The 72,089-nt window shown below is 46.3% G+C and overlaps 1 long non-coding RNA gene across 2 annotated transcripts; it reads right to left on the reverse strand.

Annotated features, from left to right (window-relative positions):
* Positions 1–32,065: 32,065 nt before the first annotated feature.
* Positions 32,066–44,189, reverse strand: LOC132207779 (uncharacterized). Of its 2 annotated transcripts, XR_009443810.1 has the most exons (4): positions 44,109–44,189; positions 43,930–43,973; positions 43,014–43,155; positions 32,066–39,106 (listed from the first exon to the last, which is right to left on the reverse strand). It is a non-coding gene; the product is annotated as an uncharacterized LOC132207779 (long non-coding RNA). The 2 variants fall into 2 exon arrangements; XR_009443809.1 differs by having other exon boundaries at positions 43,930–44,157.
* Positions 44,190–72,089: the final 27,900 nt, after the last annotated feature.

Here is a 72,089-nt window from a genome sequence, read left to right on the forward strand (position 1 = left end):
AAAGGCAGGAGTTTGTAGGCCTTCTGGAGATGGGAGGGTCTTTCAAAACATGTCAGGGTTGTGTCGGGGGGTGGGAATATCTCTCACTGGGCTGTGGTGTGGCAGATTGTGTTTAATTTGCATAAATGCAAGACATTGCTTTTGGTAAAACAAACAAGGGCAGGACTTATACAATTTAAATTAGGGCCTTTGGTAGTGTTGCAGAACAGAGACTCGGCCATCAGGTATAACTCTTCGAAGTCTGTGTCACATATAGACAGGCTGGTTAAGAAGGCATTTAGTTCGTTACCTTCTTTGCTCAGACCTTTGAGTTTGGGAGTTGGGATGTCATTTTCACATTGTACAGGATGTAGGTGAGGCATCTTCTGATGTACTGTGTCCAGTTCTGGTCGCACTGTTATAGGAAGGATAATATTAATCTGGAGAGGGAACAGCAGAGATTTACCAGGATGTCGGTGGGAATGGATGGTTTGAGATATAAGGATTAGATTAGATTCCGTACGGTGTGGAAACAGGCCCTTTGGCACAACCAGTCCACACCACCCCTTGAAGCATCACACCCAGACCCATCCCCCTATAACCCACACACTCCTGAACACTACGGGCATTTTAGCATGGCCAATCCAACTAGCCTGCACATCTTTGGACTGTGGGAGGAAACCGAAGCACCCGGAGGAAACTCACGCAGACATGGGGAGAACGTGCAAACTCTGCACAGAAGTTGCCCGAGGCTGGAATTGAACCCAGGTCCCTGGTGCTGTGAGGCTGCAGTGCTAACCACTGAGCCACTGTGCTGCCTGTGCCAGGACAAGGGGTGCCATGGGTGTCACTGCCAGAGAGAGATGGTCTGGAATCGGTTTAAATATGAACAAATGGGATGGTTTGGATATATAGATAGAGAGGGGCAGATAGAGAGACAGTGTCATGGAAGGATGTGTTCGCAAGTTTCAGAATGCTGACATGTAGACATACTCCCTTACACCGAAAACACTGCATGGGCCCAACACTGTCGCCTGATTCAATCCGGATACATCACCACTTCAGAGTGTTTTCAGAGGCTGGATAGGCTGGGACTTTACTGACTTGTGCACAGGAGGATGAGGGGTGACCTGATTGAGGCTTTTAAATCATGAGGTGCACAAATAAGTTGAATGTTGGTTACCTTTTCTTGGGGATGGAGGATTTCAAGACTGTGGGGATGTTTCAAATTTTGAGGATCAAACATTTTAAAAGAGACATGGGGGCAATTATTTTACAGAGAGTCGTTCACGTACGGGATAAAATTCCACAGGAAATGGTGGAAGTGAGTGCAGTTACAGCGTTTAAAAGACATTTAGATAAGTACATGAGGAAGAAATCAGTTTGGATGGTGTCGTGCGCTGCTGCCCTCCCAGTCCCTCTCTGAACAAATCCCTGATGGTGCCCATCCCCTGCTGCTGCCTGTGCAGTGGCGTGTGAGGCCAGCAGAGGGAGGCATTGCATCACATCAAACAGCACAGAGACTGTCAGAGATAATAAAATGTGAGGCTGGATGAACACAGCAGGACAAGCAGCATCTCAGGAGCACAAAAGCTGACGTTTCGGGCCTAGACCCTTCATCAGAGAGGGGGATGGGGTGAGGGTTCTGGAATAAATAGGGAGAGAGGGGTAGGCGGACCGAAGATGGAGAGAAAAGAAGATAGGTGGAGAGGAGAGTTTTGGTGGGGAGGCATGGAGGGATTAGGTCAGTCCAGGGAAGATGGACAGGTCAAGGGGGTGGGATGAGGTTAGTAGGTAGGAAATGGAGGTGCGGCTTGGGGTGGGAGGAAGGGATGGGTGAGAGGAAGAACAGGTTAGGGAGGCAGAGACAGGTTGGACTGGTTTTGGGATGCAGTGGGTGGAGGGGAAGAGCTGGGCTGGTTGTGTGGTGCAGTGGCGGGAGGGGACGAACTGGGCTGGTTTTTGGATGCGGTGGGGAAAGGGGAGATTTTGAAGCTGGTGAAGTCCACATTGATACCATTGAGCTGCAGGGTTCCCAAGCAGAATATGAGTTGCTGTTCCTGCAACCTTCGGGTGGCATCATTGTGGCACTGCAGGAGACCCATGATGGACATGTCATCTAAAGATTGGGAGGGGGAGTGGAAACGGTTCATGACTGGGAGGTGCAGTTGTTTATTGTGAACTGAGCGGACGTGTTCTGCAAAGCGGTCCCCATGCCCCCGCTTCGTTTCCCCAATGTAGAGGAAGCCGCACCGGGTACAGTGGATGCAGTATACCCCATTGGCAGATGTGCAGGTGAAGCTCTGCTTAATATGGAAAGTCATCTTGGGGACTGGGATATGGGTGAGGGAGGAGTTGTGGGGGCAAGCGTAGCATTTCCTGCAGTTGCAGGGGAAGGTGCTGGGTGTGTTGGGGTTGGAGGGGAGTGCGGAGCGAACAAGGGAGTCACAGAGAGAGTGGTCTCTCCAGAAAGCAGACAAGGGTCGGGATGGAAAAATGTCTTGGGTGGTGGGGTCGGATTGCAGATGGCGGAAGTGTCGGAGGATGATGCGTTGTATCCGGAGGTTGGCGGGGTGGTGTGTGAGAACGAGGGGGATCCTTGTTGGGCAGTTGTGGCGGGGGCGGGGTGTGAGGGATGTGTCCCGGGAAATGCAGGAGATGCGGTCAAGGGCGTTCTCAACCACTGTGGAGGGAAAGTTGCAGTCCTTGAAGAACTTGGACATCTGGGATGTGCGGGAGTGGAAAGCCTAATCGTGGGAGCAGATGCGGCGGTGGCGAAGGAATTGGGAATGGGGGATGGAATTTTTGCAGGAGGGTGAGTCGGAAGAGATGTATTCTAGGTAGCTGTGGGAGTCGGTGGGCTTGAAATGGACATCAGTTACAAGCTGAGATGGAGACTGAGAGGCCCAGGAAGGTGAGGGATGTGATGGAGATGGCCCAGGTGAACTAAAGGTTGGGGTGGAAGGTGTAGGTGAAATGGATGAACTGTTCGAGCTCCTCTGGGGAGCAAGAGGTGGCGCCGATACAGTCATCAATGTAACGCCGGAGGAAGAGGTGGGGTTTGGGGCCTGTGTAGGTGCGGAAGAGGGGCTGTTCCACGTAACCTACAAAGAGGCAGGCATAGCTGGGGCCCATGCGGGTGCCCATGGCCACCCACTTTGTCTGTCGGAAGTGGGAGGAATGGAAAGAGAAGTTGTTGAGGGTGAGGACGAGTTCAGCGAGGCCGATGAGGGTGTCGGTGGAGGGGAACTGGTCGGGCCTGCAGGACAGGAAGAAGCGGAGGGCCTTGAGTCCATCTGCATGCAGAATACAGGTGTAGACGGAGTGGACATCCATGGTGAAAATGAAGTGTTTGGTGCCAGGGAATTGGAAGTTCTGAAGGAGGTAGAGGGCATGGGTAGTGTCACGGACGCAGGTAGGGAGTTCCTGGACCAAAGGGGAGAAAATGGATTCCAGATAGGTGGCGATGAGTTTGGTGGGGCAGGAACAGGCTGAGACAATGTGTCGACCAGGGCAGGCAAGTTTGTGGATTGTTTGGACATAGAGCAGTTTTTCCACCGCCTTCGCCTCCACGCTTACTTCTTCAACCGGGAACCTAACCCTCCCTCCACTGATCCCTTCACCCGCTTCCAACACAAGTCCTCCTCCTGAACACCACCCCTAGGCCTCCTACACTCCCTTGACCTCTTCGTCTCCAACTGCCATCGAGACATTAACCGCCTCAACCTCTCCACCCCTCTCACACACTCCAACCTCTCCCCTACAGAACGGGCAGCCCTCCGCTCCCTCTGCTCCAACCCCAACCTCGCCATCAAACCCGCAGACAAGGGTGGCGCAGTGGTAGTATGGCGCACTGACCTCTACGTCGCCAAGGCCGAACGCCAACTCTCCAACACCTCCTAAAACCGCCCCCTTCATCATGACCCCACCAACGAGCAACAAACCATCATCTCCAACACCATTCATGACCTCATCACCTCAGGGGACCTCCCACCCACAGCCTCCAACCTTATTATTCCCCAACCCCGCATGGGCCATTTCTATCTCCTTCCCAAAGTCCACAAACCTGCTTGTAACTGATGTCCATTTCAAGCCCATCGACTCCCACAGCTACCTAGAATACACCTCCTCCCACCCACCCTCCTGCAAAAATTCCATCCCCTTTTCCCAATTCCTCCACCTCCGCTGCATCTGCTCCCACGATGAGGCATTCCACTCCCACACATCCCAAATGTCCCAGTTCTTCAAGGACCACAACTTTCCCCCCACAGTGTTCGAGAACGCCCTTGACCGTGTCTCCTGCACTTCCCACAACACATCCCTCACAACCTGTCCCCGCCACAACCGCCCAACGAGGATCCCCCTCGTTCTCACACACCACCCCACCAACCGCCGGATACAACGCATCATCCTCCGACACTTCCGCCATCTACAATCCGACCCCACCAGCCAAGGCATTTTTCCATCCCCACCCTTGTCTGCTTTCCGGAGAGACCACTCTCTCCGTGACTCCCTTGTTCGCTCCACACTGCCCTCCAACCCCACCACACCCAGCACCTTCCCCTGCAACAGCAGGAAATGCTACACTTTGCCCCCAGACCTCCTCCCTCACCCCTATCCCAGGCCCCAAGATGACGTTCGATATAACCTCCCCACCGATAGTCTCCTCTCCACCTATCTTCTTTTCTCTACATCTTCGGTCCGCCTCCCCCTCTCTCCCTATTTATTCCAGAACCCTCTCCCCATCCCCGTCTCTGATGAAGGGTCTAGGCCCGAAACGTCAGCTTTTGTGCTCCTGAGATGCTGCTTGGCCTGCTGTGTTCATGCAGCTTCATACTTTATTATCTTGGATTCTCCAGCATCTGCAGTTCCCATTATCTCAGAGACTGTCAGACCTGCCCCACACAGAGACACACAGATACATACACAAATACACCGATACTTACACAAATAAGGGGAACCTATCAGAATTTCCCTGGTTCTGTGTTTTGCTAATAACTGCATTCATTCCATTTGGTGTGTGTTGGGATTACTGTTATTCCGTGGACAGCATTTCATTATTTGAGTCACTCCATGAGAGTACATCAGTTATTGCTCTCTCCAGTGAGTGTGACAGTGTTTCAGTTGTTCCATGGGGACTGTGACTCTGTGAGATTTTCAGTGCTTGATTATTGAAGATGTAAGGACAATTTGGGAGACTAGTAAATATTATAGGTTCGTTTCAGTATCTGAGCTGTCTGAAGGAGGAGGTGTAGGAGGGAGACTCCGTGCTCCCTTCCTGGGAGCTGGTGGAGACGATGTGCAGTGAGCTCACCCTCCTGCCCACCGAGACCATGGGAATTCCATTCGTACCGGCTCGATACAAAAGAGAGATGGCATCAGGGGCACGGTTTCTAAGCTGTGCCAGGTGGAAATGGAACTGACAGTGGGGTTAAAGTGAGAATTACCCTTCACTGAACATTGCTCCTTACTCGGTTGGTGGGACGTGTATATTTTGGAATCTCCACATGAGTCGTCCTGGTTCTCTCTGGCTCATTCCAGGGCCCTCCCCATGCGGCGGGGGAAGGTGGGTGAGGGAACTGATGTGGGGAACACCACTGCCCTGCTTGGCCTTTTCTGTCCTATTCCAGGCTGTTCCTCCTGGAATGAGGGAAAGGGAGGGAGGGAATGAAGGTGAATGTGCATGGCCCTGCTGTTAGTGATGGTGTAGGTGAGGGGGAAGTGGTGAGGTGTCCGGATTGAATCAGTCGACAATGTTGGATCGATGCAGTGTTTTCAGTGTTGGGGAGTATGTCTACATGTCAGCATTCTAAAGTTGTGAACACATCCTTCCATGACACAGTCTCTCAATCTCCCCGTCTCTGTCTGTTTATCCAACCCATCCCATTTGTTCGTATTTAAAGTGATTCCCCACCATCTCTCTCTGGCAGTGATTTTCACACCCATGGCACCCCTTGTCATGGCACATTGGAGATATGGAGCTGTAAATGGATGGGAGCCCCACATCCTGTCACTTCCAGCATGGGCTGCAAGTTTCCCCAGGCTGGGAGGTGATTTAACACAGCGTTACCAGGGACTGCACTGGGGTGGTCTGTACAGATCTACACACTGGGAGGGTAACTGCTCCAGGTTTGCAGATCAGTTCAGTGGTGTTCACCTCACTGTCCCCCGTGCTGGACAGATACCTGGTCCGGATTTATATATTAATGCACTGGTGTGGTCTGCACAGCTCCCCGTGCTGGACTGATATCTATTTGACTGGTGAGGCCTGCACAGTGTCCCACTCTGGACAGATTGCCGGGTTGTATTGAGCAGGACACTAGCCTGGTCTGCACAGTGCTCCATGCTGAACAGATATTCCATCTGGGTTTGTGGTGTCTGGGCTGGTTCTATGAGGTGGATTGAGAATGTGAGATAACTGACCACTTCAGCTGATCTGGCAATGCCTTTAATTTGTGTTTGCCAGTTGTGTTGAGTTTGGGGAGAGATTTCCACCGCGAGGGTGTGTGGGTCTCACCAAAACTGATGGACAGAAGGGCCTTTGTGATGTGGATCTTTTATGACTCCATCACATTCTGTATCCGACATTCCCTGGAACATTCTGTCACCGACATTCCCCGGAACATTTTGTATCCGACATTATTTGTGATCATTTGGATGCCAGTTAATTGAACAAAAGATAAGACCCCGAGGGAAAAGATCCCATTCCAGAGAGAAGGAGACACTGTTGCAAATTCCCCTCAGGTAGTTAATGGGGTGAATACATTTTCCCTGTGTTCATGTTTCTTCACAAACAAAAATTGACCACAATGTGGACGAAAAGACTGAAATTTCCATCCTCCGTTTGTCTGCAGGGAACTGGGAGAGAATCCTTCAGGACAGCAACGTCTTCACCCTCTATATCAGGAACTGTAAGGAAATGACCTGTGCCTGCTCTCGAGTGAATGAGTCAGTGGGAATGTTCTAGAAGCCGTCTGTCCTTATGGATGTGTGTTTGTGTATTTCAGGAGGGAGAGTTTCTTGTATTTTATGTTAGTTTTTTTTGTAAAATAAAACAAATTGAGACATTACTACGGGTTATTTCAGCTTCTTTTTTTTCAATAAATCAGCGATAAATTTGAAAATGTCACTGGGTCCTCAATCAAACTGGTAACTGTGCCTCCAGACCGATGTGTAATTTATTTGTTTTCTTTCCTCACAGTAAACGGAGTGACGATCTACGTCCTGCTTTATAAAGATTGTGGATTGTCTCCATGTGTCAGACGTTACCTGGGGGCCATGGCAGTGGCGGATCTACTGGTCATTATCCTCGACCTGATATTGAGACACATTCCCATTGTTTATTACGAACAGTTTGATTTCCTGCGGTACATCCTCGTGTGTAATATCCACGCCGTCCTGCTTAATGCAGCCACTGACTGTTCTGTCTGGTTCACCGTCACTTTCACCTTTGATCGATTTGTGGCCATTTGTTGCCAGAAGCTGAAAAGTAAATATTGCAGTGAGAAAACGGCGGCTGTGGTTCTGGGAACAGTGACTGTGCTGAGCTGTTTAAAGAACATTTTCTGGTATTTCATGCTCTCAGGTCACTATTCGCTGGGGAACACCCCCTGGTTTTGTCGGCAAAGAATCGATGTTCAATCATCTCGTGCCTGGACCACAATCGAGTTCCTCCACCACAGTCTAACCCCGACTCTCCCATTTCTCCTGATTCTGCTGCTCAATGTTTTCACCGTCAGACACACTTTAGTGGCCAGCAGAGCCCGCAGGAGACTCCGGACTCACACCAATGGGGACGGTCAGTGTGACACAGAAATGAGAAATCGAAAAAAATCCATCATTTTACTGTTTGTGATCTCGGCCAATTTCATCCTGTTATGGTCAATGTTAATGGTGTATTATATATGGTCCCGGATGTGGGAGTTTGGGTATCGGTCTGTGTACCTCGATTACTTTGTGATGGAACTGGGCTTCATGCTGCAGCTCCTCAGTTGCTGCACAAACACCGCGATTTATACCGTGACCCAGACTAAGTTCAGGCAGCAGCTGAAGAATGTGCTGAAATATCCCTTTACCCAAATTCATCAATCAATCAAATTCACTCATTAATCAATCCATCCAGGATTTTCTCATTTCAGTTCAATGTTTCAGCAATGAAGCAGCCTGTCGCTATAGTAGCAGAGTGAGGGTAGTGCTGGTTTATCCAACCTTATCCCACAGGGGGTTACAGGGAAACATGTCAATGTTTCTCTCAACTCACAGGCCAAAGAGAAAAGGCCCCATTCCACTGACTGCATCCATAACTTCAATATGCAATTAACGTTCATTAAAAAGTGCCAAGCAGCTCAGCAAACTATATTGTTGTTTGTCTCTGTGTTGAAGAAGCTCACCTGGAGAGAGACAGACTCGGCCCCAAGGGAATGGGACAATTCTGGGACTGAGCTCAGGAGTTGGTATAAGTCACTCTGTCCTTGCGTTCACCTCTGGGATATCTCTGCCTCTTTCTCTCCAGTCCCTCCCCGCTCACTCCCTCTCCGGCCCACATTTCTCCCTACCCCCTTGTTCCCCATCCCTCTCTCCATTCCCCTCCTTCTCTTTTTCCACCTACCCTCCCCAAAACACCCTGTCTCCTTGAGTCCTGTCTCTCTCTCTCCCTCCTCTTCAAATGCCCACACCCCCTTCTCTCACCATCTGCAATGTGTAAGCCCCATCTCCCACTCAGTATTTTTCCCTCTGGCCCCACCTCTCCTCATCCCCGATCACACTCTTTCCCTCTCTCCGTCCCCATCCCCCTCTGTACCCTTTATCTGTCTCCTCCTCCCTCGCTCTCACCTCTCACTCTCGATCTTTGACCCACTTTCTCTCTCTCTCTGCCCCCTTCCTGATCCTCCTCTTTCCCTTCAAGTCCCTCACTTATCTCTGTAACCCCCTGGCTCCACGCCCTGTATCTGGCTGTCTGGGCCCCGTCTCCCTGTACCCTAGCCCCTTCCCCTGTTGCTCTCTCCCTCCGTCCCTGTCACTCCCTCCCTTCTTGTCGCTCACTCCATCGTTCCCACCCCATTGCTCCTTCATCGTCCTTTGCTCCAACCCCGTCCCTTGCTCTCTCGCCATTCCTCACACCCTCGCTACCTCCCCATTGCTCCCTCGCCGTCCCTCACCCCCTCCCCGTCCCTCACTCCCACCATGTCCCTCGCTCCCTGTCCCTCCCAGTCCATATCCCTCGCTCCCTCATCCCTTTCACCATCCCTGTCCCACACGCTCTCTCCCAATCACATGCTCCCTCCTTATCCCTCACTCCATCCACCTTTCCCTCACTCAATCGCCATCCTTCTGTCCCACCCCACTCCCCTCCCTCACTTCTTCACTCCCCGTCCCTTGTTCCCTCTCTCCCAGTCCCTCCCTCCCTGTCCTTCTCTCCTTTGCTCCCTCCCTGCCGGTCCCTCCCCATCCCTCACTCCCTCCCTGTCCCTCGCTACCTTGCTTCCTACACATCCCTGGCTGCCTCGTTCCCTCCCAGTTCCTCCCTGTCATTTGTTCCTTTCCTGTCCCCACCCATCTCGTTCCCTTGCTCCCTCCCTGTCCCTTGCTCCCTCCCTGTGCCACCCTGTCCCTCACTTCCTCTCTGTGCCACCCTGTCCCTGTCCCTTGCTTCCTCCCTGTGCCACCCTGTCCCTCGCTCCCTCCATGTGCCACCCTGTCCCTGTCCCTCGCTCCCTCCCTGTGCCACCCTGTCCCTCGCTCCCTCCCTGTGCCACCCTGTCCCTGTCCCTCGCTCTCTCCCTGTGCCACCCTGTCCCTGTCCCTCGCTCCCTCCCTGTGCCACACTGTCCCTGTCCCTCGCTCCCTCCCTGTGCCCACCACCCTGTGCCTGTCCCTCGCTCCCTCCCTGTGCCACCCTGTCCCTGTCCCTCGCTCCCTCCCTGTGCCACCCTGTCCCTGTGCTTTGCTCCCTCCCTGTGCCACCCTGTCCCTGTCCCTTGCTCCCTCCCTGTGCCACCCTGTCCCTGTGCTTTGCTCCCTCCCTGTGCCACCCTGTCCCTCGCTCCCTCCCTGTGCCACCCTGTCCCTGTCCCTCGCTCCCTCCTTGTGCCACCCTGTCCCTGTGCTTTGCTCCCTCCCTGCCGCTCGCTCCCTCTCTGTCTGTCCAACGTTGGCTACCTCCCTGTACCTCGCTCTCTCCCTGACTTTTCCGGTCCCCCTCCATGTCACTCACTCCCTATCCCTCACACCCTCCCAGTCCATCCCTCCCTGTTCTTTGCTCCCTTCCTGTCCCACCCCTGCCTCGACCATCCCTGTCCCTGTCCTTCGCTCCCTCCCTGTATCCCTCCCTATCCCCGCTCAGCCTCTCTCCTTCCCTGTCCCCTTCCCCCTCCCTCGATGTCCCTCAATCCCTCCCTGTCCCTCACTCCCACCTCATTCATTGCTCCCTTCCCTAGATTCCTCTCCCATCCCTCCTCCTGCCCCTCTCTCCCTCCCTCCCTGCCCTTGCTATGGTCCTTCCCTCCCTCACCCCCCTCTCTCGCTCCCTCGATGTCCATCACTCCCTACCTCACTCATTCCCTGCACCTCATTCCCTCCCTCCCTCCCTGCCCCTTGCTCACTCCCCATCCCTTAGTCCCTCCCTCCCTGCCCCTTGCTCTCTCGGTCCATCCCTCACTCCCTCACTTCCTCCACCCTCCCCGTCCCTCGCTTCCTTGTTGCTTCCCCATCCCTCACTCCCTCCCTGCCACTCGATCCCTCTGCCTCTCTTTCTCTCTGTCTCGTTCCCTCCCTCCCTCCCTCTCCATCCCTCGTTCCACCCCCACCCACTAACCATCCCTCACTCCCTCCCTTCCTCATCATCCCTTGCTCCCTGGCTCTGGCCATCACTCAATCGCTCCCTCCCCATCTCTCATTCTGTCCCCATCTATCACTCCCTCACTGCTCCTTGCTCCCTCCCTGTCCCTTGATCCTTCCCTCCCCATCCTTAACAGCCCCTTGCTCACTCGCTTCCTCCAAGTCCCTCACTCCCTTGCTCAATCAGTCCCTCACTCTCTCACCATCCCTTGTTCCCTTGCACCCCATCGCTTGCTCTCCCACTGCCTGTCCTTCAAACTCTCTCTCCCTCACCGTCCCTCGCTCCCTTACTCTGTCCCTGACTCCATCCCTCTCTCTGTCCCTCATTGCCTCTCTCAGTCTCTCGCTCACTCAATCCATCCTATGCTCACACACTCCCTCACTCCCTCCCCGTCCCTCACTCCCTCCCCGTCCCTTCCTGTCGGAACCTCACTCACTCACTCCCTGTCCCTCGCTCCGACCCATTGCTCCCTCCCTTGTTCCCTGTCCCTCGCTCCCTCTCTGTCCCTCGCTCCCTTGCTGTCCCTAACTCCCTCACTCTCTCAACGTCCCTTGCTCCCCTCACAGTCCCTTGCTCCCTCCCTTGCTTGGTCTCTGTCCCGCATTCCCTTCCTCAGTCCCCGTCCCTCACTCCATTGCTCCCTCCCGGTCCTTCACTCCCCGTCCCTCGCTCCCTCCCTCCCATCCCTTGCTCCTTTGCCATCCCTCTTTCACTCACTCTCTCCCTCCCTCCGTATCCCTCCCTCTTCTCCCTGTATCCCTCCCTATCCCTAGCTCTGTCCCTCTCCTTCCCTGTTCCCCTCCCTCTCCCTCTATGTCCCTCACTCCCTCCCCATCCCTTGCTCCCTTCCCTGGCTTCCTCCCTTGTCCCTCGTTCCTGTCCCTCTCTCCCTTGCTCCCAACCCTCGCTATGGCCCTTCCCGCCCTCACTCACTCTCTCGCTCCCTCGACATCCATTGCTCCCTACCTCACTCCTTCCCTGTCCCTTGCTGCCTCCCTCCCCATCCCTTACTCCCTTGCTCCCTCCATCCATGTCCTTGCTCACTCCTCATCCCTCACTCTCTCCCTCTCTGTCCCTCGCTCTCTCACACCATCCATCCCTCACTCGCTCCCTCACTCCCTCCCTTTACCTCACTCCTTCACCGTCCCTCAGTCCCTCCCTCACGCTCTCTCTCTGTCCCTATCTCCCTCCCTTTCTGTCCCTTGCTCTCTCCCTTCCTGTCCGTCCCTCCCTCCCTCCTGCCCCATCCCTCACTCCCTCCTTGCTCCCTCCCTCCCTGTCTCCCTTGCTTTTGCTCCCTCTCTGTCCCTATCTCCCTCCCTCTCTCCATCTCTGTCCCTCGCTCCCTGCCTCCACTTTCCTCATTCCCTTCCTTGCTCCCTCCCCATCCCTCGCTCATTTTCTCCTCTGTCCCTCGCTTCCCATCCCCCACTCCCTGTCTCTCCCTCCCCATTCCTTGATCCCCTGAATCCATCCCTGACTGGCCCACTCCCTGCCCTTGCTCATTCACTCCCTGTCTGTTCCTCCCCATCCCTCGCTCCCTCACTCTGTCCCTCACTCACTCACTCCCTCCCCATCCCTCACTCCGTTGCTGTCCCTCAATCCATCCCCACCAATTGCTCCCACCCTGTAGCTCAGTCCATCCCAATCCCTTGCTCCCTTGCTCACTCCCTCCCCATCCCTTGCACCCCATCCCTCGCACCCCAATCCCTTGCCCCCTTGCTTCACGAAGAAGTAAAAAATAAACTTTTTTTGTAGTAAATGGTTGACATAAGTAAGATGCTGTTCTGTAATTTCGACTTCCTCAGAGCTTATCTGTGACACAGCACATGCTCTCAGCACATGCCTTTCCTTTTAGGAGTAACACTTATGTGACTATCTTAAATTATACAGATGATTTCTGAAGCCGAAGTGCCTGCTGACTGTTCCCTGTTATGGATATAATATAAAATACCTGAGCTACAATAGTAATGTCCTTATTATAGATATATTTCACTCAGCCCTACCCTGTGTGATTTGTCCATGTGTATTTACTCCTGTATGGTATATACTACAGTGTCTCTCTCCATTACACTTATATTCCCCTTTTACACACTGCTGACTCCTTACCCTTCATCACCCTGACTGCATAATGCAGAAGTGGGAATGCTGGCTGATGATTTCATATCCCATTGACTTTATTTTCATTTATCTTCACTGAATTTTCCACTCTAACATCCTGGGGACGAGTGTTGGAGAGAAACAGAACTGGACCTGCCATGTAAATTTTGTTGCTACAAGTGAATCGAAATTTTGTGATTAAATCAAATTTTGACTCCCGGAAGCCTGTGTATCGCCTGCAAGGCACAAGGCAGGAGTATAATGGGATACTGTCCATTTGCTTGGATGGGTTCAGCTCCAACAACACTCAAGAAACTTGACACAGTGCAGGAAAGGCAGCCCCCTTAACTGGCACCGCATTCAGTACTTTCAATATCAACTCCCTTCAACACCGAGGCACAGTGGCAATGGAATGCACCATCTACAAGATGCACTAGAGTAAGTCACGCAGCCCATGGACTGTACCGCCTGAATGGGCAAGAGCAGACAGTGCATTAGAACAACTCCATCTGTAAGTTCCCCTGTAAGGAACATTCCAGCCTGAGTTGGAGCAGTATAAGGGATGATCTCACTGAGTGGTGGAGTCGGCTTGATGGACCAAATGGCCTATTTCTGCCCTCCATCTTCTGCCTTATGATACTTTTTCCAGTTGTTTAGTGCAGTGACCAAACTTGTGTTCAGCCTCTAGATGGTCTCAAAAGAGCCAGTCCTCAAGCCCTCTCTCAAGCACCTGATCTTCCCATCCAACCACCTTCATGGATCTGTGAATGCCCACTCCAAGCTCTGTTCTTTACTTTAATCCACTCAGTGCCCTTACTGTTTTTGAGCACTCCCATAACTTACCCTTCCCAGTTTCATTACCAGCCACTTCCCTGGATTGAATTCCTTATTTTCTTCCTAATTATTTAATGTCCCCGTGCAGCCCACAGCTTGCTTCCTCATGGTTAACCATCTGACCAATTGTTGCATCATCTGCAAATATCGAAATCACAGCCACTACAGCTACACCTAAATCATTGATCTACACCAGAAACAACTGACAGAAGGCATGGATAGTAAGTTCACAAACGACACCAAAATTGGTGGCATAGTAGGCAGGAAAGAATGTTCTCTATTTGTTCATTTCCAGCCCCGTTTCTGGTTCCACCTCCCCTGCTGCGCCACTGTTTTGGTCTGATTCTGGGCCTGGGAACTGGGATTATATGGCCATCTGCAGCAGTGGTCACTTCCTTGTGTGAGGGAACTGGTGAAGTATCCGATGTTAAACTACATTGTTACTGAAATTACATTTCAATAATATCGTCTCAGTTAATGGATTCTGGAGGCATCGAAGTTAAAGATTCGGCTCGCTCTGAGTTCTCACATGTTAGTCCACTGTTCGCCAAGTATTCCCGTTGTATTTATGGAGCTGTTCCTGACACATCCTCAGCCATTGTACTTGTCACACTTTTCCAGAGTGTCTCCCTGTGTGGCCCTGCTTGTACAGTGATGAGTACTCTGAGTGGTGGCCGGAGCAACCTCAGTTCTGATCTGAGCCGTAGCAATGGGTGTTCTTCCCATGTTGCTCCTTGTGAATCATCCTTCGATAAGGAATTAATTGATTCGCATGAAAATATTCTCCCAGTTGATGAACTTATTCCCTCAAACACCCGCTCTCTCCCATGTCTGTGTTTGATGTATCAGAATACAAACCCATCTCTTCCCGCAGATTTTTCTCCCTCCCACAATCACTAACTCTCCTTTACGTCCCTTCTCCCACTTCGCTGAGGCACTGCACAATCTATCACACACTGCCATATTCACACCATTTAGCCTCTGCTCTTGCGGTCATTGCTGCTGGGTGAGCGTGCCCCAGTCTCACCATGTGGACCTTCAAATCAGTCGATCCATTTAGTTGCCGCAGTTGGGAGTAGAATATCTTTTACAGACATGGACCAGTGATTGTTGGGACATCAGGTTCAGGAAAAAGACACAGGATACGTTTGAGCAAAAGAATCTTTATTGGAAAGGAACAGTTTCTGTAGCTGTTTGAATCATTTATTTCATTTGTTCATTCCTTTACAGCGACAGCATTGTGTGCAGTTCTGCAATTCTCCTCTTGGAGAGATGTGCTCCTATAGGGAACGGTGCAAAAGGGGTTAACAAGGATATTGCCCGGGCTGAAGAGTTTCAGTTACGAAGAGAGATTGGACAGACTGGGGTTGTTTTCTTAGAGCAGGGGTGATTGCGAGGGAAGGTGATCGAGATATGCAAACTAATGAGGCATACGAACAGGGGAGACTGAAGGTGCTGTTTCTCTTTGATCGATCACCATGGAGCCGTAGATTTAAGGTAAGAGGCAGGCCGGTTTGAATAGATACTCAGAAAGACTTGTTTCAGCCAGCAGATGCTGAGCCAAGTGATGGTAAATAGGATTGGGATAGTTCAGTGCTTGTTTTGTCCAGTGCAGCCGCAATAGACTGAAGGGCCTTATGCTGTGTGGAAGACAGCAGTAGTGGACTGGTTCGTATCCCTGCGTCTCACGTGGGAGAGCAGCGTTAAACTCCCCACAGGAGACCATCCTCATATTCCAGGGTGGTTCAGCATTGCCTCGTGGTGGCGGGAACACAGTTTCGACTGTAGTTTTGTGAGACTCTCTGTATGGAGTTTGCGCATTCTCCCCAAAGTTGTGCCGTTTCGGTAAATTGTCCTGTCATGGTTCGTCGTAGTAAATGTGGGTTTGTGGGGTTAGGGTGGAGAAGTGGAAAGCTCGAGTGGTGTTAGGTGCAGAAGCAGTGGGCTGAAAGATCTCCATCTGCATTGTAGGGATTCTGTGATCTCTGACTCTGAGTTGTGTCTCTCTTAGGAATTTGAAATTGCCTGCTCCGTTTACAGGTGTGGGTTATTACTATCTGTCCTTCCATTCTCGATGGGACATGTCAGAGGAAGGACGGTGCTGTCTGACTCAGTGCTGGGCAGGACTACATCCGGGGGAGACAGAGTGTCAGTGAAAGTGCCAACACATGCCTTCTGCAAGCTGCGCCTTTTGTCTGCGTTGAAATCAAAATGATTTGATAGATTTGTTCCAGAGTGAAGTGTTTACTGGAAGCAGAAATCCGAGGGAGGCACTGGATAAACCGATCCCGATTTGAGTGCAGTAACAGCAAATACCTTTCCTGCAGCGCTAATGAGATTGTACAGCACAGAGGAGAGTTTTGCTGCACTGCATTTGGGTTCGTGGGTCCCGCGTGCTTTCACTAAACTGGGTTACCGGGAATAAAGATATCAGAAAGGGCACAGATGGTGCTTACTGGGGTTCACGGTTGTAAAGATATCAGATATGACACAGACAGGGTTTACTAGGATCGTACAGTGTCTCAGTGGTTACACTGCTGTTGGATGGGCAGGTTCGGTGTATTGGCCTTGCTAAATTGCTCTGTGCTGTCAGGGATGTGTAGGTTAAACCATAGTTAATGCAGAGATAGGGCGACCGCTAGGTCTGGGTGGGATGTTCTTTCAAGGGTCGGGGCAGACTCGATCGGCACTTTCCACACTCTAGTGATTCTATTATTTGAAAAGGAAGGGCATGATGGAGCTTACTTGGGTGTTAAAACATTCCAGAGAACACCAATGGGGTTTACCGCGACAGGATTTTATTCACGAGGGATGTTAGAAAAGTTGGAAATGCTCACACTAACGAAAGGAATACCTCATGGACATTTTGCAGATGATTTGAGTTGTGGAGAGAGGAAAAAGGGGGAAGTTCCCTCTTTCAAGTGAACCAATAACTGGAAGTCAGACATTCAAAACCATTGACGAAAAATAAAAGATAGGAGCTGAATTCCTGTCACACCGAAAAACCGTTTCCAAAATATTTTGAAAGACTCGTTTGCAGTCGCACAAGGAGTGCATTCTCAGGGAGAGAGAGAGTCTGTGGGTGGTTGAGGGATTAGGGGTAGGGTGCGGTCAGGGAAAACGTTGAGAAACAATCTCTGACTTGAAATGTAACGAAATTTCGTGAACGTGTGCCGCTGTATAAGATTGAGTAAAACAGAAGCTCATGGCTTTGGAAGATCTGGCATAAATTTCCATGTGATCAATTCTGACTGCAACTGACCAAACTTGAGTTAAAATTGTACAGGAAAGATATTCCCGAATGAACAGTTGCTCGGAGATCCATTTCCAGCTTTAATCAAGTGCCTTAAAAATGCAACAGTAATCACTACCAAGATGTAGAATCCATTTAGTACTCAGTAATCTCCACCCAAGAAACACAGGAACAAGGCACATTGGTTTTGCAGTTTAACTCTCTTCTTATCAGCAGCGCTTTCTTTAAGCTGAAATAAATGCGGGACAATGTTAAAAATTAGATAACTCTAAATCATTTTCGACTATTGCAATGAACTGTATGTGTGGGTGCAAAGTATAATGAGCAAAACAGCTTTGCCCTGAATTTAACCACGTTCAGGGCCAGCCATACGAGAAAGGTCGTGGCGCTCAAATGCCATCTTCATTCTTACCTCCATAGATGCTTCTTCGCGAGTTGAATATTTGCAGGGTTTTCCTTGACCACTGGGACAGTTCCCCAGGACCAGACATTTCTCAAACCCAGAAACCAATCTTTATCAAAAGAGGCTATTATGCTGAAAAATGCTCTTTATCCTTGTCCTGCTGGTCCGTGTCACTAAAAGCTGGCCCGGGTGAGGTTGGAGCTCACAGCCTGGGCATTTCACGCGCCTCTGTACCGTCAGAGAAGGACCGCGCGCTCACCGATTGCATCACTGGAGGCACAGAGTAGCTCCGTGCCCTCATTCAGTGTTCCTTCATCACAGTTTACTGTTTGATGAGTATTCCTGTTGAGGGTCTGATGGTGCTCCTTACAAACCCTCTATCACTGTACTTATTTCCTGCTCCCGCTCGTTTCATTGTGTGGCGCTGTGACAGTGTCGTGACCCGTTCTTTGTGGTGTGGCAGCATGAGCTTCGGCTCGAGTCTGAGTCAAACCACTGACTGTTGTCCCCAATATTTCCTCTTAACATATCCTGAAGTGATACTGTAAGGGATCAGTTAATATTGCAATCAGACATGCAGAGACCGTGGTAGGAATTGCCGAGGTTGTGAGATGAAGTCTCATCCACACCATGTTTTGTTGACACAGATTATAAGTGTGAAGCTAGATGAACACAGCAGGCCAAGCAGCATCTCAGGAGCACAAAAGCTGACGTTTCGGGCCTAGACCCTTCATCAGAGAGGGGGATGGGTTGAGGGTTCTGGAATAAATAGGGAGAGAGGGGGAGGCGGACCGAAGCTGGAGAGAAAAGATAGGTGGAGAGGAGAGTACAGGTGGGGTGGTAGTGAGGGGACAGGTCAAGGAGGTGGGATGAGGTTAGTAGGTAGTAAATAGAGGTGTGGCTTGGGGTGGGAGGAAGGGATGGGTGAGAGGAAGAACAGGTTAGGGAGGCAGAGACAGGCTGGGCTGGTTTTGGGATGCAGAGGGTGGAGGGGAAGAGCTGGGCTGGTTGCATGGTGCAGTGGCGGGAGGGGTTGAACTGGGCTGGTTTTGGGATGCGGTGGGGGAAGGGGAGATTTTGAAACTGGTGATGTCCACATTGATACCATTGGGCTGCAGGGTTCCCAAGCGCAATATGAGTTGCTGTTCCTGCAACCTTCGTGTGGCATCATTGTGGCACTGCAGGAGGCCCATGATGGACATGTCATCTAAAGAATGGGAGGGGGAGTTGAAATGGTTCGCGACTGGGAGGTGCAGTTGTTTATTGCGAATCGAGCGGAGGTGTTCTGCAAAGTGGTCCTCAAGCCTCCGCTTGGTTTCCCCAATGTACGGGAAGCCACACCGGGTACAATGGATACAGTATACCACATTGGCAGATGTGCAGGTGAACATCTGCTTAATATGGAAAGTCATCTTGAGGCCTGGGATAGGGGTGAGGGAGGAGGTGTGGGGGCAAGTGTAGCATTTCCTGCAGTTGCAGGGGAAGGTGCCGGGTGTGGTGGGGTTGGAGGGCAGTGTGGAGCAAGCAAGGGAGTCACGGAGAGAGTGGTCTCTCCGGAAAGCAGACAAGGGTGGGGATGGAAAAATGTCTTGGGTGGTGGGGTCGGATTGTAGGTGGCAGACGTGTCGGAGGATGATGCGTTGTATCCAGACGTTGGTGGGGTGGTGTGTGAGAACGAGGGGGATCCTCTTGGGGCGGTTGTGGCGGGGGCGGGGTGTGAGGGATGTGTTGTGGGAAATGCGGGAGACGCGGTCAAGGGCGTTCTCGACCACTTTGGGGGGAAAGTTGCGGTCCTTGAAGAACTTGGACATCTGGGATGTGCGGGAGTGGAATGTCTTATCGTGGGAGCAGATGCGGCGGGGGCGGAGGAATTGGGAATAGGGGATGGAATTTTTGCAGGAAGGTGGGTGGGAGGAGGTGTATTCTAGGTAGCTGTGGGAGTCAGTAGGCTTGAAATGGACATCTGTTACTAGCTGGTTGCCTGAGATGGAGACTGAGAGGTCCAGGAAGGTGAGGGATGTGATTGAGATGGCCCAGGTGAACTGAAGGTTGGGGTGGAAGGTGTTGGTGAAGTGGATGAACTGTTCGAGCTCCTCTGGGGAGCAAGAGGCGGCGCCGATACAGTCATCAATGTACCAGATGAAGAGGTGAGGTTTGGGGCCTGTGTAGGTTCGGAAGAGGGACTGTTCCACGTAACCTACAAAGAAGCAGGCATAGCTGGGGCCCATGCGGGTGCCCATGGCCACCCACTTTGTCTGTAGGAAGTGGGAGGAATCGAAAGAGAAGTTGTTGAGGTTGAGGGCGAGTTTGGCTAGGCTGATGAAGGTGTCAGTCGAGGAGGACTGGTTGGGCCTGTGGGGCAGAAGAAGCGGAGGGCCTTGAGGCCATCTGCATGCGGAATACAGGTGTATAGGGACTGGACGGCCATGCTGAAAATGAGGTGTTGGGGGCCAGGGAATTGGAAGTTCTGGAGGAGGTGGAGGGCGTGGGTGGTGTCACAGATGTAGGTAGGGAGTTCCTCGACCAAAGGGGAAAAAATGGAGTCCAGATAGGTGGAGATGAGTTCGGTGGGGCAGGAACACGTTGAGTCAATGGGTCGACCACGGCATACAACGCATCATCCTCCGACACGTCCGCCATCTGCAATCCAACCCCACCACCCAAGACATTTTTCCATCCCCACCCTTGTCTGCATTCTGGAGAGACCACTCTCTCCGTGACTCCCTTGTCCGCTCCACACGCCCCTCCAACCCCACCACACCCGGCACCTTCCGCTGCAACCACAGGAAATGCTACACTTGCCCCCACACCTCCTCCCTCACCCCTATCCCAGGCCCCAAGTTGACTTTCCATATTAAGCAGAGGTTCACCTGCACATCTGCCAATGTGGTATACTGCATCCACTGTACCCGGTGTGGCTTCCTCTACATTGGGGAAACCAAGTGGAGGCTTGGAGACCGCTTTGCAGATCACCTCTGCTCAGTTCGCAACAAACTACTGCACCTCCCAGTCGCAAACCATTTCCACTCCCCCTCCCATTCTTTAGATGACATGTCCATCATCGGCCTCCTGCAGTGCCACAATGATGCCACCCGAAGGTTGCAGGAACAGCAACTCATATTCTGCCTGGGAACCCTGCAGCCTAATGGTTTCAATGTGGACTTCACCAGTTTCAAAATCTCCCCTTCCCCAACTGCATCCCCAAACCAGCCCAGTTCGTCCCCTCCCCCCACTGCACCACACAACCAGCCCAGCTCTTTCCCTCCACCCACTGCATCCCAAAACCAGTTCAGCCTGTCTCTGCCTCCCTAACCTGTTCTTCCTCTCACCCATCCCTTCCTCCCACCCCAAGCCGCACCCCCATCTACCTACTAACCTCATCCCACCTCCATGACTGTCCGTCTTCCCTGGACTGACTTATCCCCTCCCTACCTCCCCACCTATACTCTCTCCACCTATCTTCTTTTCTCTCCATCTTCGGCCCGCCTCCCCCTCTCTCCCTATTTATTCCAGAACCCTCTCCCCATCCCCCTCTCTGATGAAGGGTCTAGGCCCGAAACGTCAGCTTTTGTGCTCCTGAGATGCTGCTTGGCCTGCTGTGTTCATCCAGCCTCACATTTTATTATCTTGGATTCTCCATCACCTGCAGTTCCCATTATCTCCGGGTCAAAGGCCTGTAGATTCATTTTTAGTTTTCATTGCCTTCCAGAGGTGTTTAGAAACCCCTCTCAGGCCACAGTGGTGTCCATCGCTCCCTTCGCACTTTCAATCTTTACTGACTGCGAATGTGACAAAAGAGCAGAGCATCTTCCCCCGTCGCCGTCACTCTCAGCGCATACATTCCAAAGAACTCAACGGCACGACGCCTGCGCAGTGCTCGCCTATAATGTTAATCAGGGACCTTTACCAGCGCGGGGACTGCTGGGTAACGGCCGTGACATTGAAAACCCTCAATCAATACAAATTTTACTGTGATGCGGCAGTTGGAGAAGGGTGCAGTACAAAACAACAATACAGCACAGACGCAGGCACTTCAGCCCTCCAAGCTTGCGCTGACAGATTTTGCCCTTCCATATTAAAACTGTCTTCTCTACAAGATCTACATCCCTCTATTCCCTTCCTATTCATAGACAATGTATATATATTTACTTTTTCCATCTTTCAAGTCTGAATCTATAAATAAGACAATTTTGTTAACTTATTTTAAATAAGTCTCGAGCGGTACCCATCTAAAATTAAAATTGTAACTACATGGCAATGGGTAAATGGAAAGGAGGTGATGGGATAGTGCTAATGTGTAAGTGGTCAGTACTCCAGAACCCTCTCTCTGACACTTTCAGGCTGTGACTTACAGATAGTCACTCACCTCCTTTTGGAAGAATTTGTTTTCCCTCAAATCCACTTAAAACCTCCAACTACTTATTTTAAAAGTGTTTCCCCCGCCCCGGTTATTGATTTCTGTACTAGGGGGAGATGATTATCCCTATCTAAGCAATCTATGCCCTCCAGAGCTTTGTTCACTTCAATCAGGTCCCCATCCAGCCTCCTCTTCCACCAGGAAAACAACACAGCCTCTCTACTTTTTCTTCATAACCCCATCACTCCAGCCCAAGCAACATCCTGCTGGATCTCTGCACTTGTGCAGTCACATCATCCTTTGATGTCATTTATGTAAATGATTTGGATGTGAACATAGGAGGCATGGTTATTAAGTTTGTGGATGACACCAAAATTTCTGGTGCAGTGCGCAGTGAGAATGTTATCTCAGAGTACAGCAGGGCCTTTATCAGATTGGCCAACAGGCTGAGGAGTAACAGGTGGAGTTAAGTTTGGATAAATGTGAGGTGTTGCATTTTGGGAAGGCACACCAGGACAGGAGTCATGCACTTAATGGTAAGGTCCTGGAAAACATTGCTGAACAAAGACTTTGGGGTGCAGGTTCAAGAGTTCCTTTAAGGTGGAACCAGAGTTAGATAGGACAGTGAAGGAAGACTTTGGTATTCTTGCATTTGTTGGTCAATGCATTATAGGTGTTGAAGTGTCATATTGTGACTATACAGGATATTGGTTAGGCCAATTTTGGAATGTTGCTGTCAGTAAAGACACTTGAAGTGGTTCAGAAAAGATTTAAAAGGATTTCACTGGAGTTGGAGGGTTTGGGCTACAGGGAGAGGCTGAATAAGCTGGGGCTATTTTCCCTGAAATATTGGAGGCTGAGGGGTGGCCTTGTAAATGTTTATAAAATCGTGAGAGACGTGGCAAAGGTGAGTAGTCAACGTCATTTTCCCAGGCTAGAAGTCCAAAACTGGAGCACATAGCTTTAAGTTGATAGCAGAAAGATGTAAAAGGAACCTAAGGGGCATTTTCTTTTCATGTCGAGGGTGGTACATGTATGGAATGAGCTACCACAGGAAGTGGTAGAGGCTGGTACAATTACAACATTTAAAAGGTATCTAGATGGGTGCGTGAACAGGAAGAGTTTGCAGGGGTATGGGCCAAATGGTATTAAATGGGACCACATTAATTAGGATACCTGGTTAGCTTGGACGCATTGGACCAAAGATTCTGTTTCCATGCTGTACAACTCTGTGGCTCTAAGTTGGAGAGTGGCAGAGTTGCTTCTGAGACTAAGATCCTGAATTTAAAAAGAGGAAGCCGTGAATGGCATGGCACACAAGCTGGCCATAATAAATTGGGGAGCATAACTTAAGGGGATAGAATTGGATAGGCAAGTGAAAACACTTAAAGAAAATATTGGAGAACTGCAACAGTTGTTCATTCCTATCTGGCACAAAAATAAAATGAGAAATGGGGCCTATCCATGACTAGGAGGGAAATTAAGAATAGTGATCTAGAGTCTTAGAAAATAAGAACATGACGTGCTGGTGTTGGGCTAGGGTGGACAAGGTCAGAAATCACACAACACCAGCTTATTAGTCCAACAGGTTTATTTGAAAACACAAGCTTTCGGAGCCTCAGACCTTCTTCATGAACAGATTGCTCTTTCGCCCTTGAGACTGTTCTGCCATTCATGCTGATATTGCTGATCACCAACTCAGTACTTTCTCACTTTCAACACCCTTTGATCCCTTTATCCCTCTGAACAATAATCTAAACCTTCTTCACAACGTTCAATATTTTGCTAAACCACTTTCTTTGGTAGTTGAAGTCCACAGATTTACTCCTCTCTGAATGAAGAAACCCCCTTCCCGGAATCAGTCTGGTATATCTCCATAGCACTGTGACTACAAAGACAGACTATCATTCCTTAGATAAGGAGAACAATACTGAACGGAATACTCCGGGTGCAGTTGCCCTGGTGTCATGCAGTGTTGTTCAGTTCACTGGGTGTATGATATGTCGTGTCCGCCCCGGAACTATGACGCTTGGTATGAGTTTCAGCCAATGAGCGAGAGCTACATATATTCTTGCCCGTCATTCACTCCGATTGGTTAGACAATCGCCCGTGTTTTGTTGGTCACTCATATCTGCACCCCCCCCCCCCCCCCCCGCCCCCCACCTTCACATTGACGGCAGCTCCAGGCCAATCACACAGGCCCAGTGCGCAGTGCGGGCATTGCAGCAGGCTGCAGGTGGTGCCAAGTTGGAGGAGGGGACTCAATTTGAGAAGCTCTCCAGGCTCAAGCAACAAAATCCCTGTCCTGCTCTCGAGGCAGGAGTTTGTGAGACGGGGTAGGAATGGAAACCGTGGGAGGTGATGGCCTGGGCAGTTTATACTCTCGTAGGGGAGGCCTGGGGCCCCCATGTATCAGGCCAAGGATTACTAACCGCCACCTTGGTTAGGTCGGGGACGGGAATTCTCCCCAGATACTTGGCCGCCATTTTCGGAAAGGGAAGCCGTGTCTCACTTGGGCAGAAATCGATGAGGCTGAAACTAAGAAGGAAATCCTAGAGGTGTATGGGGAGGATTCACCAAACAGCCACTGGAGACTCAAACCCCGAATCAGACTCACTGATTTGATTTTCAGTCAGCCGACTGGAGTTGGGAACTTGATCCAGAGAGAAGAGGACGGAGAAAGGGAGAAAACTGGAAGAGGAGGACAGAGATAGGGGGATAGTTCTGGATTTCAGTCGAAAGAGGAAGGAGGGTAGAGCCAGGAGTTTACAGAATTGAGAAATAAGAGAGAAGAATAATGTTCCTTAGGATCTGGACATGTCTGTTCTGAATTTTTTCCTGCAATGACAGTAAATGACTTTTGTAAACTCCTTTTGCAGGATATTAGAAGAGAAGTATTTGCAGATATTAAACACAAATCAAATTTCCTGCTGTGAATGGTTGACTCATGCAATTTATGAGGAGCTGAGTCCCTTCAGCCTCTGAATGTGGAAGGAGAAATGTTTGACCTGTATGTAGGTGATACACACAATATTCAGCTGACAATATTGCAATGAGGAGACTGCATAAAAGATTTACCCTGTTACACATCCAATGTGGGAGCATTCCAGCATATTTCTTGTGGAGAGAAATTGAACCAATCAATCAAGAAGGTTGGGAAAACATTTACACCATTCACAGTGGGGAGATACTCTGCTCGAGCAATGTGCTGTCAAGGCTTCAGTTGATCAACCATTCTGAAGTGATACAAAGGTGACAGTACTGTGCAGAAACCATGGAAATGTGAGAACTATAGTAAAAAGATTCAATTACCCATCCCAGCTGGAAATCCATCAATGAATTCACATCAGGAAGAAGCCACTTACCTGTTCTGTGTGTGGGAAGGAATTTAATCAAACAACCAAACTCATGTCACATCAGAGAATTCACACTGGGGAGAGACCGTTCACCTGTTCAGAGCGCGGGAAGAGATTTACAGACATCCTGGCTCATGTGACATCAGTGGATTTGCACCGAGGAGGGGAGAAGCCATTCAATTGTTCGGTGCATGGGAAGAGATTCCCTCATTCATCCAGCCTTCAATCACACCAGCAAATTCATACTGAGCAGAAACTATTTGGCTGCACCTCCTATGGAATGAAGTTCAGACACGCATCTGCCCTCATTGGACACCAGCGAGTTCACGCCAAGGGGGGCGGGGGAGAAAACCATTCGCCTGCTCTGTATGTGGGAAGGGCTGCAGTCAATCATCCAGTTTGCTGAGACACCAGCGAGTTTATCCCAGAGAAAAGCTGTTCAGCTGCACTTCCTGTGGGAGTAGTTTCAGGTGTTCATCTTCGCTCTGCTCATCAGCAAGTTCACACGAGAGAAGGCCATTCATCTGCTCCATTTGTGGGAAGCGATTCACTCAGTCCTTCAACTAGAGATAAATAAGTGAACCTGAATACGTTTATACTGCAGTAGTTCAAGGAGGAAACTCACCAGCATCTTCTCCAGGGTGACTAATGATGGCCCAGCAAGAGATTTCCGTATTTTAAGAAAGAATTGAATTCTGCTACCAAAATTAAGTCTGACAATATTAGATCTGTTTCAACTGATGTAAACACAACTATAATTGGCTGCAGTTTGGTAATCTGGATATATTGCTGATGGTTTGGACAAGTGTCCCTTTTTAAAAGCACCAACGGTCATTCTGAATTCAAGATTTGTGTTTGGAGAAAGAAGCAGATGCCTTGTGAAAGGGAAAACATAAAAATCAATTTATAGAAAGAAAGCTGACAAAGGAGATGACCAAACAAGTTTTGTTCATCAATGCTTGCAGGGCCAACTGCTCCTTTCACTGCCCTGTATTGTACAGATGAACAGCATCACATCTGATAGGGCCAGGGTAAAGAAAGAAGTGAAACTGGGCTATTGTCATAACCTTAACTTTGTTTCACATTTTCTTCTTCTTTCTCTTGGCCTTGACATTCCCCTCTGAAATGAAGAGGTTTACCTGTATACCTGGTCAGGCAGCAAGCCTGACTCTCAATCCAGACCGAAAACAAAGACAAAAATAAAGCTTGTCTTTTAGCCTCTACCCTACACTGATGACAGTGCACTGGTGCACTCAACTTTCTTCTTTACCACCTTATCCAACTGTGTTCAGGGAGCTATATGGAATTAGGCCCCAAGATCCCCCTTTATACCAATGATCCTAATGGCCCTGCCATTTACTGTATACTTTCCTCTTGCATTTAGCCTCCCAAACTGCATTACCTCAATTTTCTCTGAATTAAAGTCCGTCTGCCATTTCTCCATCCAACTTTCCGATTGATCTACATCCTGCTGTGTCCTTAGACACCCTAACTCACTATCCTCAGCTGCACCAATTTTCACAGCATTAGCAAACCAACTTAGATTTTCATCCAAATCTTTTATAAAAATAACAAACCTTGTGGAACACCCCTGGTTACAGATCTCCAGTCAAAAAACACCATCGCCACCCACCCTCTGTCCTCTAACCCAATCCAATTTACCAACGCACCATGGATCAATCTCATGTGACTTAATCTACTGGAACCACCTACAATGAGGTAGCTTGTCAAATATTTCCGTAGAGTACATGCAGACAACATCCACTGCGCTGCCTTCAATCAGCTTCGTGACTTCAAAAAAAAACACAAGCCAGTTTGTGAGACATGACCTCTTCTGCAGGAAGCCACGTTGCATGTTATCCACATGAACTTTAGCAAGGCCTTTGACAAGGTTCCTCGTGGCAGGCTGATACAGAAGTCTAAGTGACCTTGGTTACACCATGAGTTGGGTACAGAACTGGCTTTGTCATAGAAGATGAAGAGTAGCTATAGATCTGAAACCAGTGCTTTTCTGTAGGAATCAGACCGCTGTCGTTAACATATTTATTATAAAAAATATTTGGAGGAGAACATAGGTGATCAAATTAGTAAATATGTGAATAACAGATCTGTGGAGCTGTGAGTAGTGAGGAGGAATGCTAGATGATACAGCAGGATATAGATTGACTGGAGACTTGTATGGAAAAATGGCAGGTGGCATTTAATCCAGACAAATGTGACGTGATACATTTTGGAAGGTCTAATGAAGGAGGGAAGTGCACAGTAAATGGTAGAATTCTGAGAAGCACAATCATAGAGCAGTATCTAGGTCTACAGGTTCACAGTTCCCTGAAAATGACAAGTCTAGTGGAGAAGATGGTCAGGGCAAAGTGTATAAAAACTGGTCATGTTGCAGCTCGCTAGAACTTCAGTGAGGCTACATCTGCAATGTTGTGTACAATTCTGCTCACCAAACCACCACAAGGATGATCAGCTTTGCAAAGGGTACAGAAACAGGTTACCAGGATGTCACCTTGTTTGGAGGATATTAGTTATGAGGAGATGTTGGATAAAATTGGTTTATTTTCTTTTGAACATCAGAGGCTGAGGGGCAACCCGGTAGAAATTTACAAAACTGGGAGAGACATGGATAGTTGGAGTCTAGAGTAGAAATGACAGTTTGTGTAGGGGACATAAGTTTAAAGTAATAGGGAAAAATGTAAAGGAAGTGTGAAAAGTAAGTTTTTACACACAGGACAGTATGTGCCTAGAATGCATTGCCAGAGGAAGTGGGATAAGCAGGTACAATCACAATGCTTAAAAGACATCTTGATGGATTTGTGAATTGGCAGGGAATAGAGAGATACAAACTGTGCAGGGGAAAGAAAGAGATTTCATGATTAGAAAATCATGCGTTAATGGAGGCTTGTGGGCTAAAGGGACTATTCCTGTTCTGTAGTGTTATTTGAGACCTCAGTTTTTCAAATACAGACTGGAATATTGGTAGAGTAAGAGGCAGCAAGGGTAAGTTTTCCTGGATTGTATGCACGATAAATTTCCGAAAACAGTGCATTCAGTTCAAAAAGAAAGAGCGCTCGTTTGGTCCTACTTCTTGGGAATGATGGGAGCCAAGTAGATCAAGTGTCAGTGTCAGACCATTCAGGAGACCATGATCACGTGTAGGAAGGTACAGAATAATGTCAGATAATAACCAGCATTAATTCAGAATGAGAAAACTCAATTGATGGAAAGTTGTCTTCAAGGGCAAGGTCAAAGCTGGACAGCAATGACTGGAGTGACAGGTTGATGGGACAAAGTATAAATAATAATAAGGGCTACTTTCAAAGAGAAGATGGCTCAAGTACACTCAAAAAGGAAAGGAAGGGCAAACATTCAGGGCTGCTTGTATGACAATTAGAATTTAAGATAAGATTTAAAAAAAACACTTATGATAGGTGTCAAGGAGAAAAGTCCAAATTGACAGTCACAAGGAATACAGAAGGTCCAGAAGTTGGGGCAAGCAGATGAAAAAGCACACAAGGAAGGGAGACAGTTAGGAGAAAAGGTTGGCAGCCAGTTGAGAGGGGCTGGTAACACACTGGCTATAACAATGTAGGAGAGAAACATGCAGATTCTGGGCTCAGACACAGGGCAAAATTTAGGAGCCCTTTGGCCTTATCGGAAGCAGCAGAGGCAGTGGATCGATTGCCACCATGAGTGAGACAATGAAGCTCTTTGAGCTCCTCAGTTGTTGTTGTAGGTGAGGATGGAGGATACATGGGGGAGGGGGAAGAAATGTTCAATGAGAACAAACTTGTATTAGAGATATCATTAAAAAATAAACATACTGCAGGTCACACAGAAAGCTGATTTGGCTCTTATGCTAAATATAAAGACTGAGAACTGGAGTTATAAACCAGTGGAAACAGATTCCATTGAAATGGTTCAGTACTGACTGTGATTGAAAGCAAAATCCAAACATCCAATAGCTACCTACAAACTCACTTCTGTGTCAGCAAATGAGATAAATGAGTGAATCCCTTCCCACCCTCAGAGCAGACGAATGGCCTCTCTCCAGCGTGAACTCGCTGGCGTATATTGAGGCTAGTTGATCACCTGAACACATGTCTGCAAAAAACACACAAATAGTCTCTCAGCAGTGTGAACATATTGATGATTCATCAGTTGCCCAGAACATTTAAAGCACTTCCCACAGTTTGGACATTTAAAAGGTCTCTCGTCAGTGTGAGCAGCTTGTATGTCAGGACTGTGGTTCACCAAGTGAATCCCTCCCCACAATCAAGGCTTGCATTGTGCCAGTCCTGGTAATTAACTAAAACCGTGTCCACACACACAATACGTGTATGCTTTCTCCTTACATGTTCAAAATCTGATAATGTTCTGTTTACAATAAACTGAGGTGTCCATAAGACCCTGGGATTATGCCTGGTGTCAGTTTCCCTTTGAGTACACTGTGAAATCAATTTAAAACAGAACAATGCAATGAAGAGAGAGTCCACACAAACACCAGGCTGCCTATGCAATCAGCTTGTAATGAATCTGGTAGTTTGATTAGATTAGACTCCCTACAGTGTGGAAACAGGCCCTTTGGCCCAACAAGTCCACACTGCCCCTTGAAGCATCGGACCCAGACCCATCCCCCTATCACCCACACACCCCTGAACACTCCGGGCAAATTAGCATGGCTAATCCACCAATCCACCTAGCCTGCACATCTTTGGACTGTGGGAGGAAACCGGAACACCTGGAGTAAACCCACACAGCCATGGGGAGAATGTGCAAACTCCGCTCAGACAGTTGCCCGAAGCTGGAATCGAACCCGGGTCCCTGGCGCTGTGAGGCTGCAGTGCTAACTACTGAGCCACCGTGCCACCCCGTAGGATTAATGACACACTATTTTAAAAAAAGTGACCACAAAAGCCAGTGATTCACTAATGTCGATCAGGGAACAGAAGCTGCCACCTGGTCTGGACTTATACAAGACTCTGGCGTCTTTGTGAGTGGACAGACAAAGAATGTTGAGAAAGAGGTGAAATACAGGTATTGACTAAATCCACATCTCAATCAGGACTTTGACATCATGTCACAAACCCTTAATCTTCACTGTTGTGAATGTCCAGTGTGGAAGATCTATGGAACACCATCACGGTGAGGACCCCCTCCAAGTCACACATCATCCTGACTTGTTTGAATCCAGTGCAGGATGAACAGCAATTTCCTCCAATTAAACACTGAGACAGCTTCTACACTGACTGCAACCTTCTGTCTAGTAACTGTGTGAAGCTGAACCAGACTGTTCACAACTCTGATGAAATACTTCACACTAAGATGAGCTTTCTCCTGCATCATCACCAAACTAACTGTTTCTATCTCAGTAACATCACCTGACTCCATCCACATCTCAGCTCATCTGCTGCTGAAACCCTATCCATTCTTTGTTACTTCTAGATTTAACTACTCTAACACAGACCGGTCCCCCACATTCAACCTTCCTGTAATGTTGGAGTGATTCAAATCTCTGCTGTCTCATTTCGAGTGTTATTGGCCCAAAGTGCATCACAGGTGCTAAAAAGATACATCAACAGATCTGTTAAAAGACTATCCAATTTAGCATCGTGATAGTACCATACAGCATGATAAGTTTTTCTCAAAGTTAGAATGGGACCTACTTTCCACAGGACTATGCAGTGGTTACTCTCACGGATTGCTGTTCTGGATGAATGCTGAGGATGAGACAACATAGGTTTTCCCCTCCCTCTCTCGCACTGTTCTTCCTCATCCCTGTTGTACCATTTTGTTTCTATGTCTCCTGTACACTCAAACATGTCTGTGTAGCTCCTTGAAAAGATAACTTTAATAAAACTTCAAGTATATTCTTTTTTGCTTCATGCAGCAAGTCATATGTGTATTGTCTCCTCTTTTCTTGCACTCGCAAAATCCTGCTGAGAAGAAAATGCCAGTTGCTGAAGGAACATTCGCAACAGTGGGATTCAAACCCACATCAATGAAAAGACTGGAGTCTTAATTCAGCACCTTAGACTGTTCAGCCACAGTAACTGACAAGTCGTGGTCATCCTTATTGTCTTCAATGATGATGTCGCTGCACCAAATTTTAGTCATGGAGCAGGAGAGGCCTCGAGACTGCATTACCATTTCTTAAATCTCTAACAACCTCAACCTCAACACCATTTTTGCCTCAAATCCCTGCAGAGTCTCCAATTTCTCTCAGGTTACCTCTCAAGCTTTTCTCTTCTCAAGAAAAGAACTTCTTGCTGTTTAACAGAAAGTGTGAAAGAAACATAGGAGGTCTGGCAATGAGACAAGTGAAATCATGTTAGTTTCAAGATATTTGCACTATTTCTTTCTCTCCGCAGGAATGGCTTCACTAACATCCTACATAATTGTTAAAAATTGTAACAACTATGTAGCAATTAAAGCTAAAATTCGATCTTCTCTCTTAATCATTTGCAGCACCCACAGAGGACTTTAGACCCATTTCTGTCCTTTTCCATACCCATCCTGAATCGAAAAGAGCGAAAATAACAGACCTGCTGAATTTATCCAGCACATTTTCTGGACATTTTGGGTTTCTAAATTAATTCCCTCAATGTGTCAAATGTCTTAAATGCTTGCTCACAAGGTCTTGGTATTTGCTATTTAAATAGTGCACTGTGAACACTTCAATCATCCATTTTATATGAAACAAGCACACAGTAACTGAACCGTCTTCACGCAAAAATACAAAAATGTATTTCCTTTCTCATCTTTTAAGCCCGTTTGGTTTTTTGTACCATTTAATATGAAGTCTTACAACTGCACCAGAAACCTCTGGTTAAAAAGATTCTGAAAATGTAGTCCGTAACATGAGAATTGGCAAAAGTTGTTGACACACAGAAGAAAGAAAATGTTGTGTGAGATTCAGCAAATAAAGGAACATTTCTTAGACTGTAGCTGAAAAAAATTGGTTTATTGAAACAGACTTTTTCACCATTCGACCGAGTGACTGGAGTTATACAGGGCACTTAAAGATGAGGGCAACAACATCACAAAATTAATTTTGAATGTTAAATCCTGGAGCAAGTACTGAAAATGGATTGCAATGTGAATGAGAAGAATACATTGGAACCTTGGGATTTTCTAAAGCAGTTACCTTTTACTTCCTTGGACTGCAGCGGCGTCAGTGAAAAACCCATTTGTCACCTTATAAAGCAGGATTTGAACATTGACTGTGGAAGGCCAAGTTAACTCAGTTGTTGGAACATACGCTGTTTAAGTGCAGAGTTGTGAGTACGAGCCCAACACTGGGCACCACCTGTTTATTTAGTATTTTCCCTTTGCAAATTCCCTTCCTCCAGCTATTCTTGATGACCCTTACATCCCATGAATCAGCTTAGCGAATCTCTTTTGCACCGCATTCAACGCCAGCATATCCTTTCTTAAATACGAGTAGCTAAACCAATATGGCTTCACCAACATCCAATACAGTTGTTACAAGATGTCCCGATCCTCAAAACACTAACACCTCGCAGTTAAGGCCAAAATTCCATTTACTTTCTTCATAACTTCAGCATCAGTTTAGGACTTTAGACCCATCCTTGCCCTTTTCCACACAAATCCTGAATCGAATAGTTATAATAACTGCCTGCAAAATGCTATCCCACTGAAACTTCAACCACTTGCTCAACTTTGTAACCTAAAGTCAAGTCCAGGACCTTCCCCTTCCTTGTTGGGACTTCTACTTAATGGCTGAAAAAATGCTCTCCTGGATGTATTTTAAAAATTCTGATAAATCCTTCACATTATGACGACTCCATTAATGTTGAGGAAGTTGAAAGTCTCTGCTACCATAATCCTGCTACTTCTACACTTTCTCAAAATCTGTCTCCTTATTTATTTAAAGGGGTTTTCAAAAATGTCACCTGTCCTTATTGCTGTATAGATTCCCGAAGCAAAATAACAATATCTCCTCCTCCTTTAACACCTCCACTGCCTTGCATGAAGGCCCTGTATCCTGGAATACTGAGCTGCTAACCATGTCCAAGTGACAGCAATGGCTTTATGACCCCACTAATTTGTATCCTCAAATCATCTGCCTTATTCATCTGACTCCAAGCATTAAATACCATTCACCCTTGGCAAACTCGCTTATATCTTAATTGCCCAATGACAATGCCTTCCAGACTCTCTTGTTTCTTCTCTTTTTGGCCATTATTATTTTGAACATTCTCTGGATTTCAGCCCACTGCTAAACTTTTTACATGACCCCCAACAGTACTGGAAACCCACCCCCACCCCCCACAAGGATGCAGTTCCCATTCCAGTTTAGGTGTAACCACTGTGTGTAATTCTACTCTTCCTGCTGAAGGACGGATGTTGTAAAACTGCAAAAGGTTCAGAAAAGAATTGTAATGGTTATTATTGTAATAGTGTACCATTAATACACTAAGTTGCAAGCATTTTGGGATGACTCGGTTCCCAGTTGCTCATATGAAATGTACTGACTGTCATTGAGTGAAAAATAAAAACCACAGGTTCCTCGCACTTGTTGGAGGTGAGGATAGAGGAGATAGGCTCTCCATCTCCCCTTTCAAAATAAATTAGTCTGCTTTTGAAATAAAGATCGAATGCACAGTAGTTTTAATAAAATTTATATCATTTTTTCTCCCAACTAGGTAACCAGACATGTGGTGTTTTCAAACATCATGAGAAACAAGCCCAGATAACATGACTTGGATACAGATAATACGAGCAACAAAAATTCCTACAGATTCTTGGGAACTCATTGGTGGTTAACCACAGTGGCTCAGCGGTTAGCACTGCTGCCTCACAGTGCCAGAGACCTGGATTTGATTCCACCCTTGGGCAACCGAGCATGTGGTTGTTGGCATATTCTCCCTGTGGCTGCGTGGGTTTCCTCTCGGTGCTCTGGTTTCCTCCCATGTGCTGGTTAGTGGATTCGCCAAGCTAAATTGCCCAGAGTGTTCAGTGATGCATACATTTGGTGGGCTACGGGGAGATGTGTCTGGGTGGGATGCTCTGAGGTTTTGTGTGGAATTCTTGGGCCGAAGGGCCTGTTTCCATACTGTAGGAATACTCCGAATTCTATGAAAACCCGTCCTAATGAACTAGGGAATCCCTTTTCACACACTGTGTGGGTGGATTGTCTTTACCCAGTGTGAATGTGTTGATATACAGCAATAAAACGTTATCATTTTCAAAACCTACTCTACAGTTACGTATTTGTTATTGAGATTAATGCGAAAGGATTAATAAATTAAACGCCATTTATTTCAATGCCAGAGGCCTAACAGCTAAGGCAGAGGAACTCAGGGCAAGATTGGAAACATGAAACTGGGTTATCATTGCAATTACAGAGGCAAGGCTCAAAGATGGACAGGGCTGCCAGCTTAATGTTCTAAGATATAGTTCCTATAGAAAGGATAGAAAGTCGAAGGGGGAGGGGGAAGCAAAGCAAGAGAGGAGGGAAAAGTGGCATTTTTGAGCAAGGATAACATTATGGCGTTACTTAGGCAGGATATATCTGAGAATACATCCAGGGAAGTTATTTGGGTGAAACTGAGAAATAAGAAAGGGATGATCACCTTATTGGGATTATACTATAGCCACCCCCAATAGTCAGCAGGAATCTGACAAATAATTTTGAAAGAAGTTATCTGTAAGAATAACAGGGTGGTGATGGAAGGGATTTTAACTTTCCAAACAGACTGGGAATTCCATGGTCTAAAAGGCTTGGATGGAGCGGAGTTTGCTGAGAGTGTACAGGAAAATGTTCTGATTCAGTATGTGATGTACCGACTACAGAAGGTGCAAAACTTGACCTGCTCTTGGCAAATAAAGCAGGACAGGTGACTAGGGTATCAGCAGGGGAGGACTTTGGGGCCAGTGACCATAATTCTATTAGTTTTAAAATAGTGATGGAAAAGAGTAGACCGGATCTGAAAGTTAAAGCTCTATATTGGGGGAAGGCCAATTTTAATGGTATTACACAAGAGCTTTCAAAAGTTGATTGGGGCAGATGTTTGCAGGTAAAAAAGAAAGGTTAGAAAGTGGGAAGCCTTCAAAAAAAAGAGATAACGAGAGTTCAGGGACAGTATACTCCTGTTCGGGTGAAGGACAATGCTGGTAGGTATAGGGAATTCTGGATGACTAGAGAAATCAAGGTTTTGGTCAAGAAAAAGGAGGAAGGACAAGTCAGGTATAGACAGCAGAGATTGAGTGAATGCTTACAAGAGTATAATGACAATAGTATACTTAAGAGGGAAATTAGTAGGGCAAAAAGGGAACATGAGGTAACTTAGGCAAATAGTATTAAGGAAAATCCAGTGGGATTCTACAAATAGATTAAGAACAAAAAGGATAACTATGGGGAGATAGGGCCCCTTAAAAAGCAGCAATGCCTCCTATGTGTGGAATTGCAAGAAATGGGGAATATAATAAAACAAGTATTATGCATCAGTATTTACTACAGAAAAGGATATGGAAGATATAGACTGTGGGGAAATAAATAGCAACATCGTGAAAATTATCCATATTACAGAGGTAGTGATGCTTTAAACGCATAAAAGCGGATAAATTCCTGGGACCTGATCAGGCGTATCCGAGAACTCGGAGGGAAGCTAGGCAAGTGATTGCTGGGCCCCTTGCTGAGATATTTGTGTCATCGATATCCACAGGTGAGGGACCAGAAGTTGGCTAATGTGGTGCCACTATTTAAGAAAGGTGGTAAGGAAAAGCCAGGGAACTATAGGCCAGTGAGCCTGATATTAGTGGTGGGAAAGTCGTTCTAGGAATCCTGAGGGATAGTACTTGAAATATTTGGAAAGGGAGGGACTGATTAGGGATAATCAACATGGCTGTGTGTGTAGGAAATCATGTCTCACTGACTTGATTTTTTTTTGATGGAGGAACAAAGAGGATTGAATAGCGCAAAGAGGTGGATGTATTCTATATGGATGTCACTAAGGCGTTTGACAAGGTTCCTCATGGTAGACTGATGAGCAAGGTCAGATCACATGGAATACAGAGAGAACCAGTCATTTGGAAACAGATCTGACTTGAAGGTAGAAGACGGAGTGCTGGTGGAGGGTTGCTTTGTAGACTGGAGGCCTGTGACCAGTGGTGTGCTGCAAGGATCAGAGCTGGGTCCACTCCATTTTGTCATTTATAAAGATGATTTGGATGTGAATGTACGAGTTATAGCTACTAAGTACCAATCCTTGCAGCATACTGCAGGTCAAACGCCTTTCCAAATGGCCAGCTCTCCCTGGATTCCATGTGATCTAACCTTGTTAATCAGTCGACCATGCGGAATATCGAAAACATCCACCGCTCTGCCATCAATCTTGTTTCTAACTTCTTCAAAAAAACTCAATCAAGTTAGTAAGACATAATTTCCTATGGACAAAGCCATGTCGACTATTCCCCATTCAGTCCACGCTTTCCAAATATATGTAAATCCTATCCCTCAGAATTCCCTCCAACAACTTACCCACAGCTGACGTCAGGCTCACCAAAAGTTTATTGTTCCCTGGTTTTCTGTTACCACCTTTCTTAAACAATGGCACCAGATTAGCCAACCTCCAGTGTAACAGCTCACCTATGACTGTCAATGGTGCAAATATCTGAGCAAGGGGCCCAATTGCAAGCCTAGCTTCCCGCAAAGTTCGAGAATACACCTGAAGAGGTCCTGGGGATTTATCCACCTTTATGGTCTGTAAGGCATCCAGCACCACCTCCTCCACAACATGGAACTTTTCAAGATACACATTCATTTCTCTAAGTTCTTTAGCTTTTGTATCCTTGATCACAGTAAATACTGATGTAAAATACTTTTTTGTATCTCACCCAACTCGTGCATTCCCACACATAGGCGGTCTTACTGTGCTTTTAAGGAGCATAGTAGTGTCAAAATTGGCCTTAGTCTCATTTAAAACTTTGACTCTTAGACCAAAGTCTATCCTTTTCCATAATTATTTTAAAACTAATAGAGATACAATCATAGGCCCCAAAATATTCTCGCCCCTGCTGACCCCTCAGTCACCTGCCCTACCTTATTTCCCAAGAGAAGATCAAGTTTTGAGCAGGGACTAATGACACCAGTACAAACAGCCCAAAGATCAAAGTTCATTCCTTGATTTAAGGGCAAAATCCTTCAAATGTGGTTGTGGTGAACTTGCTGGTGTGTTAACAGTTGGGATGATTGAGTGAATCCCTTTCCACACATAGAACAAGTGAATGGTCTGTCCCCAGAGTGAACTCGCTGGTGTCTCAGCAGGTTGGTTGAGTGAGCGAGCAAATCCCTTCCCATACTCGGAACATGTGAACAGTCTCTCCCCACTGTGAACTCGGTGTTTCAGCAGGTTGCTTGACTGAGTGAATCCCAGCCCACAATCAGAGCAAATGAACGGTTTCTCCCCAGTGTGACTGCGTTGGTGCATTTCCAGCTGGGATGGGTAAATAAATCCCTTCCCACAATCCCCACATTTCCACAGTCTCTCCCAAGTGTGACTGCGCTGGTGTTTGGGCATTTCAGATGAATCTTCAAAGACTCTTCGACACACAGACAATACGCATTTCTCCCTGGTGTGAACAGTGCTTCTTCCTTTAATGTTCAAAATCCTGAGATAATTAGGTTATGACAAACAGATTGAGTGTCAGATCTGGATGTGGTTTTGTTTGATTTCTCTGAATGCAATCAAAATTTCAAACTGAAGAAAAAAAAGAAACGTAGAGAGAGAGAGAGAGAGAGAGAGAGAGAGAGAGAGAGAGAGAGAAACCAGAAGAACACACACAAAGATTGTGAAACTCAGAAATTAATCTGGTCAATTGTGGATGCAACACTGAGGGGCACTGCTGGATTATCAGTAAAACTGAACTGGTTCATTTAATGTCCTTCAGGGAAAGGAAACAGTCAGCGTTTGCCCAAAACTACAAAAAGAGATAGAGTTTGGACAGACATGAAGGGCAGGCATTTTATACATCTGAAAATGAATCCAATTCCTGTTTTCTCCCCATACCCTCTGATGCTTCTGAAGGACTAAGAATACACAGCAAAATACCCGAAATCTGGAATAAAAACAGAAAAAGATGGAGATACACAGTAGATCTGGCAGCATCTGAAATGTTAATAGATGCAGGAACCATTGCAATCTTGAAGAAGTGTTGAGATGATCATCCACTGCACCATAATATAGGTTACACACCGAGTGCCAGAAAACGGGCCTAGCTTAAATAGGTGCTTGATGGCCAGCACCGATACAATGGGGACAGTGTGTTCAACAATTGTACCCGACTGTCTGACCCCATTTAGTTCCGTGTTTCTCTCCTATTCTCTTTTAGGAAACAGGCAGCAGCAAGTAGTGAAGAATGCAAATGATATTTCGGCCTTCATTGTGACAGGATTCGAGTACAGGAGGAGGGATGTCTTTCTATAAGGGCCTTGGTGAGACCACACCTGCAGTAGTGTGCACCTTTGTTCTCCTTTCCAAAGGAAGGATGGTCTGGCTACTGAATGATCGCAAAGAAGGTTCACCAGACCAATTCCTGGGATCACAGGACTGATGTATGAAAAGAGATTTGATCTTGATTAATCCTTCTTTCTTTTAATCTTTCAGCCACCGACAACATCATGAACTAATTTCACGTCCCATTTGCTGATTTGAGTCTTTTACTGCTAAAGGTATACTTTGGTTCCCATTCCCCTGTCATACGAGTTTAAATCCTCACCAGTGGAACTAGCAAAAGCATCAACAAGAATATCTGTCCCAGCTCTGCCCAGGACAATTGTTCAAGCTTGTGCATGTCCCACCTTCCCCAGAAACAAACAAACAGTCTCAATGCCTCAGGAATCCAAATCTTTTTAAGTTATAGCTCCAGCCATGCACTCATCTCATCTGTCCTCTTATGCTTTTACTAGCATGTGCATTGTAGCAGCTCACACTGTTACGGGATTAGATCACGAAAGGTCCTGTGGGGATATAAAAGAGTCCTGTTGAGAAGGAACATTAGGGAATTTACTTGGGTTTCTGTTAACAGGCAGTTCAAAACACATAAGCATTTTAACAAGAGGCAGTGTTTAAAGGCCCGGTTCAGCCACAATCACAAGTTTGTTACTTAATGAAAAGTAGAAGCAAAAGTCTGATCCTACAGCATTCTGAACTGTTTAGGTAATTGTAACCAGAAATGCAAACAACCAATTAACGTGAAACGGTTAGCTAAATTCCTTGAGCAAATGTTTGTCAGCAATAAAAGCAGCTCACTGCATCATTATGGAAGGCAAAGCAATAAACGGTGTAAACACAACCTCTAAAAGACCAACAACATAGGAAGGGGCAAAGGAAGATTATAAAGAGAGAAGTCAGGGCTGCAGAGAGATAAAACAATTGAAATGTAGATACGGATAATTTGAACAAATTCTTACATCCAAAGATCAACGGAAGAGTGACAAAGATAGATTACAAAATCCAAAGTGAAGATATGGTTAGTGCCTTAGTTATTTGTGAAATCTAAACAAGTTCTGTTTAACAGCTTGGTAAAGTTCTAAAGTGACTGAATTTCACCCTCGGTGGAGTTTGAATAGATGCTCTTTATTAAAACAAGAAAGTAATAATGGAAAGCGCTTAGAGTAGAAAATGAAACTTCACTTTAAAAATCATTTGCAGCATACAAATTGTTGGGGTTGTAAACTGCAGCAGCAAGTCAGAAACACTGTTTGATCTTTTAAGCTGAAGTGACAGAGGGATTTTTCCACAATTTGTCAACTGTATTACAAAATTGTAGTTACTTTATATCAGAGTTGAGTTTAAAAGACTTTATCACAATTCCTAACAATCCACACTACAGTTAGTAGAGAATTTGGAAAAGTTCTTAGTGATAAGCTACTATTTTGGTTTTTGGCAAAAAAATGTGGTGCAGCTGGCAAATGTCTGAGGAGGAATATAACTGCCAAAGCATTGTAAGGTCCCAAAGACAGACGAAGTAGTTTTCGAGCTAACCTCAGGAGATTATAGAAGGGTTTAGGACTGAACATAGTGTTGTCCACGATTGTTTGAACATAGGACATAGAACATTACAGCACAGTACAGGCCCTTCGGCCCTTGATGTTTTGCCGACCTGTCATACCGATCTCAAGCCCGTCTAACCTACACTATTCCATGTACGTCCATATGCTTATCCAATGACACCCTAAATGTACCTAAAGTTGGCAAATCTACTAGCGTTGCAGGCAAAGCGTTCCATTCCCTTACTACTCTCTGAGTAAAGAAACTACCTCTGGCATCTGTCCTATATCTTTCACCCCTCAATTTAAAGCTATGCCCCCTCGTACTCGCCGTCACCATCCTAGGAAAGTGGTTTGCTTACTGGATTGGGTATATTGATTTGGGGTGTGTGGCTAACAATGACAACAATATTGCATGTAAATAACATCTAGCGAATGGAATAAAAATATCACAATCAGCCAGGGAAAGTCTGAATGTCATTGTCCACTCTTCCAATCTGAGCTGTATTTAAGAGGGGAATTAGGCCTCATGTGAAAGCCAGGTTTGGAGTGGACTCTGGCCTCTCCCACACATGTGGTAACAGAGCTCTGAATAAAGGTCACTCGTACAACTGAACACAACACAAACTTCTCCCGACAACAATGTGGCACTGGGTGTAAGCTTGACAATACTATATTTGAGATCTCGTATTTTAGTGTATCTCTTAACTTCCTATCTTCAGCTTTCAGGTCCTCCTCCCTTGGTTTTCCTATGTCACTGGTACAATCGGATGTTCATCCTCCCACTCCAGAATGTCCTGAAGCTGCTCCATGTCATTGCTAATCCTGGCACCAGGGAGGCAACATACCATCCTGGATTCATGTCTCTCTCTATCCCTTACTATTGAATCCCCTGTCTCTACAGTCATATTTATCGTTTCCCTCCCCTTCTATGCAGCGGAGTTACTCCGAGTGCCATGAACCTGACTGATGCTGCTTCCCGAGTGGCCACCCCAACATCCCCCACCTCTCTCCCCCACCCCCAACCCCCCAACCGAACAGTACCCAAAACAGTATATCTATTTGAGGGAGATGACTCTAGCACTTCCTTTCTGAGCCTTTTACTTGTCTGATAGTCACCCATTCTCTTGCTGTCTGTGTAATCTTCACCTGCTGCGTGACCAGTCTGTTGAGAATGCGACCACAACCTTCTCAGTTACCATGGATGCTCCATACTGACTGCACCCACAGCTCAAGCTCTGAAAAGCAGTTAACCAGTAGCTGCAGATGGACACACTTCCTGCACAAATAGCCAATAGGGACACTGGTAATGTCCCAGAGTTTAATGCGGAAAACTGTGAGGTGATTCACATTGGAAGGAGTAACAGGAATACAGAGTACTGGGCTAATGGTAAGATTCTTGATAGTGTGGATGAGCAAAGAGATCTCGGTGTCCATGTACATAGATCCCTGAAAGTGTCCACAAGTTGATAGGGTTGTTAAGAAGGTGTACAATGTGTTCGTTTTTATTGATAGAGGGATTGCGTTTCAGAACCATGAGGTCATATTGCAGCGGTACGAAACTCTGGTGCGGCCGCACTCGGAGTTCTGGTCACCGCATTGCACGAAGGATGTGCAAGCATTGGAAAGGGTGCACAGGAGATTTACCAGAATGTTGCCTGGTATCGAGGGAAGGTCTTATGAGGAAAGGTTGAGGGACTTTAGGCTGTTTTCGTCAGAGAGAAGAAGGTTCAGAGGTGACCTAATAGAGACATACAAGATGATATGAGGATTAGATAGGGTGGGCACTGAGATCCTTTTTCCTCAGATGGAGCTGGCTAGCACGAGGGGATATAGCTTTAGATTGACGGGTCATAGATATCGGACAGATGTCAGAGGTAGGTTCTTTACTCAGGGTAATAAGGGCGTGCAATGCCCTGCCTGCAACAGTAGTAGACTCGCCAAGTTTAAGGGCATTTAAGTGGTCTTTGGATAAACATATGGATGATAATGGAATAGTGTGGGTTAAATGGGCTTCAGTGTGGTTTCACAGGTCGACACAACATCAAGAGCCTATGTTCTATTGTGCAAGAGGAGCACACCACAGATGTGATGTCTTCTGTTATGACTTCTCTCCAGATTAAGCCAGTTTCTGCCTTAAAAAGAATTTAATTAAGCTAGGTCCTCCCCCTTCATTTCAAACATTACTATTATAAACCTAAAGCCCCTAACTTTATTTAAGCTAATATATACTTTAAAAACTGTAAGAAAATTCTTTACGATATCAAATATCAATTGGCTGTTTCCATTAGGACTGAGAGACTTTCTGAACTGCCCAAACTGAGACTGAGCATCACACTCAATCTTTCAGTTTCACTTTCTGTTTCACCCAACTCCAAAGCACTCTCATTTAGCCAAGCAGCACTCACAGTGCAGCCTTTTCATTTTCATTGTCTGCTCACACCCACTCTGATCTCAGCCTCCCATACTGTTTCAATGCAGCTCAATGGAAGCTCAGGGAACAGCATCTTCACGTTAAATGCAATAATTTATAAACCTCAGGAATCAACACAGACTTCAGCAGTTTCAGGATCAATGGAGTTGTCAGGAAATGGAAGATTCCACCTGGAGGGGTGCTGGAATTTGTGCCCATCAGGAATTTTAAAAGGAAGTTTGCAGGTATTCAAGAATGAAAAATGTATAGACTAAAATCATGAAGTGGGCGAATGGGACTAAATATGACAGTTCTTTCAAAGAGACGAGGTGTTGTTTGGACAAATCTACCCCTCTCAGGCCAATATCTCCTTTCTCAGCTGCAGGGTATAGAACTGAACACTTATCCCAGAGGTGATCAAACCAAAAATTTGAATATCCTGCTTTCAAGTTACAAACTTACCAGGAGTATTCTCCCACGCATAGAATGGTTAAACCTCTTTCCTTTCACTGTTAAGTGTCAATGATACTCAGATCCTGATCACTCCGCTTAATGGAGAACTTGCATTGGGATCCTGGTCTGCAAATTATTCTCAATAAATATCCTGTAAAGCAAATCCACAAGAGACAAATAACGGTCAGGCCTGGACAGAAATCCAGAAAACACAAGATTGTCTGGAAAAGGCAAACATTTCTCTTGGTTTCTGTTAGTTATGTATAAATCCTCCTCTTAAAAGCACCCTGCTCCCCCACACAGAAAGATGCAGAGGTAAAATACACCCATTATTAGAGACTGAGGAAGTCAGACATTAATAAATTTGACCAGGGAGCACAAGGGGACTCAGAGCACTTTCAGTGATTTGATCCCAATCATATGAATACTGGGCAAACGGATATGCTTTAATAGATCATAATATTTAAAGCAGGACTTCCTACAGTGAGAGTGCAACAGGTAACATGAAGTTCTAAGCAAGGATTAGCGGATCCGAAACGTTATTTTTTTTCCTTTCACAGATGCTACCAAACCTACTGAGCTTTTCCAGCAACTTTGTTTTTGAACATGCAGTTCTGAACACGTTTTCGACATTTCTCCTCCATTAAATATCTAACGTATAACTTGCAGCAATTTATACTGCCTGAAGCCAGTACTCCGCCAGCGTCAAAGGTCCTTCCCAGGAAATACACGCCGTGTCTCAGTCTGGGAAAGAAGTCCAGAAAAACAAAAACAAAAACAAAAACAAACATTTCTCTTGTCCTAATCTCCCCTCCCAAGCAAGAAAGGCTGCGCTTGCGTTCCACTACAGGTTGCCACCTATAAATATGGCGATCCGGCATGAGTCCCGAAGATCACTGCCCCTAATAAAGATGGTGGCAATTACCTCTGCCTATCGCAGCCTCAGGTCCGTAGCAGTTTTTCCGTTTGCTGCAAAACACGGGACCGGCATGTTAAAATTTGTTTTCTGACATGCATCAACGGCTAATAAAGCCTCTCAGTCAATACCGAAAGTATTTCCCTCCCGTTTTTTTGCAGCTTTCCTTTTTATCCCGTGTACTGTACCTTCGGCAAGCAGCTAACCCTCATTCGCAGAGATATTGCGCCCGCGGACAGAGGCGATCACATGATTTTCACACAGACAAACATCTCACTCGCTCTGATTGGCTGGAGGGTAGGCCGCTTCCATTGGCCCCGCCCCGTGCTCCGATTGAACCAAAGCTGACATCGCTCACAGGGAGATAGCAATAACTGCAGGTGTTGGAGTCACAGATGACACAGTGTGGAGCTGGAGGAACACAGCGAGCCAGGCACCATCAGAGGAGCAGGAAAGTTGATGGTTCAGGACCCTTCTTCAGAAATGGGGGAGGGGACGGGAACTGAAACATAAACAGAGTGGGGGCTGGGGAAGGTAGGTGGGAAGGTGATAGGTGAGTGCAGGTAGTCAGTGGTGAAGATTTTTCCTGCTGTTCATTACCTCTGTGAGTGATGGTGAGGGTTCATCCCGAGATGGGGAAAAAAAGGGCCATTCCTGATTCTCCTAATGTACGGCAAAACAGCTTGTATTTTATGGAAACTTTTACTCTGTCATTTTCCTCGATGTTTTGGCTGTTTCAGAGACTTGGATAGAGCAGGGTCAGGAATGGATGTTGCAAGTTCCAGGGTTTAGATCTTTCATTAAGGTCAGGGAAGATGGTAAAAGAGGGTGAGGTGTGGCTTTGTTAGCCAAGGACAGTACAACGGTGGCTGAAAGAACTTTTGATGAGGTGGTATGGGCTGAGAGCAGAAACAGGAGAGGAGAGGTCGCACTGCTGGGAGTTTTTTATAGGCCCCTGCAAAGTTCCAGGGATGTGGAAGAGTGGATTGGCAAAATGATTCTGGGCAGGAGTGAAAAGAACAGGGTGGTCATTATGGCAGCTATTAACTTCCCTAACATTGAATGGAAATGCTATAACTCTAGTATGTCGGATGCATCAGTTTTTGTCCAATGTGTGCAGGAGGGTTTCCTGACTCGGTATGTCGAAGGGCCGACGAGAGGGGAGGCCACACTGGATCTGGTACTTGGTAATGAACCAGGCCAGGTGTTTGATTTAGTGGTAGGTGAGCACTTTGGACAGAGTGACCATAATTTGGTTATGTTTACTGTAGCAATGGAAAGGGTTAGGAATATGCCACAGGGCAAGAGTTATAGATGGGGGAAGGGCAATTATAATGTGATTAGGCAAGACTTAGGAGGCATAGAATGGGTTAGCAAAATGCAAGGGATGGGGACAATCGAAATGTGGAGCTGGTTTATGGAACAGATATTGCTGTCCTTAATAAGTATGTCCCTGTCAGGCAGGGAGGGAGCGATAAGGGAACTGTGGTTTACAAAAGAAATTGTATCTCTTGTTAAGCAGAAGAGGGAGGCATATGTGACGATGAGACAAGATGATTCAGATGAGGCGATGGAGAGTTACAGATGAGCTAGTAAGGATTTAAAGAGAGAGTTAAGAAGAGCAAGGAAGGGACATGAGCAGACATTGGCAGGTAGAATAAAGGAGAACCCTAAAGCGTTCTATAGGTATGTGAAGAATAAGACGATGTCTCGGGTAGGAATAGGGCCAGTCAAAGACAGAAGTGGGAAGTTGTGTGTGGACCCTGTGGAGATTGGAGAGGTGCTAAATGCTTATTTCTCATCTGTTTTCACTGAGGAACAGGAGAATATTGTAGAGGAGGTGACTGAGTTACGGGCTACTAGAATTGAAAGGATTAAGGTTAGTAAGGAGGAGGTGTGATCAATTCTAGAAGGTGTGAAGTTCGTAAATCCCCTGGGCCAGATGGGATTTTTCCGAGGATTGTCTGGGAAGCCAGATAGGAGGTGGCAGAGTCTTTGGCCTTGATCTTTGAGTCCTCATTATCTACAGGTTCAGTACCAGAGGTCTGGAGGATTGCAAATGTTGTGCCCTTGTTCAAGAAGGGCAGTGGGGCTGACCCAGGTAATTATAGACGTGTGAGCCTTACATCTGTTGTAGGAAACATTTTGGGAAGGATTATAAGAGATAGGATTTATTATCATCTAGCAAGCAACAATTTGATTGGAGATAGTCAGCATGGATTCGTCAAGGGCAGGTTGTGACTCCCAAAACTCATTGAGTTTTTTGAGAAGGTGACCAAGCATGTGGCTGAGGGAAGGGCAGTTGACGTGGTGTACATGGACTTCAGTAAAGCCTTTGATAAGGTTCCACATGGTAGGCTATTGAAGAGAATACAGAGACACGGGATTGAGGGAGAATTAGCAGTTTGGATTAGAAACTGGCGTTCCGTAAGAAGGCAACGAGTGGTGGTTGATGGAAAATATTCAGCCTGGAGTCCAGTTACTAGTGGTGTGCCTCAAGGATTTGTTTTGGGACCACTGCTGTTTGTCATTTTTATAGATGACTTGGACGCAGGCATAGGTGGATGGGTTAGTAAATTTGCAGATGACACTAAAGTCAGTGGAGTGGTGGACAGTGTGGAAGAATGTTGCAGGTTGCAGGGAGACTTGGATAAACTGCAGAATTGGGCTGGAAGGTGGCAAATGGAGTTTAATATGGATTAAATGTGAGGTGATTCACTTTGGCAAGAATAATAGGAAGGCAGAATACCGGGTCAATGGAAAGATTCTTGGTAGTGTGGCTGTGCAGAAGGATCTTGGTGCCCATGTACTAAGATCCCTGAAAGTTGCCACCCAGGTTGATAGTGCTGTTAAGAAGGCTTACGGTGTGTTAGGTTTTATTGGTAGAGGGACTGAGTTCCGGAGCCATGATGTCATGCTGCAACTGTAGAAAATGCTAGTGTGGCCTCGTTTTGAATATTGCGTGCAATTCTGGTCGCCCCATTACAGGAAGAATGTGGAAGCATTGGAAAAGGTGCAGAGGAGATTTACCAGGATGTTGCCTGGTCTGGAGCGTAGGCCCTATGAAGAAAGGCTGAGGGACTTGGGTCTGTTCTCTCATTGGAGAGAAGGAGGCTAAGAGGGGATTTAATAGAGACATACAAGATGTTCAGAGGATTAAATAGGGTGGACAGTGAGAGCCTTTTTCCAAGGATGATGACTTCAGCTTGTACAAGGGGACATAGCTACAAATTGAGGGGTGTTAGATTTAAGACAGATGTCAGAGGCAGGTTCTTTACTCAGAGAGTGGTAAGGGCATGGAACACCCTGCCTGCCAGTGTAGTTAACTCAGCCACATTAGGGACATTCAAACAGTCCTTGGATAAGCATATGGATAATGATGGGGTAGTATAGGGCAAGGGGCTTAGATTAGTTCACAAGTCGGCGCAACATCGAGGGCCGAAAGGTCTGTTCTGTGCTGCATTGTTCTACGTTCTATGTTCGAGGTGCTTCACAGATGAGCAAAACATCGATTAAAGATATCAATTTTACGATGTATCATAAAGAATAAGAGAGAGGTTCAGGGAGGAAATTCCATAGTTTGGGTTGTCAGCAGCTCTAACCCTGGAGTGTTGTAAGTGGGGTGGGTCAGAAAAATATCTGGAAAGGGGAATTGCAGGAGTGCAAAAAACACATATGGCCTTCATGACGGCAAAGGTTTCAGAGACTGTCATTAGAGAGTACGGATGTCGCATGGAGCTTAAGGCATTACTCTGCACTCAATCCATTACAAGTCATGACCACAAAGGTACAGAAGATTTCTGATGCCTTAATCAGGCTGATCAATATTTGTATCGATGGGCTTGCAAAATGTCAGTAATCGCCTCTACCTCAGAGTCATGGTATTGTTGGGATGCTGCTACAGAAGAGGAGACAGGGAGCAAGGAATGTCACATAAAACGCTCTCCTCTTCTCACTATTTTCACTGCAAAACCAAGGGAGCACCTAACATACCACCTCTATCTCCCATCACAACACTTTGCCCCACAATAACTCTGTCTGCCCCTGCACAAGGAGAAGTGGGATTCTTTTCCAGGACCATGTGGTGCCCTGAAACTCTGAGTGAAGACCAAAAGCATCTGAGCGATGAGAGCAAAGATTTGAGAAGACTGTCTGCACCTTTGCTGAAACTTACAGGAGCACCAGGTCAAAGCAATAGGCAGCATGTGGAGTACAAACTGGAATTGAGTAAGTGTGCGTCCGTACAAATTTGGACAGGCCGGGGGTTTGGGACACTTGACAAAATTTTCAGTTTCCTTTTTGAATAGTCACCTGAAATGCCTTTTTAGAACCACTTCTAACCCTTATCCATGCTCTGATCTGGAGGGCCAGGTCACTCTTGCACTGGTTTCATCCTGCAATTTTATGAAGTCAGCAACAAGATGAGTTTCAACACTGACTTTGAAGATTATTAAAAGCTAACATCGATTGCCATTAGAATGTTTTGATTTTGATTTATGTTGTCTCGTGTACCGAAGTACAGTGAAGTGTTTTTGAGAGCGGTGCAGGCAGATCATAGCAAACAATGATTTACAGATCAAAGTGTGCATAGACAGAGCAAGGCATGCAAGGTTATGCCTGCATAGGAGGTGTGCAAAGCAAGATCAACACTATTTGGAGTTACAGAGTCCATTCATCAGTCGAATAATGGCAGAGAAGAAGCTGTTCTTGAACCCCTTGATGGGTGTGTTCAATCTTCTGCCGAATGGAAGAAGTTGGATGAGAGCATTACCGAGATGGGACGGGTCATTGATGATGTTGGCAGCCTTTCTGCGGCAAAGAGAAGTGTAAATGAAGTCCATGGATAGGAGGCTGTTGCCGTTGTGGCCTCCTCTACATTGGGGAAACCAAGCGGAGGCTTAGGGACTGTTTTGCAGAACACTTACGCTTGGTTCGCACTTTACAACTGCACCTTCCAGTTGCAAACCATTTTAACTCCCCCTCCCATTCCTCAGACGACATGTCCATCCTGGGCCTCCCGCAGTGCCACAACGATGCCACCCGAAGGTTGCAGGAACAGCAACTCATATTCCGCTTGGGAACCCTGCAGCCCAAAACGTATCAATGTGGACTTCACCAGCTTCAAAATCTCCCCACCCTCCACTGCATCCCAAAACCAGCCCAGCTCGTCCCTGCCTCCCTAACCTGTCCTTCTTCCCACCTATCCCCTCCTCCCACCTCAAGCCCCACCCCCATCTCCTCCATACTAACCTCATCCTGCCCCCTTGCCCTGTCCATCCTCCCTGGACTGACTTATCTCCTCCCTATCTCCCCACCTATACTCACCTTTACAGGCTCCATCCCCACCTCTTTGACCTGTCTCCTCTCCACCTATCATCTCCTCTATCCATCTTCAATCCGCCTCCCCCTCTCTCCCTATTTATTTCAGAACGCCCTTTCCCTCCCCCATTTCTGAAGAAGGGTCTAGACCCGAAATGTCAGCTTTCCTGCTCGTATGATGCTGCTTGGCCTGCTGTGTTCATCCAGCTCTACACCTTGTATTCTCTGGATAAGAGTTTGGCTTCTGTGATGATTCGTGCTGTGCACACAACTTTCTGCAGTTTCTTATGGCCTTGGGCTGAGCAGTCGTTGCACCAGGCCATTATGCACCCAGATAGGATGCTTTCTATGGTGCATCTGCAAAGGTTGGTGAGGTCTTCATGGACATGCAGTACAGTAGATAAACAAAACATAAAAAGTAAAAGTTCAAAAAGATGCCAAGTTAGACATGCTGAGACTTTGTCAGATTTGAAACTGTTTTGTGTAGGTAACAGTTAAAGAAAGCTCTTGCAGTTCTTTTGTCAGTGAGTACAGAAGTGCTGGTGAAATAAAGGATTATAGATGTAGCAGCCCTGAGTTAAGAGGAAAACAGCACAGGCATAAATATGCAGAAGATCACGAGGTTGACTAAGGTCAGTGTTGCTTATATGAACTGTGACTGGGCACAGTGGGGAGTTAATCAGATAAGAACAAGGATAAAATAGATCTGTGTCTGTGCAGTGGAGACCAACCAGAGTCAGAAAATGAAGGCCCAAGACAGACACTTTGAAGATCAAGGCTGCAAAAACTATCAGAAGTCCTTTTAACACTGTTGTTTAGCCACTGACAGGAACAGTACAACTGTTTGAGTGTAAGTTGTTGTCTGCATTTATCACTGCAGTTTGCCTGACAGCAGATCACCTTCTACTGACTCTATCTCAATAAAGTTGATTGTTGCTTCACAGCCCAGCTCTGCTGCCAAGTCTGCTCCTGCCTGAAAAGTGTAATCACAAAAGAAGATAATGCTTATTGCCAGTCCAGGCAGGCTGTGATTGTGGATGAGTGGGGAGGATGTTCGACAGAATGGGAAATGTTCATTCTGAAGAGATTGACCTGAAACAGTGACCATTAGTCTACTACTTTGCTGCTATGCCATTTCCCATTTTAATATGCCAATTCAAACTGTGCTGGTTTTGCTGAGTGTTCAGATCACAAGACCATAATGCATCCGAACAGAATTGTGCCATTCTGTCATGACTGAATGGTGTGCAGTTCTGGTCTCACTGCTATAGGAAGGATGTAGTGAAAGGGCTGAGGATTGACAAGGATGTTGCCAGAGTTGGAGGGTTAGTGACTCGCTTGTCAAATTGACTTTATTTCTGTGTATTACAATTGTTGTTCTGCTCCAGTTCTTATTTTAATCAGATGTTGATAATAATGCCCAGACATACAAGGCAGAAAATGATCTATCTCCATCAGCAGGGTATCAACCCCCTAATATTTTGAATAATTTTTTTTATCTCATCTGCTGTCTGGTTGCATATCTCTTTCTGTTTTCTTTTTGTTTTCTTTTTCGCCACTTTGTCACTTTACAGCCTGGAGGAACATTGAAATCTATAACTAAACTGACCACATGATATCTGTTCTCCTTCTGTCTTCCACCTTCCACGCACCTTCCTTCCAATGATAATAAAATGTGAGGCTGGATGAACACAGCAGGCCAAGCAGCATCTCAGGAGCACAAAAGCTGATGTTTCGGGCCTAGACCCTTCATCAGAGAGGGGGATGGGGTGAGGGTTCTGGAATAAATAGGGAGAGAGGGGGAGGCGGACCAAAGATGGAAAGAAAAGAAGATAGGTGGAGAGGAGAGTATAGGTGGGGAGGTGGGGAGGGGATAGGTCAGTCCAGGGAAGACGGACAGGTCAAGGAGGTGGGATGAGGTTAGTAGGTAGAAAGGGGTGCGGCTTGGGGTGGGAGGAAGGGATGGGTGAGAGGAAGAACAGGTTAGGGAGGCAGAGACAGGTTGGACTGGTTTTGGGATGCAGTGGGTGGAGGGGAAGAGCTGGGCTGGTTGTGTGGTGCAGTGGGGGGAGGGGACGAACTGGGCTGGTTTAGGGATGCGGTGGGGGAAGGGGAGATTTTGAAACTGGTGAAGTCCACATTGATACCATTAGGGTTCCCAGGCGGAATATGAGTTGCTGTTCCTGCAATCTTCAGGTGGCATCATTGTGGCACTGCAGGAGGCCCATGATGGACATGTCATCTAAAGAATGGGAGGGGGAGTGGAAATGGTTTGCGACTGGGAGGTGCAGTTGTTTGTTGCGAACTGAGCGGAGGTATTCTGCAAAGCGGTCCCCAAGCCTCCGCTTGGTTTCCCCAATGTAGAGGTAGCCACACCGGGTACAGTGGATGCAGTATACCACATTGGCAGATGTACAGTGGATGCAGTCCTTCCATTGATGTTTTGTGAGGATTTCATCAGTGCCAGCAGCCGTGATCGAATCGGAGGAACAGGTTACATTGCAATTACATTTAAATCCTCCCCCAACTGAAAAATCCCTCGAAAATTGAACACAATTTCAAGGAAGCTATAAAACACATATGGAGCAATGAATTGAATTGTTAATAATGTTTAATCCGTGTGATAGGATTATAGAACGAAAAAACACTGCTGATGGTTCGAAGCTGAAAGACTAACAGTGAAATGCAAGAGACACTCAGCAAGGCGGGACACAGTCTGACACACACACTACAAGATAACCAGGGGAATGGGGAGGGAATTTGTTGGTTATCCCGGGATACAGGGTCAACAGCGAAAAGTGGGAGACACTGGATTGGGAATCGCGGGATAAAGACACGTAACTGGGTCAGAGAATGGGGACAGCACAGCGAGGCTCCCTGTGGTACTCGCCTTGGACCGCCCCGCTTTTGGGCAGGTCTGAGTTCAGTTTCCGGAAACTGCAAATTCTGTGAAGTGGGCGGGACTAAATTTGTGATTGACAGGTAGGGGGTGTTTTTCAGTCCAGAAACAGCCTCTGCTCCGCCTTTTCTTGGTGAATGTTTCCCTGCAGTCGAGTTGGTGAGTGTTTAGAACTCTGTCGGTTTCCCGGTAATGTAGGTGAACTGTAGCTCACTGTGTGTTAGATCATATCGCCAACGCTCTCTCATCCCCTTTCTCCCAATCCCCAGTTACACGCTGCTGGCTCAGTGAGTTCTGGCGGATGCGGGGCTGTGGTCAATCTCGGCGCTGGTTTCGGTTCACGGAAGACGGTTTAGTTTTTCAGGTAATGACAGATCATTCTGCCCAGCAGGACAGATTCTAATGTTGTCAGCAGGGACCATACAGCCCTCACAGACTGGGGTTAGTTTCTTTCCAGCAGAACAGACCGAGGAAGGGTCATCGGACCCGAAACGCTATCTCTTCTTCCCAGATGCTGCCAGACCTGCTGAACTTTTCCAGCAACTTCCGTTTTGTTGTCGACTAAGTGGGGGACATGACTGACATGTATAAATTTATGAGGGAAATAGAGAAAACAAGAACAAATCTTTCTGCTTAGTGGTGGAATCAGTATCGGGCGACATGGATTGATGGTAAGCGGCGGGAAGTTTTGATGAGTTGAGCGGATTTTTTTCACTCAGATAATGGGGGGAAACTGAAACTCACTGCCTGGCAGCCTAGTCGAGCTACAAATGTTCATAACACTTCCGGAACTATTGAGATGTATAAAATAAACACGGAAAGAACTGGGATGCTGTAAATCAGAAACAAAAAAGAAATTGTTGACAACATTCTGCAGATCTGGCAGCATCTTGGAGAGAAATCAGAGCTCAAGTTTCGGATCGAGTTTTTGAAGCCAGGATGTAGAACCCCCCAATGAGGAAAGAGGGGACCTAACGTCAGACAACCAACGCGGACAAGTGCTTGAAGTATTAGCGGGGAGAATTTTGCAGGCAGTTATCAGAACTCTTTTGAAAAGATTTGGGATTGTTATGGAAAAGGACAAGGATGGACCTGTAATCAAAGTTCTAACTTGGTTGATTTTAATAAGATATGATTTGGCCATAGTGCACAGGAAGCAGATACTTTCAGGTACATGTGCAAGAGGGAACATAAATGGAGAGATAAGGAGAGCGCTAAGGGAAATATGAATTGATACTGCCAAGTGAAATGAAGCAAAATGCTCTGTTGATTTACAGGTAGACATATGGTTAAAGGATAAGGGGGAATGTGTAAGGCCCATTAAGGACCACAGAGGTATCTGTGCGTAGAACTAGAGAGTGTTGGCCTGGGTCGAAATGAATACTTTGTGTCAGTGCTCACTAGTGAAATAGATGAATCAGGGAGAAGGTTTGTGATAGAATGTAAAGAAACTATCACAGAGAGAGAAAGGAAGTACTAAGTAGTCTGGAAGGTTTAAATGCAGATCAGTATCCAAGGTCAAGTGAAATGTCTCCTGTGATGTTAGGATGAAATAGCAGGGTGCTTGCAAGGTTCTTAATTCCCCACTAACCACAAAGGGACCCTTCTGAAGGGCCACCGGACTCAAAACGTTAACTCTGTTTTCTCCTTCGCGGTTGCTGCCAGAAGTGCTGAGCTTTTCCAGCAACTTTGTTTTTGTTCCCAATACTTTTATTTAATCTCTTTGACATCAGCAAGACTTTTGGGAGACTGAAAGCAAAGCTAAGTGCGCATAGAATCCATTGAAATTTGGCAAATTGGATCCACAATTGGCTGAGGTTCAGGAAGCAGAGAGGTGGGTTTTGTTTTGTTTCTAACCGCAAATCTGTGCACATTGGTGTGGCAGAGTGGCCAATGTTGGGCCCTTATTTTTGTTTTAGGTAAATGCCTTAGATTTGAATGTATGAAGGTTGATCAGTTAGTTCAGATGATGCAAAAGTAATAGATGGTAAATAATGAGATGGATAGCCTTAGTTTACAGACCGGCTGATCAGTGGTAAATGGAATTTGATCTAGATTAGTGAATAGCAATACATGGACGAGTTATCCAGTCCTTGAATTCATTTGTTAATCAAACAGTTTGTGATGAGTTGACTAGCCAGGGGAGGAAGGCTATTTCCTTTTCCCATCAACATACACCATGACATAGTCCTGGATTGTAAATGGGGATTTTGGCTGTAAGACAATTTTGCTACATGTTGCTCACTCCATAGTCAGACCTCAAATGAGAGTCTCTAATGTATGGTGCTGCAAATTGTGAGGAACGAAAATCACATTTTGGCTTTTATTGCTAATCAATTTGCTGTCCCCTAAATCTTGATCATCTCTAACAGAAATCATGCAAACATGAACATGAGGAAAGAGGCCACCATTTTAGCAGGAAAACAAATGTGTAAAGCTAAGAGAGCAAATGATGACAGTAAATTTAAGAGACGTACCAGAACCAACATTTGCAGAGTAGGCACCCTCCCTGGATTCAATCCCTCTCCCTTCCTTTGCTGCAAGTGAACAGTTTCCCGACCCTACCACCCAGAAAGACTAAAGAAATGGAAAGGGAGGAGACATTGCTTTGCTCCCAGATGTTGCACAGAGGAGGAGGTTTCACTGGAAAGACAACATCTGCATTGTGAGCCCAGGACTGAAGCAGCCAATAGGAATTGCTGTGCTCCGTGGTGATGCCTCAGGTTTCAGGCACGTGGACACGGGAGCGCCGCCCCCACCTATTGTTCCCCTCCTGCTGCCAGGGTTGCCGGGGCAACCAGCGGGCGGCTCGAATCAGAGCGAGAAGCTGCTCGGGATCTGCCCCTCCCCCTCCCTCCGGCGGCAATTGCTGAATCAGAAGGTGACCATGATCAGCCTCTGACTGTTCTGTCTGTTTATGGTTTGCCTGTTCTGTCTGTGGGGAAAGGTATGGACCATGTGGAAACAAAAAGGAAAGACCATGGAGGAATTTGAAAGTAAGGATGGGTCTGAACAGCGGGCCTTAGATTGTTTGTTATGAAATGTTTGTTGGTGAGATGTGGCCAGTGCTGCCTGGAGCAGCATTTATTGCCCATCTCAGGTGCTGTGGAGAAAGAGCTGCCATGGGCCATGTCTATAATCTTTGACTGCCTATTATGCTGGGGACCAGGCAAGTCAGCGTTTCGACTGGACCTGAAGCCTGTCAATTTCGGATGGGTAAATCATGTTAGACAAATCTACAAAAGTTTTTTTTTGAAAATGTAACTGATAGAACCCGGTGGATGGGGTCATTTGGATTTTCTCAAAGCTGCTGATCAAGTTCCGCTTAAGAGGTTAGTGTGCAAAATCAAAGTTCATAAGATTGTTGGGAATTTACTGGTGTAGATTGTGAATTGGTTGGCAGACAGGAAACAGTAGAAATAAATGATCTTTTTTCAGTGTCTAAGGCTTTGACAATTGGGACGCCACAAAGACCCTTGGACCTCATGTGTTCAAAGTGTACATCAATGATTTGTATGTGCGAATCCAATGTACTATTTCTAGGTTTGTTGACACAAAAGAAGAGGGATTGTGAGTGAACGGGACATAAAGAGACTTCAGAGTAATTTAGATGATTTGAGTGAGTAGCAAATGCATAGCAGATGCAGCATCAGTGTGAAGTTATCCACTTTGGTACCAAATTCAGAATGGCAGAGTATAATTCAAGTGGTGGTCGATTTGGAAATGTTCATGTACAAAGGGACCTGGGTGTGCTTGTACACCAGTCATTCAATACAAGCTTGTAGGTGCAGCAAGCAGTTAGGAAGGCAAATGGAACTTTCTCCTTCATTTCAAAAAGGTTTGAGTATGGCAGCAAGGTGCTCTTACAGCAGCTGTGTTGGGTTTTGTGAGGCCGCATTGAAATCTATGAGCAAGTTTGGTCTCCAAAACAAAGAAACATTATTCTTGCTGCAGGCAAACAGCAATTTCTTGTGTTGCTGAGTGAGGGACAAAAGTTATCACTGACCATGAATCAAGAAGAAGCTCCAGTTGTTGTCTTGGTTTCAAGTCAGATTTGGAGATGATGTCACTTGTTGACAACACTTTAAAGCATTTCCCAAAGCGGGAAGTGGGTGATGTTCCCTCACTTTTGCTTCATTTCCCTCTTGCAAAACAAGACAGAGTCTGAGGCACTGTTTGGTTTAGGCATACCCACTGCAGGGCCCTGCTCCCCACACCACCACCTCCCCCTGCTACACACACTAAGAAAGGAATGATGTGGATAAAGTAATCCAAAAGGTGTGGTGGGAAATACAAGACAAAATAGAGAGAGGTAGTGTTAGAGGAGCTGGAATCATTGAAAGTGGATGAGTCACCAGGCCCAGATAGATAGTTCCCTGGCGTGTTGAAGGAAATAGCAGATGTTGTGAGGATTAATTTTCAATCTTCACTTGACTCAGGTGAGGTGCCAAGGGGCTGGAGGAATGCAAATGTGCTGTTGTTGTTTAAAACAAGTACAAAGGAAATGCCATACAACTATAGGCCAGTCAATCTTACTTTGGTGGTGGGCAAACTGTAAGAATCAATCCTGAGAGATCAGAGAAAATGTCAATTAGAAATGCATGAACTTGTCCGGGATAGTCAGCATTGCTTTGATGAGGGAAGGTCATACTTAAGCAATTTGACTGAATTCTTTGAGAAATTGGTAAGGAGTCTCAGTGTGGGTAGTGAAGTGGATATTGTTTTCATAGATTTTGTTAGGATATTTGACAAAATCCCACACGGCAAACTGGTCAAAAGTAAAAACCCATGGATAACAGGGTAATGTGTTGAATTAGATCCTCTGTTTACAGTGCTCTGACATATTTCCAGTCGCAAGTTCCAGCAGGAGACTGTAATATAGGAAGCAGTGAAATTGTTTCAGAGCTGAGCATTATGGACTATTCAGCAAATTTTGAGCTGGTACTGCTGTGTTCTGTTATCTGTGAGAGATTGCATGGTCCAGGGCTGATGTGACTCCTTTAATCTGGCTCTGAATTCATGTTCACCATTGCTGTATTTCATCTCTACCCTCCTAGATCTTCTCTCTGCGATTGTATAACTTCTGTCCCTGCATTTTAGCTCTGTTTTGTGTTTTACTGTTACATCTGCTAATTGTGCCTAAATTAGACTTCCACCACTGCCTATCCCCTGACCGTGTGCTTTTGCTTTCCCAACTTGATATTCTCACAGAATTGTTAACAGTCAGAAATTGTTTTTAGTGCTCTGCTATCAACTTCTACTCTGCAAATTACAAGATTCATCCAGTTCACATTTTATAACCTACCATTTTGATTTTTTGGTTTCTGTCTCACTCTCCTTGTTTCGTCCAAATCAGCTGAACACGGTTTTCAGAAGAGGAGATTTTGCAGTTAACAAACTGAAACCAACCGTCACTCAGGATCTGAGAGAGTTACCAAACGTATCACAACCTGAATACAACAGAATATTGGACATGGAAGGAGAAAGCACTGTTCCCAGTGGGGAGAAACTGGTTCTGTTTTTGGGTAAGGCTTCAATCAATCAGCTGGCTTATCAGAATGTAAACACACTCATAATGATTAGAAGCCATGGAGATGAGGGGATTGTGGTAAAGACTTCTTTCATCCATCAATACTGAAAAATCATCAGTGTAGTTACACCAGGAAGAGGCCATTCACCTGTTCTGAGTGTGGAGAGAGACTCACTCAAATCATCCACCCTGCTGACACACCAGAGTGTGGCAAGAGGCTGTTCACCCCCACAGAGTGTGGAAAGAGATTTATCAATTCTTCAAACCTGGTGACACACCGGCAAGTTCACACTGATGAGTGACCTTTTAAATGCCCAGTCTGCAGGAAGTGCTATGAAAGGTCTGGGGAACTAATGCTCCATCAATGTGCTCACACTGAAAGAGACTGTTTGGGTGTTCTGACTGTGGGACAGCATTTCAGTGATCATCTCGGCTCACTGTATACCATTATGTTCACATTAGGGAGAAGCCCTTTACCTGCTCTGACCGTGGGAGGGAAGTCAGTCAGTCACCCCATCTGCTGAGGCACCAGCACATTCACACTGTGCAGTGACCATTCACCTGCCCCAGCTGTGGGAAGGGAATCACACAGGTGTCATATCTGCTGAGTGACCAGAGAGTTCACAAGAAACTGCAGTGATTGGGCTTTACTATTAACCGCGTTCAGGAATTAACCAGGTTCATTGTGATCTGTTTCTGCTGATATTAATAACCACCTGTTCAGGTATATGTTAATGTAGATACGTATCAAATAAACCAGTTTTGTGTAAAACACAGTGTTTCATCTTCTTATTGTCTCTGACACAGCGGATTCCCTTTCAATTGCTGTCCCACTCACCTCCATCCTCACCTTTAACAAGAAGTATGAAAGCTCCATTGTCACTGAGATGAAGACCATCTGATCAGTTGCCTCTGCCCAGACTGGGAAAATTGCTCTGGAAAATTGGTCCGATTTGCTGCCCATGTATTTACTCACAGAGGAAAGACTATTCAGGTGCTCTCATTGCAGGACTGGACTCAGGCAATTATCAGTCTCACTGTACACCAGTGTGTTCACACAATAGGGAAGCTGTTCACTTAGTCTGAGCATGAGAAGATTCACTCAGACCGTCCACCTTCTGAGACACCAGTGAGTTCATTCGTTACTGCAGAAGTTGGATTTCCTGTTAATCAAATGCTGGACATATTCGTTTTCTCATTTGGTCTTTTTTCTAATGGTGTTAATAAATTCCAGGAGTTTTAAATGCAAATATTCAGAATAAAAACGGGCATGAATTGGCTTAGTTTTCAACTTTCCCCCCCACAGTGATCGAGAACGCCCTTGACCGCGTCTCCCGCATTTCACGCAACACATCCCTCACACCCCACCCCCGCCACAACCGCCCAAAGAGGATCCCCCTCGTTCTCACACACCACCCCACCAACCTCCGGATACAACGCATCATCCTCCGACCCTTCCGCCATCTACAATCCGACCCCACCACCCAAGACATTTTTCCATCCCCACCCCTGTCTGCTTTCCGGAGAGACCACTCTCTCCGTGACTTCTTTGTTCGCTCCACACTGCCCTCCAAACCCACCACACCCGGCACCTTCCCCTGCAACCGCAGGAAATGCTACACTTTCCCCCACACCTCCTCCCTCACCCCTATCCCAGGCCCCAAGATGACATTCCACATTAAGCAGAGGTTCACCTGCACATCTGCCAATGTGGTATACTGCATCCACTGTAGCCGGTGTGGCTTCCTCTACATTGGGGAAACCAAGCGGAGGCTTGGGGACCACTTTGCAGAACACCTCCGCTCGGTTCGCAACAAACAACTCTACCTCCCAGTCGCAAACCATTTCCACTCCCCCTCCCATTCTTTAGATGACATGTCCATCATGGGCCTCCTGCAGTGCCACAATGATGCCACCCGAAGGTTGCAGGAACAGCAACTCATATTCCGCTTGGGAACCCTGCAGCCTAATGGTATCAATGTGGACTTCACCAGCTTCAAAATCTCCCCTTCCCCCACCGCATCCCTAAACCAGCCCAGTTCGTCCCCTCTCCCCACTGCACCACACAACCAGCACAGCTCTTCCCCTCCACCCACTGCATCCCAAAATCAGTCCGACCTGTCTCTGCCTCCCTAACCTGTTCTTCCTCTCACCCATCCCTTCCTCCCACCCCAAGCCGCACCTCCATCTCCTACCTACTAACCTCATCCCACCTCCTTGACCTGTCGGTCTTCCCTGGACTGACCTATCCCCTCCCTACCTCCCCACCTATACTCTCTCCACCTATCTTCTTTTCTCTCCATCTTCGGTCCGCCTCCCCCTCTCTCCCTATTTATTCCAGAACCCTCACCCCATCCCCCTCTCTGATGAAGGGTCTAGGCCTGAAACGTCAGCTTTTGTGCTCCTGAGATGCTGCTGGGCCTGCTGTGTTCATCCAGCCTCACATTTTATTATGTTAGTTTTCAACCCAGTGTGTTGAGTCTTTTTCGTAGCTCAAACACAAGTGAGTCCCTTTTGAAGGCTCTCCGTCTTTCTTGTCATGACACGGGTGAGATGTTCAAGGAGCTGAGACCCCAGTACATTTGAGACAATCTGATTGGCTGCCTCTGCTGCTCCCCTCCCTTCCACTAGCTCATTGGGTCAAACAGCTTGCCAAGTTCTTCTAGCTTGACCCCGGATCCCCAGCTTTCTCCAGTTTCTCTCCTGTCAAAGCTTGTCTTGTCCATGAGACCCATGTTTGTTCCACTGACCTATTCTCACTAAACATATTTGCTGATCATATTAAAGTTCACCCTCCCTTAAAATTTTATCTTCCCAATCCTTTCAAAAATAAACAAGCCTGGATTCCATGGTATTTGTAAAGACTTGAACTTGGTGTTCACCAAAGAGCTGTTCTTGATCCCTCCTATTTCTCACCTGCACACTGCCACTTTTTAACATCATCCAGGAGCACTTTGTTAGTTATCACATGGTCATTGACAACTACCAGCTGTAGCTCACCACCAGCCCTGTCCATTCCTCTATTGTTATTCAATGATCCCACACCTGATACTGGACAAGCTGAAATGTCCTCCAGGGAAACATTTGAAAGAACAATCCATTGTCTTCAGTTACTGCTACACATTCCATTCTCAAACTCTGAATCTGTCCCTCTTTCTTGAGAGTAAGGCTGAACTGCACTGTTCATAGTCTCAGTCACAGACTTGACATGAAGATGAATTTTCAATCACAAAACCACACTTTCACTCACATCAGATATTCTAATTTCCATAAAGTCAGCCATCTCCACCTCAGCCCAGCTCATCTGATCCTGAAACCCTTGTCTGTGCCCATGTTAAACTTGATAATTGCAATGCATTCCTGATTAGCTTCTCACGTTCACCCCAGACCCGTGTGGAAATGTGAGGTCTCCCAAAATCTGTGTTCTGCAATTCCTGTTGACATTCCCGCTAAACTGTGTGAGTGCAGTCACTCCAAGCTTAAGTGGTCTGACTGAGGCATTGACTTCCAGTTTTGGAAGTCATGAGCGTGCACCATCCCTGGAGGCCTGCACAACCGGAATGAAAATGAGAGGGAATTCTGGTCCTGTTCACCCAACACCCTCTTTGTTCCCTGAGAGTGTTGCTGCTCATTTCCCTTGCTGTGTTGAACTCTGAGGCCTGCCTGCAGCAGCAGCAGTGTTTGCTTGTGGGACCTTGGTGCTCTGCTGGATCTTTTTTAAACCTGTTCTTGTAGTGAATCTGTTAATCTTGGCCCTCGTCGGCTGAAATCTAAATATTACAGCATTTATACAATTTCATTTCTCCACTCCAGTCTCTTCCTTCCCTCTCGCTTGTCTGCTTTGAATTCACCACACATTGTGTGCAGGAACAGACTGAAATCAATGAGATAATGTTTTTAGTGGGGTCATGGGAACTATGAAGAATGTAGAAGAATTAATTGAATTACTGTTCATTTTCAACCTATTTAAAATAGCCTTTCTTCAGTTTAAATGTGTTGAATATGGAAGGAACGCTTTAAAGTTTCAAAATTTGTACATGCGAAGGAAGAAAAATTGAATAAGTCCTTTTGCACTCTTGAAATGTCAGAACTGTCTGTCTCCTTGTTTGTTTGTGGTGCTGTGTGACCAAGTTAATCCCATTCTACAATTATTTGGTGGATTTCCTCCCCTGGTTTAATTACACCCATAATAAATAAAAAGAACATAAGTAGATGCAGTAAATTTTACTTATTTTAAATAAAATAATTAGTTTTTAAAGCTCAATCAGGTGGTAGGGAAGGTGATGAGTTGTGACTTCAGGATGTGGGAACTCCTGGAGACTGGTGTGATCCCAGACTGATATATCTTCAATAAGTGTTTGCGGCTAGAGGAACCTCAGCCCATAATCATTGAATTAGATGTTATAATACAAACGCTGCAAAATATCAGGGAGAAAGTTACCTGGACAGTTTGTTCCAGGTGATAGTCACAGCTCATAGGTATTCTCATCTTATTTGGTCCATGGTTAGAGGCATGAAAATACATAAGGCAGGTTTGGGGATTTTCTTACATTTCTAAGAACAGCATTTGAAATCTAAATACAGGTAAGTGTGACACTATGAAGAAACTGGGTTTGACTGTAGCAGTGTACTGGCAGACCTTCAAGAAGACATTTACCAAATCTTAGCAACAATGTATCCCAGTCAGAAAATGACTAAATAATGAAGTTAAGAATACTTCCAAATTTAAAGAAACACTGCACCCATTTACAAAGGTCAGTGGTGGGTCAGAAGATTGTACAAATTTGAGTGAACAAAGAATGATACTAAAGAACAGGAAGAAAGAGTGTTATTAAACTAGGGAGGGTTCAGAAGAGATTTACCAGGATGTTGCTAGCATGGAATGTCAGTTACAGAGGAAGACTGGATACGCTGGGACTGCTTTCTCTGGCGCATTGGATGTTGAGGGGTGACTTTATTGGGTTTATAAAATCAGGATTAATGGTAGGTGCCATTTTCCAAGGATGGGGGTTTCAAGACAAGCGGGCATATTTTTAAGGTGAGAGGAGACAAATTTTAAAAAAACACGTTTTCTAACATATGGAATGAACTTTCTGAGGAAGTAGTGGATGTCAGCACAGTTACATTGTTTAAAAGACACTTAGAAATGTATTTCCACAGGATGAGGGTGTCGCTGACTCGGCAGCATTTATTGTCCATTCCTAAACAGTTCAGAGTCAACCACATTGCTGTGGGTTTGGAGTCATATGTAGGCCAGACCAGGAAGGATGACAGTTTCCTTCCTAAAAGGACAGTCGTGAACCAGATGGGTATTCCTGACAGTTGGCTATGGATTCACTGTCATCATTCGCTTCTTAATTCCAGATATTTATTGAATTCAAATTCCACCATGGGCCACAGTGGGAATCAAACCCAGGCCCCAAAACATTCTCAGAGTCACTGGGTTAACAGTCCAGCGATAATACCACTAGGCCATCACCTCCCCATTTGGGGGGTAGTGCGCTGACTCTCAATCCCCAGGATTCCCTGGGTCACCACCGTCTAATCAGAGCACACAATATGCCTGATAGCAAAGTGTGGAGCTGGATGAACACAGCAGGCAAGCAGCATCTCAGGAGCACAAAAGCTGACATTTCGGGCCGAGACCCTTCATCAGACAATATGCCTGACTTTGCTGTCTGTTGAATGAAATTAACAGAAAATACAACCAAGTTCTGTCCTTAACAAGCTCTCCTGTATATTACAAATACGAGAACAGAGTTAGTTCTCATATCAGTTTTCTCACGATGCTCAAGCGAAGGTGAGATTTGAATTCCTGATATGCAGAAACAAGAATCCTTTCAATGTCTCAGATAAGTAAATATCATCAAGAATGCCAGAGTCAACGTCCCAGCAGCCTCAGAGAAAGGGAAGTTGACATCAACTCATAAGCTGCTCATGTGCAACTTGCAATTCCCAACACCCAACTTCAGGACTCTGATGTTCTCAGTGGCATTTCCTGATGGGAAAGCTGCAAACTGCACTCAAGCCAGGTAGGTGTTGAACCTACAAACCTAAGATCTGCAGTCAGATGTGTTACTCATTACACCATTGACCTGCTAGTGTTCACATGCTGCAGAGTTGTGGTGTTAACAGGGACATCACCATCACTGCTGCACTTCAGTGGCCCCCACTTTGAGATTAGGTGAATTTCACTGGCAAAAAAGAAACACATTTGTTCTCAGGTATAATGGGAACTGCAGATGCTGGAGAATTCCAAGATAATAAAATGTGAGGCTGGATGAACACAGCAGGCCAAGCAGCATCTCAGGAGCACAAAAGCTGACGTTTCGGGCCTAGACCCTTCATCAGAGAGGGGGATGGGGACAGTTCCCTCTCCCCATCCCCCTCTCTGATGAAGGGTCTAGGCCCGAAACGTCAGCTTTTGTGCTCCTGAGATGCTGCTTGGCCTGCTGTGTTCATCCAGCCTCACATTTTATGATTTTTGTTCTCAGGTAGTTGCTTCAGTATGCCCTTCTATCTGTGCTGGAACTTTCTGTTATTTTACTCACCATCAGCCACTCCAGTGAAATGTATTTTCAGGCTTTGAGTCATGGTTTGTTCAATTAGATTATGGATGATCTGGTAATTCTCAACACCGTTGTCCTGACTTTCCCCACTAGAGTCTCTTACTGATTAGAAATCTGACTTAATGTGCCAGTCTCGACAGCTCTCTGCAGTCAAGAATTCCACAGATTCATAACTCTCAGAGAGAAGAAATTCCTCCTCAGCTCTGTCTGAAATGTGTGAACCTAGTTCTGAAATTCTATTTTCTGTTCTAAGATTGTCCCAGAAGGGGAAACAACTTTGACCAGAATCTGTCAAGCTCCTAAGAATCTTGTGTGTTTCAGGAAGGAGCAGGGCTTATGTAGTCCTGTGACCAGTATTTAGGAGCAGCTAAATACTCAGGAGTGGACAAAAATGTGATTTGTTCCCGGCCCAGCGTGTTGATTTCATCTCTGATGTAAAACCTGCAGTGATTCACATAGAGTTACACTGTTTATGCTGTTGTCACTGTGAGGAATTCCTGGGCATTTATCAGTTTGTACAAGAACAACAAATCCCTGAATGAGGACTGACCCTGGGAAAGGGCTGTGAGAGCACCAAATCCTAACCACTAGACTACCAGGGAACATCACATTAATTAGCCCCTCAAGGCCATGGGGAATGGAATTGGGGCTGTGAAAGAAACAAAAGATGTGGCTGGGGCAGGTATGCAGCTGATAAAGAAACAAATTGAAACAAACAAAGAGAACAGAATAGGGGGCAGCATTCACACACTAATTGTTAGTCTCGATGGTGAATCCAGAAAACTGAAGTGCTGAATTGAAAGGTGTGCTGCTTTCTTGGAGCTGACATTTAGCGTCATTGGAAGAGTGCATTGAGCTGATGACAGAAATACCAGTGTGACATCAATATGGAGAATTAAAATGTAGAACTTGCTCCAACAGGTTTTGGATACTGAGGACCAATTATACATTTTAAAACTGCAGTGTTAGATTTTTGTTAAAAGCTTCGAGCAATTTGGAATAAGGATCAGGATGAACACAGCAGGCCAAACAGCATCTCAGGAGCACAAGAGCTGACGTTTCAGGCCTAGACCGTTCATCAGAGAAGGGTCTGATGAAGGGTCTAGGCCCGAAACGTCAGTTTTTGTGCTCCTGAAATGCTGTTTGGCCTGCTGTGTTCATCCAGCTTCACACTTTGTTATCTTGGATTCTCCAGCATCTGCAGTTCCCATTATCTCTGGAATAAGGATCAGCCCTGTTTGCATTGAATGGTGGAGGGATCGAAAGGGATTAAATTCAATCTTTTTGCTGATGGAGATTCCAGTGAAAGGAAAGTTTAGGTAAGAGTAATAACGAGAAAGCTTCTCTTGGAGATTTTTGTGTCTTTATCTATGAATATTTCAATAAAACTGCATTTGATAGCCTGGCCACTGCTGGAGGTATTGGGACTAATAGGGGAAATAAGCAGATGTCTTCAGATACCAGTAAGATGGCTTGGGTAATGAATTTCAATCGAACTTGATCAAGAGCAGGGATGTGTTGTTGCAGTTATACAGGCATTGGTGAGGCTGCACCTAGAATGTTCAGTGCAGTTTTGGTCTCCTTTTCTGAGGAAGGGTTCTCTTGCTCTCAATGGAGTGCAATGAAGGTTTACCAGGCCAACTGACATATGAGGCGATATTGACTAGGTTAGGATTGTTTTCGCTGAAGCTCAGATGAATGAGGGGCGATTTCATGGAGACCTATAAATTTCTAACAGGACTGGACAGTATAACTGCAGGGAGTGTGTTCCTGATGGTAGGTGTGTTCAATCAGGGGCCATAGTCTGAGGATTCTCCTATGTCTTATGGTCTTATGACGTTAGATGCCTTCAAGGGAGAGATCGACAAATTCTTGATTTCACGAGAAGTCGAGGACTGTGGGGAGAGTACAGGGAAGTGGAGTTGAAATGCCCATCAGCCATGATTTAAATGGCGGAGTGGACTTGATGGGCCGAATGGCCTTACTTCCACTCCTATGTCTTCTGGTCTTATGAATGCGGGGTAGACAATTTAGGACGGAGATGGGGAGACATTTCTTCACCCAAAAAGTCGTGAGCCTGCGGAATTCGTTGCCACAGGAAGTAGTTGATGCTAAAACATTGAACGTATTCAAGAGGCAGCTAGATATAGCACTAGGTGTAAATGGCAGCAAAAGTTCTGGGGAGAAAGCAGTATTAGGCTATTGATTGGAATGATCAGCCATGCTTGTAATGAATGGTGGAGCAAGCTCAAAGTGCCAAATGCCCTCCTCATGCTCCTATCTTCTATGTTTCTATCTTCTGAATAGTTACAATTTATTTTGACTGAAGTAAGGTGATAAAATTAATTATGTGCCTAACATTTAATTGAAGGTGGCATCCTGCAATTAATCAAATGTGTTAGTTAGTCCCCAATTTGAAACAGATGATTAAACAATGAGGCTTGCAAATTTGGCCTACAACAGTCAAAGACATGATGCATTTCCAAGTCAGAATGGTGTCTGGCTTGTAGGGGAAATTGTAGACACCATTATTTCCCAAGTATCTGGTGCCCTTGACTTTCTGGGTGATCAAATTATGGTTTTGGAATGTGCTGTCTCAGCACCCTTGGTCAGCTGCTTTGCTGCATTAAGCTGATGGTGTTGTACTGCTGGTCCTGGGTACCAGGTGACAAAGTCCTTACTGCCAACCTGCAAACATACATACTAGGAAAAGTAGGCCACTCAGCCCCTTGAGCCTGCTCTGCCATTCAATAAGATCATGTCTGCTCCTGTATACTCCAAATAACCCTTGATTCCATTCACAAAAATCTCTGATCCCTGCAGTTGACAATTCTAAGGTGACCTCAGATTACTTCTGCTTCACAGCAATGACTGTGATCAACATGGGATGATCAATGACATGGCTAAGGTTGTTTGTGGCCAGGAATTGAATCACACACTGTTAATCGCTGCATGGGTTTCACATACAGGACACATGATTACAGATTTCTTTAACCCAGTCTCTGAGTGTCTGATTAGTGTAGTTTGACCCCAGAAGGCTCTCACATTACTCACTGAGCCTGTGTCCTCAGACATGAACAACCAGTTACTCTGCCCACTCCAAGTTTGGGAGAAACTGTTTCCTCAATTGCAGTTTGAGTCATATCTCAGCCCTTTAATCAAGATGATTCTCCCAAACCTTCATTCCTTTTTGTTTCTTGTGATCTCTGTTGACCCTATCAGTTCTGAGCTTCCACTCATTCCCACCCAGTTCTTTCTGTATACTCCATATTGAAGTGGTGAACTGTTCTCTAAGTGAACCAGGGATGTGCCAGGAGATGATGGGAGGCCCGTGTATTTCCAATGTCAACCTCAGAAGAAGGAAGATGCAGGAAATCACTGCTCATGGAGCATGAACCCTGAGATGTTGGGGAACGCTGCCGAGATGGAGGATGCAGAAGCAGGCGAGGATGACTAATTACCTGGTCAGACTTTCATGCTGGAAATCATCAGCACCAAGTTTCTCACTGCCACACGGGAGAATATCAAATTGCAAATAAATCAGGTGGGAATAGATAATAATGAGGTGTAAGTGCATGCAAACAGGAGTCTCACTACTTACCACCAAGCTCTTTGTCTCTGTTAAAATCTTGGGTGGAAAATTTGACTTTTCAGTCTTTGACATTGAGAATTTCATTTTTGAGGTCTCACCATATTTTCCCAACAGACCCACCATTGTCCACGGCGTACAGGGACTGGGAAGATTCTCATCTGTGCACTAAAAACAAGACTGGTTTACGTGATGTTTGCTGTGGGACACATATGAGGTCTTGATGCTGAAAGTGACGGAAAGATTGGGTTTGGTTTTTAAGTGATCACAGGACCTTTGCTGGATACCAAGAGGAAGAGAGACACTCTCTTGTCCACAGGAGTAACCGAAGTATGGGAACAGAAAGAATCCCGAGTTAGAAAAGAGAAGAGGCCTAAACATGCAGCAGTCATCAACAGGACATCATTTATTCTCATCGTATCTTCCAGAAAGTGAGGATACACTGTTTCAAATTACATTCATACATTTTGATTCAATAGAGTACGTAAGTTCCAGTCCAGATTTGGGATTAACAACATCAACATAAATAAAACACAACTTTCAGCATGAACTCTGTTGTAATTAACAGCAGCAACAGCACAATCCATCCCCTGCAGTTGCTTGTGAACTCACTGACATGTCTGTAAGTGACATGACTGAGTGAGTTGCTTCCCATTCATGAAGCAAATGAACACCCTCTTCCCCGATGTGACTTTGCTGGTGTCTCAGCAGTGTCCTCTGCTTTTACATTCAGAATATATTCAGAACATTCAAAATGGCTGTTATCCGTGTGAAAAGGCTGATATGAATTCAGGTCAGATTAGCGAATGAATGCTTTCGTACGCAGGGAGCATGGAAGCGGCCTCTCCCCAGTGAGAATTTAATGATATTTAATCAGGATCCATGAGTGTCTAAATGTCCTCCAGCAGTGAGAGCACAAAGCTGTTTCTCGGTGTGAACAAGCTGGTGTTTGACCCAGTTTATCTTTTAAAGCTCTTTTCACAATCAGAGCAGTTAAATAGCCTGTCATCAATGTGAGACCTAAACCCAACCTCTTCTTCCGCAACATTGATGACTGTATCGGCACAGCCTTGTGCTCCCATGAGGAGCTCAAACAGTTCATCCACTTCACCAGCACCTTACACCCCAAACTTAAGCTCATCTGGACCATCTCTGACACCTCTCTCTCCTTCCTGGACCTCTCTGTTTTCATCTCTGGCAACCAGCTGGAAACCAATTTCCATTTCAAGCCCACTGACTCCCACAGCTACCGAGAATATACCTCCTCCCACTCACCCTCCCACAAAAACGCCATCTCTAATTCCCAATTCCTTCAGCTCCAATGCTTCTGCTCCCAGGATGAGGCATTCCACTCCCGTACATCTCAGATGTCCTTGTTTTTCAAGGACCTCAACTTCCATCCTTCAGTGGTGGGGAATGCCCTCGACTGTGTCTCCCTCATTTCCTGCAACTCATCCCTCACATCCCCTCCCGGCAATAACAATCAAAACAGAATCCCCCTCGTCCTCACGTACCACCCCACCAACCTCCAATCCAACGCATCATCCTCCGACACTTCCGCCATCTGCAATCTGACCCCACCACCAAAGACATATTTCCCTCCTCACCCTTATCTGCTTTCCAGAGGGACCACTCTCTCCGGGACCGCCCTGTCCACTCCACACTCCCCTCCAGCTCCGCCACAGCCAGCACTTTTCCCTGCAACAGCAGGAAGTGCTACCCCTGTCCTTACACTTCCCCCATCACCTCCATCCCAGGCCCAAAGAAGACTTTCCACCTCAATCAGATGTTCACCTGCACATCTGCTAATGTAGTATACTGTATCCGCTGTTCCCGTTGTGGCCTCCTCTACATCAGGGAAACCAAGCGGAGGCTTGGGGACCGCTTTGCAGAACACCTATGCTCGGTTCACACTAAACAACTGCACCTCCCAGTCGCGAACCATTTCAACTCCCCCTCCCATTCCTCAGATGACATGTCCATCCTGGGCCTCCTGCAGTGCCAGAATGATGCCACCCGAAGGTTGCAGGAACAGCACTTCATATTCTGCTTGGGAACCCTGCAACCCAATTGTATTAATGTGGATTTCACAAGCTTCAAAACCTCCCTTCTCCATACTGCATTCCAAAACCAGCCCAGCTCTCTAACCTGTCCTTCCTCCCACCCATCCCCTCCTCCCACCTCAAGCCACACCTCCATTTCCTTCCTACTAACCTCATCCTGCCCCCTTGACCTGTCCGTCCTCCCCAGACTGACCTATCTCCTTCCTACCTCCCCACCTACATTCACCGCTACTGTCTCCATCCCGGCCTCTTTAACTATTTATTTCAGATCCCCCTTCCCCTCCCCCATTTCTGAAGAAGGGTCTCAGCCCGAAACATTAGCCTTCCTGCTCCTCTGAAGCTGCTTGGCCTGCTGTGTTCATCCAGCTCTTTGCCTTGTTATCTCTCATCAATGTGAACCAGCTCGTGCCCCAGCAGCTGGGACAGAGAATTAATCCCTTTCCCACTCACAGAGCAGGTTCATGGCTTCTCCCCAGTGTGAGGCCTTTGATGGGAATGTAACATTGAATGTAATGTAAATCCCTTCCCAAACATGGGGCAGCGGAACAGCTTCTCCCCGGTGTGACCTCATCAGTGAATCTCCAATTGAGATGGGGAATTGAGTCCCTTCCCACATTTCCCACAATTCCACTGTTTCTCCATGGTGACCATGTCCTTGTCTTTCTCCACGTTGAGCAATCACTTTACACCTTGTCTACACACAGAACACATCTGAGTTCACCGACTGGAGCACTGTCATTCAGGCACAGTGACTGGATAAAGCTCTCTGATGAAGGGTCTAGGCCCGAAACGTCAGCTTTTGTGCTCCTGAGATGCTGCTTGGCCTGCTGTGTTCATCCAGCCTCACATTTTATTATCTTGGAATTCTCCAGCATCTTCAGTTCCCATTATCTCAAAAGCTCTTTTCATCATCAGTTTACTGTCTCCCATTCATGTTGCATCTGTCCCAGTGCTTTCCCAGTTATTTCGCTTTCCACATTCCACAGATGATACACAGGTCCTGATAAATTGAGAAATCCTGTCAGATTTTGAAGTGATGATTGGCTTGATTTGCCATTTAGAAATTTTCCCCAAAAAGTCTCCTTCAGAAAGAAAAGCCGTCCTGCAGCCAGCACAAACTCCTGTTACACCCCTTCCTGACCAATAAATGTTACACGGTTATTGAAAATGAAAATTAACATTTTTGAACCCTTCCTGTATACTCACTGTCAGTGAAGTATAATTTCTAACCCAGGCCCTTCTCTCACGTCACCCTGGTGCATTCTGTGTGGTTACAACAGAGGCAGAGACAGGCTGCTCATACCCCTGCTCCCACTGCTCATGTGCTTTTGATCTCCATGTTGTATGTTTACCCAGTACTGTTTTATCTTTACCAGTGTAGCAGAAACACAAACCTGCAGATTCACTTCCAGTCAGGAACAGATCATTGATTTATGCTAATCTCTGATTTGAAGCACATTTCCAGCATTCACCGTTGTACTTCCTCTGACACTAAACCCAGTTGGAAACGAGATTCTGTTCCGTGTCAAGGAGCTGTGAGCCATGGAAGACAGTAGCTGGGACACATTTCTTACACACAGCAGGATTAACCCACACCGTGGCTTGGCTGTCAGTGAAGAGAGACGTGAAAGAGTGAATTGCCATCTGGCCCCCTCAGTGAGACCCTGAAGGATGTGTCCCGGCTGAAGTTCTGTTGCTGCCATTCGATTGCCCCCCTCACCCTCCCTCCCTCACCCTGAGATTGTCCTTTCTGACCTCCGGGTGCTGTTCAACCCTCAGGACAAATACAACAAGCTACAGTGATGTGTTTGAAGCAAACCTGATTTATTTTACATTTCCCTAGAATGTTAAACTTTAGCCCAATTTGAGAGGTTATAAACATTGTCAAAAACAAACTCCAAATTTCAGAACAAAAGTATCAGAAAATTCCAGCGCAGACCAAGACCATTTTTTAAAATTTATTTGTGAGATGTGGGTGTCGCTGGCTGGCCAGTATTATTTGGCCCATCATGTTTGTGTTCGTTGAGATTGAAACACACAGGTTTACAGCTTTCTGGATTCACCATTGAGAAGAGCAATTTCAGGCTGTGAACTCTGCCCCTATTTGTTTGCATTTCTTGTTTCAATTTGTTTCTGTGTCTTCTACACACCCGGATCCAGGCATATCTTCTGTCGTTTTTTTTTCCAGCCCTAACTCCAT

Source organism: Stegostoma tigrinum, unplaced genomic scaffold (genome assembly GCF_030684315.1).
Source record: "Stegostoma tigrinum isolate sSteTig4 unplaced genomic scaffold, sSteTig4.hap1 scaffold_156, whole genome shotgun sequence".
Lineage (NCBI taxonomy): Eukaryota > Metazoa > Chordata > Chondrichthyes > Orectolobiformes > Stegostomatidae > Stegostoma > Stegostoma tigrinum.